Consider the following 72,089-nt stretch of genomic DNA (forward strand, 5'->3'; position numbering starts at 1 on the left):
ATCCTGTGTACGAAACAGCAGTAGTTCAGAACTTGTTTCCTGTGTGGTTGCTCCTGCTACAGAAGCAGTAATCTCCAAGAGAATGAATACCAGGCAGACAAACAGTAATTGCTTCAGCCAAATGAACTGTTAACACTTGTGTTTGCAAATTAGGTTTCTGAACACAAAGGTGATTCTTTAGTGATGTAATGCAGAAATGGGAACTGTTGCAACATTTCCAGGCTATCTTTGCAAGCATTCTTCTGCCTTATACAAACAATTCTTAGAGTTAATTGTAATTTTTCACAGAACTTTGGCAGATAATCCTGCAACCAAGGGGGAAAAAAAGCATTTCTTCATGAAAAATAATCAATAATGCATGATGGTAGTGAGCACTGTTAAGATATGGTTGCTGCAGACATTACTTACTGCCTTGAAGCTGTATAAAATTATTCTGTCATTGTATGTTCTATAATAAGAAAAAGCTATCTCCTGCTCATCTTATCCTTTTAGAAACAAAATATTTGCCAGCATAATTCAAATCTAAATTGGAAAATTACTTTCTGTCCTTAAGTTTGTGACAATTTTATTTTAAATTTAATGTGCTGTGAGATAGATACAATTAATGTAAAAGGCAGCTAAGATGTTAACAGTATGAAAGTCTTACTGTTCATTTTGAGGTTTCCTTCTCCTCTCCTCAGTGGCCAGACTGACAAGTCTTTTGCACAGAGAAAGGAGAACAATGAGCGCTGGTAGCTTACTGATTTCACAAATTCTTTTCTCATACCCTGAGGAAAGAACAAATTTTCTTCAGAATCACTTGTTATCTGGCAGAAATACTTATTGCCTGTCAAAACTTCCATCAGAATGTGTCACTTTGACCAGAGCACTTTTTCTTGTCAAACTATGCTGTTGAGACAATTGCAACCTAATTGCTGAAGACATCAACCAAGACTACTCTAAGAATTTTCCGACACAGGCCAGCCTAAGAAAGCTGCTTCAGGAGTCTTACAATTTATTCATAAGAAAGATGGTAACTAGCCTGAAAATTGTGATTAGAGATTTCTGCCATGGTTACATTTTTTACAGTACATTCCTCTCCCAAAGAATACATTGTCAGAGGCTTGGTGCTTCTAGAATCACCAAACAACTTATTCAGATTTTCACAGCAGAAGTTTACTCCTGGGGTGTTAATGAGTCTCTAATTTATACTCTGGCTTTGTGGAGCTCTTTATGTTGACATGTCCACAGCTGGGTGTTGCTACTGCCCATCTGAACAACCTACTGGAAAATACCACTGCAGTAGGGTTTCTGGACAATTAGAAATGTGTCATAATAATTCAGAATTTATGACATGGAAGGTAGTCCTCTAGACATTACTAATGATTCCAGAGCTTTAATAGCAATAAGTTAGATTTGAAATATATGTATAATGATCTGGTTATGATTATAGGACAGGCAGTCATACTTTTGATAACTACAATCTGCCCAGCATTACTCATTTGCTGTAAATCAGAGGCAATTAGCAATTCTTTGCATGTTTTCTGGGTTCCTGAGCCCATGCAGGAGTATCTTCACTGCCTCTGTGAGATTAATTACACTAAATTTACTTGTGATGTGATCACACAGTTATTTGGACTGACAGGCCTAGCAAAATAATATCAATCTTTGCAACCAATGGCAAAAGCAGCATGAAGAGGGACAGCCAACATAGTTGAATCTTCCTTGGCTGCCAGAATGGTGGGAGGTAGACCACTGGCACCTGCTGCCTGTTAGAGGAAGTAGCTGAGCAAAAGAATAACAATTTACTCTAGGATCTAAAAGTGTGTACTGAGAAATTCTGTTCAATACTGAAACTTTTGGAAGAAGTCTATTGTGTTGATTCATCTCTTCTGATAAAGGACATCTTAATACTGAATTGTATCTTTTGTTAATATTTAATGTGAGTCAGGCAACACTAGTGTGAATTTGCATTCATAATTCCTTTCTGAAAAGATAATTTGACATGCCCTCCTTTTTCACTTTGCTATGTATTCAGCTTTAGTTGCAAAGATCATTTACTGTGCTAATGCCTTTCCCCTTCAAAAGTGTCTGTGCTTGCCATGTCTCATGATGAATACCCATTTGTAAACAAAGTAGTGATGCATTATTATAGCTGAAGGGCATTGTTTTACCTGGATGTAAATTCATCATTTTTTAATGCATCGCAGCTTGATGCTTGATATCTCATCAAGCACTCTGAAAGCTTTGTTGACACAGATTGATGATCCAAACAATTAACTTAATAATGGCATCAGCAACTGGAGGTTAGTATTAGCCAGAGAAAGAGCAGACCAAGTTCTTCCCTAGTGTATGCCTAACAAAATCAAAGGAGGTATGTTTGGGAGCTATTTATTGCAAACAATTTATTTGATCCCCTTTTTTCATTTTCTGAGCTAATTTTAAAAGCCTAGCTATGCTGTATTAAGTACTCTGTGGACAACAAATGGAAGCTTTTTTTTAAACAGGTTATGTTCTGTAGTTTCAGAAAAGCTAATAATTTGTGAATATTCTGTTAGAGCTCAACTGCAGATAGGTGCTTCCCAGCTGTTAACTTCTACACCTCACCTGAAACATGGTGTATATATGGAGATGTGGTAACTGCCATACTTCTGGTTTGTTCCAATGTATAGTAAAATGACATTCAGTAAAACATTTGTTCTTTATTGTTTTTATAACTTGTCTGACTAGAAAAGCTTTCCCATTCTAGCACTATCTCAATGCATCTCTATCTCTATGTGGACCTGGGAATCCACTGATGAATATATGGCGTCATTTAAATTCAGACTGAACAAGTAATAATTGTCTTAAGGAAGATCATTTGCTGTGGGTTTGATGGATTCTAGAAGACTGCAACCTCATTATTATATCCTTTGTTATCAATCTTTCTGATAACAACCTATCAGAAAACTCAGCATCTAACAGAATACAAAATAATAATTCTTGAAACTAGGGAACTTAGTGATGGTTTACTAGGGAGTCTAATGTCTTGTGCCAACTGATGTAATTGTACTTGGCAAACAGTGCATGGGAACTGCCAGTTTCAAGCTGGAGACTGACAGATGAGTAGCTTTTCTTTCTGAAGTGAGCCAGGTGCTTGGAGTTAGATGTAAAGGGCTTAGGTATTGCCTTGAAGCTAAGCTGTTTCATCCTCTCTTTGGTAGTAATAAATGAGAGAAATTCATGAGTCAGATGACTATAAAAGTAACCTGGATCCAAAGATGACACCTGCCACCATCTGTCTGCCTCCTTTTTTTTTTCTTTTTTTTGAAGTTTTTGTCATTTTTTATAACATGGATAATTTCTACATCCTCATCATTCCCTTCCTCTATCAGAGTTTTTAAACTCAGATTTGGAAGAAATTCTTCAGATATTTCACAGCAGTTGATATGTCTTTAATGGTACAGTTAGTGTTCCCATGTTAACACAAATCCTTTTCCAGTTGTACATCTGGCACCACACAAAAAGTGGAGTGCTTAGCTAAGTAATCTTCCTACCTGTAAGGTATGACTACACACAGACAACTACTTGTATTTGCCAGGTCTGTGGCATGTATCAGTGATCTTGCACTTGTAATTTACTTGCAGGAGCAAAAAAACCTTGTATGTTGGATGTCAATGTACTTTTCACTACCTTAGGAATACTGATTTTAGTACAGCTGTTAACAAAGTAAGACAAGCACTGATAACTATTTCTTGTATTAAGATGCTGGGTATGCTCAATTTCGGCTTGTTTTTGAGAAAAGCAAAAATCAGATTAAAGTAATTTGAAAGAAACAGACTGCTAGAGGTAATACAACATGCAAATAAAGATGATGATACTCCAATACCCCATATAGTATGCATTGATTTGCTTAAGTCTAATACATTAAAAAAAAAAAAAAAGCTGAGAAATGGAAGATGGTGACCAGTGGAGATGAGGAACTACCAGGTAAATTGGAGTTTGATTTGTGCTCCTAAAGTAGAATAAGCTGTAGGGAAAACAAGAATGTCTACACAAGCTTGTATTTTAAATTCACTTTTCTGAAATCTTTCCATTCTAGATTAAATTCTTTTCTACTGCTAATGACTTCTAAAAAGCAGTGAATCTAAGCAGAATCTTAAGAAGTAAATGGGAACACATCTTTATCTTCTTTTATAATTTAAAAGTCAGGATTTATTCAAGAAAACAGGCTTGAAGTTAAAAGAGAATATTTTTATGAAGCACATAGTTAACGTGTTGAACTCCCCACCACAAGATAATAATGATAGCAGGAGACAGAAAAGGCATGTAATTTAATGAATGTTGTTACACTAGAAAGAATAGTAAAGTATATTTTCATAGGTGTAAAGCAATTAGAGAATTGCTAGTCATATCAGATTTTTGACAAAGCAAAAAAAGCATGGAAATGAAAGTGAAACAATACTAAATCCCCTTATTCAAACATCACTGTTATTACAGCTGTTATGCAAAACAGATCGTGCACCGCAACTCAGCTTCTGAAGGCTTGAACTTTTATTGTGCATCTCTTAGTTAAGATCTCTCCGCCCCTCCAACCCTATTCATTTTCCAAGAAAAATGCGTACATCTTGGATTTTTTCCAGTCAGCTCTACTGTGTATAGTAGTCTGGTGAAGATTTGTAAATAGTGAATGAATAAGATAAAGTGTTGTTTTTGACAGGCAAAATTAATGTTGTGATGCATGATCTGGAATACACAACTCTTCTAAATATCAAAGAAGTATTTTCTTCAAACATTGCTTAAATTGAATTTAAGAAGTAGAACAGCTAAATATTTTTGTACACTAGCTAAATAATTTTTTCCACATGAACCTTTTCCTTTAGTTTGGTGAAAATGCATTGTCCCTTTTAAAGAAGATTAAATGTGTACATAGGTGTGTGCCCAGCCCTCGTACAGCAGATTGCTGCAGCCCAAGCACTGCCAGTTGGGAGGCTATGTTTTACAGCCTGGGCTGTAAATAATCTCCTTTTTCCATGAGATTTGTGTTGAAAACTGTAGATTATTTTAAAACGTCCTAAGGGTATAATCATGTCAAAGTCACCCCAAATAAAAAAAGAAAAAGAAATTATCAGTTTGTTGAAGTTCTAAAGCATGAGTACTCTTAACACTGACAAAGAGATATCAGGCAATGTGAAAAGTTAGTTTCAAGCTCAGCTTAACTGAAAAATCTTTCTTTCCATTTTTTTAATGGATGCCACTCCTGTGCAATTTGTTTCAACTTTGCTGGAGTATTTGATGTTGGCCACCATCAGTTCCTTTAAAATAATAGATAATTAGGGTTTGGCATACCAATTCCTGTGACAGACTGTGGGAACTCAGCACAGCAGTCCTGATGTGCAGAGTCACTGAGACAACCCTTGGGGGACTCAGAGGTCCTGGAATGTTGCCAGAAGTGTTTCGTAGTTGAACTTTGATCCTGCACAGGATGTAACAGCTGTTACATCATGAGGATGAGAGGATCACATGGGGATAGATGGTGAAGAAATAGATTAATTATAGTGTGAAACACAAGTTTTGGAGTTTCGGTACAGGGGGGTTCTATGGGGACAAAATGGAGGAATTAAGGCGTGTCCTGTCCTTCTTCTTCTTCTTCTTCTTGTCATCCATCTTCAGTGGTGCTGGTGGCACTTTAGGATTGGTCCTTACTGAATGTGCACTTGTCAATAAGGGTGAAAGGTATTGGGGGGAAAAGGTCAATATCTTATATGTAATTTTTAGTATAAAGATAAGCGGCCGCCCCGAGGGCAGTCAGTGTGCTCATGGCTGGCTTGCTGTGCGGACCTCTGTCGGGCTGGGGGAAAATATTGTAGATAAGAATTAATTAACAACACTGAAGACCAAAAAACCTGAAGACTCCTTTCGTTCTTTGGAGCGCGGGCTGCCCCAAGGCCATCCCGAGCCTTTCCAGGCCATTGGAACAGCCGAGAGACGAGACAACAGACTAGCCTATTTACTTCTGTAGCTTGCTGTTCTAAGATTAGTGCAGGTGTGTTGATAAGCTTCTCAGTAGATGCTCATTAGGAAACCTGTATTTTCTGTGTACAAAATCAAGAAAAGGAAGTATATGTAACGAATGGTACATCTACTTTTAGGCTAACACACTTAAGGACAAAGTTACTTCTTCATTTTGAAAGAAAAAGGTCTAAACAAAGCTAGATGTGTCACTCATAAATTACACATAGGTTATTTTCATACTCAGTGATTTCTATTAGCACAGAAATTGAAATTTTCAATATAGGACTATGCAGATGAAAAGCACTATATTGTTTTATGCAATACATTGTAACAACTTTTAACAAAAAGTTGGAATTAAAAACTTCTGTTACTAGTTTACACTGAGAAGACACCAGTAGTACAAAACATATTATGCCATTTTATAGACAGAACTATAATGAAAACATTGCTAAAGCAATGAGACTTGCCAGCTACTTATGAGACTCAGGAGAAATCCTTTAACAGATGTTTCCCACATCAAACAGATACTTATCCTTCACTGATTACCATGATCTTGAAAATTCATTACTTGATTCAATGATCAACACCTCTTCATCAGTCCCATTTAAAAAAAAAAATAAAAACGAACTATTGCAATAGGTTTTTCCTCCTACACAGCAGCTGATAAAATATATTATGGCCTTAAGTCCCTTATGGTGAAGTTGTATTACAGCATTGCTTTGTTCATGGCATAATTAGGATCCTGTCAGCACATCAGTCATACACTGATGAATACACAGCTTTCCTTTGCTATTTTAAAACCCACTATCCTCACAGTGACTAGTGACTACTGTACTACAAGCTGACATGGCCACATCCATACTTTAAAATTTCAACTGCTGTCCTCTGGGATTATTTATTTTTATTTACTGCCAACTTAGTTCAAAGAGCTTCTTTTGACAGCTATTGTTAATTATTTTTAAATCTCCCTAACATAAAATGCACTGAATAATATTACATCTGAATAGCCTTTTTCTTTAGCTGGAAGTTTCATCATTAGACATTGTTCAGAAACCTATCAAGTAGAAATATCAAACCCTTTCTAGTGTAGGTAGTCATCACCTAAAGAAAAAACTTTAGCAGCTTATACTCTGACTGCAATTAGCAAGAAAATTAGTTTGAGATACTAAACAAGTCTGGAAATATGGAGGGTCAAATGAACACTGAATACAACACCCAGTTCTATTTGTTTCATCTTCTTTAATTTATGGAAATCTTCAACCCTAAGTCCCACTAATAATATTTTTAATATCTATAACATATATACTTCATTTCTAAAATAACCTGCTCAGCTCACAAAACATACATTGCACGTATGACACCACTGGACAGTGAAGTGCACTAATTTTTACATGCAAAATACTTTGAAATAAGCTATAGCTAAAAGACACTGAAAAGAAATTATTGTCAAGGAAATGTGAGAGGTCCCTTGATTTATCATATTATTAGAAATGTTTTAGCTTTTTGTCAAATTTTATACCTCTTCAGTTTTCACTGATTTTCATAAGGAAAATAAACCAGCTCAATTTTTAAGTGTTCTACTGCTTTTCATTTCCTTTAATATTCATCCTGTTAGTATGAATAATAACTCAGGTACCTCAAATGGCACGACTTATTTTTGCTATACAGCCCATGCTATCGTTTTTTATGAGTGGGATGAAAGTAACAGGCATCTTGGGCCAAGAAAAATGACTTCTTAAACAGAAAGAAAATCGTTATAATAAGTATTTTTAATTCAATTAAAGTTTTTTTCATAGGTGAGTCAGGAGCAATGTTCAATTAAAATAAAATTTTTCAGCATAGATGTGGCATAAAAAACCCGAGCCTCTTGATTATCAATAAATATTTCTTTATAGTAAGTAATCTAATTTAGTCTGGAACACAAGAGAGACCAAATCACTGAATAACCAAATAATTCCAGCAAAACTGGTTTTAAAATTATATCCAGGGCAACAATGAAATTGAACATCTGAACTTAGCCTAGCAGCTTAAAACCTACACTTCAAAAAATATCACCTTGCCTACCTCTTGCACATAAATCATAGAGTGCCACCTTGCCTGCACAGCCCTTACTTTCTCAACTGCTAAAAATTGCTGGCATCATTAACTCACTTCATATTATGCTATTTCTCTTTCTGCCGAACCTGTCATCACCTCATTTTCTCCTGCATCCCCTGGTTTGACAGATGCACTTGCAGTAATTCTTTTCTAGTTTTTGACTTATTCAGATTCTGCTATATTGCCAGCTTCCTCCTGAGAGCGCTGCTGGATCAGGAGCCTGCTTCCTTCGCTGGCACGTAGCACTAAAGCAGAGCTCTGAGCGCCACAAGAACTGCAGCACTGTGTCCTACGCTTGGGCTGCTTATTTCCAACTTAACACATGCCGTGCAGATTCATCCATGATTTACAGAAACAAGGGACTTTTCCAAGGGAAATGCATACAGCCCACATTACTGTGGTCTAGACATCTCTGTCTCATTGACAGGGAGAGGGAACAGGTCTCACCTGTACACATTCCACACAGATCATTACACAGGAAGTACATTCACAGCTTCTGAAAAATCAAGCAGATTTTTATTCTATCTTGTTTGTATGTACCTGAATTTTAGAGCTGGTGATTAGAGCTATTCTTTTGTGTACTTGACAAGACCTTGTAGAAAATTGGCATAAAACAAATAATGAGTTTCATTTTTCTTTTAAAAATAATTTTTAAAAAGGAAACTAGAGTGATAGATTGATATTAATAGATTGGATAGATTAATATGGATAGATGGATAGATTCATAAGGAACCCTATCAAAATCATGAAACTTCTGATATAACATTATATCAGTAAGGAATTCAAGGAGATTTAATTAAAAAACCACACCACTGTTTCTAGAAAATCTTATAATCAAATAGGTTTTGTGACATTGTTAGACCATATGCAATTTTGTCTAAAAGCTACCCAAAAATATGAAGTGAATGAATCCACCTGAAAAATCTAAAAAAGATCAAATCACTGGCAAATCACTACTAAAAAAGTAGTTACCATTACCAGTATAAAGTTGGGGTGCCTGTAGAGGGCTCTGTCAAATTCTAGTAATCTCCTTTCACTTCAATACTTTAAAAGTGGTCAAAAATTACTATACTGATAAAAGGTTTACTGATATTGACAGTAAATGTATAGGGTAGACTTTGCCTCTGAAGAGTACTGTAGTTTTACTCTTTTGCTCAATAAGAAGCAAACCGCACCATTTCTACTACCTTGCCTTCTCACCCTGTTAAAAAGGAAACCCTGTATGGTACGAAGCTGTTACTTCTCTCAAGTTGCTGATTGCTTCATTGAATATAAACAGTGTTTCAATATGTGGCTCATAAAAAAGTACATGCAATCACAATCTGCAAAATAACCCAAAAGTAAATGCAGACAAAATGTTTTCATAAATCGCTCTTATCTTCTTAATACTTGTCTGTTTTTAGTTTGTATTTATTTCTAGTCTAGCTAGGATCCTAGAATTATTTCTGTGCAATATTTGCCAATTCAATTAATGGTCTGTTTGCTCCATCTTCCAGATCATTAATGAAGATGTTAAATAAAACCAGTTCTAACACTAATCCCAGGGTGCCTTGGCAGACATTTCTCCTCACAACATAATTCATCATACCCTTTGTTTGGAGATTACTTGGATAATATAGCTGATGTAAAAGAATGCTGCCCACCTGCTTGGATGTGTTATCCACAGGGAACATATTACACCAATTACAGGATAAATTCAGTGACTTTCTTTGCTTCTCGCTGCAAGCCAGAAAATGAAAAGTGTTGACAAGGTTCTAGAGAAGAGCTCTGAATATTTTGGTTCCTGATATCTGAGAGACAGTTCAGCAGCCAGATCACTGGAAATGCTCTTCACAGAAGCACATTTCTACTTTTTGAAAAGAAGACTTACTAATTAGTGGAGGTAGAGAGATGGAAATTCACAGGTTAAAGTAAAAAAAAAAAGGCAAAATACTCAAACCCATCAACTCCTAAAGAAAGCAACTTACTTTATGAAAGTGCTCCTAAACCAGAGCATATTGGCTGAAAATCAGCTTTCTTTGAATCTTTGACAGCAAATTCTATTTAGCTGAAGTTGAATTGTATTTAAATTACTTTGTGAAGAGACTTCTACAAACGCAGAATTCTCTGAAAAATTTACCACCCCAGGTAGTGATCTATGTAACATTGTTACTTATGTGGTATCACCAGCTGCTTTTCAGTGGTTGAATCTCTGGTGTCAATTTCCTTGCTGGCAAGTCAGCATACAGATGGTTAAAGCAAGGTCTTTCCCCCTCCGAAAAAATAAATAAGACATTTAGTGATCCTTGTGAGTTTCAACAGCTTTTATTCCATTTGTATAAATAATCTCTATAGTTAGTGTTATATAACCTCTATAGTGGAAGGCATAGTGGAAGTTTCCCACTATTACAAAAAGAGTCCAGGGGCTCTACATTTTAAAACAGCACTCTGCTTAAACCCAATATTACTGCAGCTGGTATTCTTACTGTGTAATTACATGATTCAGATATTATTTATGTTATTTGTGGATATAAATCCTATAAATGTGTTTCTGTAGTCCAGTAAAAGGCTTCGGTTTATTTTATGAAATTCTTTCCATTTCATTTTATGAAGTTTTTTTCAGTTTTCTTCGTCAGATTCTATTTAGTATTAGCCAACATTATTTTTTCCCTAGTTACTCCAGTAACTAAACTCTAAAATCTTTTACAGTGATGGCACTTTAATTTACTGATTTATACAGCCTCTTTTTTAATTCTTCATTAGATCTGACTTAAAAATGGGCAATAGAACAGGTACAGTCCACAACCACTCATCAATGACCCTCTTATCTGTGATGGGCCACACTAAATAAAAATCTCACCACTATCACCATAAATCTGCATGAGGGAACTGAAGCCAAAGGCTGAAATACTGAGAGAGTTCAAAGGACCAGAAAGCAAAAGGAATAAATCATTCATAGTATTGCAATGTTGCCAACCCTTACACTGAAAAAGTGCATCCTAAAGAAAGGTTTTGTCCTTTTTGAACTTTCTGGTAGTCCTGTCAAACCTCTTCCTCCTCAAGTTCTGTCAGGTTATACTCAGCCAAATAACCTTGTTGCCAAAGCAACCTTCTCCCCACTTCACGAAGCATCAGAAAATTTTTTGCACAGAAGCCCATGTCTTACTGCTGTAGCAGCTTAATCAGCAATTGCTTTTGGCAGTCCTCTGCCAACAGCTCTTAGATACAGTATTTCATTATCAGGAGGGGAAAAAATAAATAAAGTCTGAGTTGGCAGCATGTGCACAGTACGACTTGCAATTTGTTTGAGTAACAAGAGAATCACACAGAATTCAAAACCACAGCAAGAGCAATCCAGCTGATGAAGAATGTAGATCTTAGACCCACAGGAAACAAGCAGATTGGAGGAAACCTCTGCCCAGCTAGTCCCACTCAAAGCAAGGCAATATTCAAAGTGACATCACCTTCCATTGGGTTTTACCCCAAGAATACTCTCTTGATATGCAGATTTCGCACACACTCTGGACAATCCACTCCTGTTCTTAACCTCTTTTCACTAATTTATCTTTTTTCTTTATATAGAAAAATATTTCTGTTCCTGAATATGTTGCATTGCCTCTTGTGCTTTTGCTGTGAGCCTCTGAGAAAAGCCTCTGCATCCTTAACAACTTTACTTTTCCTTAATCCTCTTAAGGTGAAGACAGAGATCAGAGAAGTGCAGAAAGCCTTGTTGCTCTCTTGTGCTAAGCAAACACTGCTCTCTCAGCTTCTTGCCAGCCAGCTCCCAAACATATTGGTGGAGCTTGGCTGGATTGGCTTTAGTTTGTCAAAGTCTTCCTGTGCTGAGAAATCCAAAGCTATGCACTGGAGCCCTGGTGTGGCTTCCTGTGATATAATCAAGCAGAACCCATGGCTCCCCATGATGTAACCGAGCAGAACCCATGGTTGCCTGTGATGTAACCTAGCAGAACCCATGGTTCCCCGTGATGTAACCGAGCAGAACCCATCACTCACCATGATGTAACCAAGCAGAACCCATCACTCCCCGTGATGTAACCTAGAAGAACCCATGGTTTCCCATGATGTAACCTAGCAGAACCCATGGCTCCCCGTGATGTAACCAAGCAGAACCCATCGCTCCCCGTGATGTAACCGAGCAGAACCCATCACTCACCATGATGTAACCGAGCAGAACCCATCACTCACCATGATGTAACCGAGCAGAACCCATGGTTCCCCATGATGTAACCGAGCAGAACCCATGGCTCCCCGTGATGTAACCGAGCAGAACCCATGGCTCCCCGTGATGTAACCTAGCAGAACCCATGGCTCCCCGTGATGTAACCGAGCAGAACCCATGGCTCCCCGTGATGTAACCTAGCAGAACCCATGGCTCCCCGTGATGTAACCGAGCAGAACCCATGGCTCCCCGTGATGTAGCCAAGCAGAACCCATCACTCACCATGATGTAACCAAGCAGAACCCATCGCTCCCCGTGATGTATCCGAGCAGAACCCATCACTCACCATGATGTAACCGAGCAGAACCCATGGTTCCCCATGATGTAACCGAGCAGAACCCATGGCTCCCCGTGATGTAACCGAGCAGAACCCATGGCTCCCCGTGATGTAACCTAGCAGAACCCATCACTCACCATGATGTAACCGAGCAGAACCCATGGTTCCCCATGATGTAACCGAGCAGAACCCATGGTTCCCCGTGACCCGACACAGCAGCACTCGTGGCTCCCGGAGCGCTGCGGGTGCTGCTGTCCTGTACGGTCATGCTGCCGGCCTGCGCTCCCCCAGCTGCAGGCAGCTCTGTCCTGCCGTGCCGCTTCACCGGCACACAAAGCCCCATCTATGCCAGCCAGCACTTGTTGCATGGGGTTATTCCATCCCAGGAGCAGGACTTTGAAAAAGAGGCATCCTCTCGCTTCTGTACAAGTCCAGGCTTCTTTGTTTCTGACTTTCCTCACGTCTAGAAAATATACTACATCTATTCACTCTGAAACTCAGCATGCCATTTACCAATTCTCCTTCTTGAGACCCACATTTGTTTTCCTTTTTTGCTTCCTTCTAACCCCTAGAGGAAAAAAAAAACATCTTGGCTGGCCCTTCCCTGCTTTCCCGGCTTGAAAGCCAGGAATGAAATGAAAACCTCAGCTGCAGTAATGATATGCTGCCTCCTTCCAGGCAGGAAGAAAAATCTTTTTTGAATCTCCACAAGGACAGGCAGAAATTCATAAAGAGCTAAAGCTTTTATCCTACATCAAAACTGTTTCTAGCCTTTACCAAACTCAGCAAGATCTATCCTTTCCTTCTAGGTTGTTACCCTTGACTAAGGCTCAAGAATAAACTAGTAACTGTAAGCTCTTTGGGACAGGCAGGAAGCTGGACATCACTTTTGGGTAAAATGAGTATTTTGGAGGACAAAAATAGAAATAAAGTTCATAAAATAGGGCATTCACATTACTTGCATTCGCCAATTTGAGTTCTGTTTTCCATTCTTTCTTGCTGATAGGGTTGCAAGTAATAAATATATGTATGGAAGGCATCCAGTTTTGTTTAATTCACTGGCATTGTCTGAGGAGCAATGAATCATGTCAGAGATTTAAAGGGATTACTGATAGAGAAGAGTGTAACCTTTCTTCCAATACAACAGCTGTTCTGAAAAATTTCCATAATAACAGTTGCTTTTAATTATATAAAGAATTGCAAAGCCTTTTTAGCTTCATATCAATAATGCAGCTTTGATTCAAAAGTTGCTAAAGAGATAATCCTCAGCCTTTTTTGTCGGGGCCAGTTTGTGAATAGCAATGATTTAAATCCCAATGTCATCTTTTTTTTTTTTTTTTTTTTTTTTTAAGGAAGGAAAGAATGGTCTTTATTTCCTTGGAACTTGGACTGAAAAATTACAAACAATGCTTGGAAAACATTCTCATAAGAGCCTTTCAAGAAATGCTACTGATGCCTAAACAGACACAGGTAAAATAAAAGGATCAGAAGTATGGCACAGATATAAGGAGAAAAATAAATATTCTAAAATATCTAGTCAAACATTACTGATAAGAGTAAATCATAAATCTCTATATCTAGAATTAGTGTGTTTTACTTAAGAAGGATTGTTTTTAGTAATTTTCAGGACCCTGCCAAATCAGTAAAAATTGCATTTCTTTATCTTTCACTCTTCCTGCTTCTCTCTGTGATTAAGTACTGGCCTCTGACTGCTTAATGCTTATTCATTCCTCATTTTCTGGGCAGATCACTAGTTTGTGAAGATAATTAGAGACCCCTGCTATTCCTTCTAAGCCTTGAATCTTCAGACTAATTAAAATGGAGTGCTGCATAGACACATGCAGCTGATAAAGGCTTATAGTAAGGTACTAAGAATCATACTATTTGTGTCACAAAAACAAGTAAAACCTCACTGCATCTGCTAGGAGACAGCAACATTTTTGCTATGGTCCTCTTTCGTGGTTTAAGAATAGTATCGTCCAATCTAGTACTCCCACTGAGACGCTCCAAACCACTGCTACTCCCTCTCGTCCCCTTGCCCTCCCCTCCCACTTTGCAGAGGGCTGGAGAGGAGAACTGGAGGCACAAAAGGCAAAGATCATGCATGGATTGAGATAACAATTTACTGGAAACAGCAATGAGATAAGAAAAAAAAAAAACACAAAATAAAAGCAACAATATTAAAAGCAAAAGCTTACAGAGAGAAAGTGATTCACATACAAATATGCTCACCATGGCACCCAACTGACCAAAGCCGTGTCACCCTGACCACTTCTATTGAGTCAAGGGGTTAAGCAAAAGCTTACAGAGAGAAAGTGATTCACATACAAATATGCTCACCATGGCACCCAACTGACCAAAGCCGTGTCACCCTGACCACTTCTATTGAGTCAAGGGGTTAAGTTAGAAATGTAGTTAGCAAAGATCATATGCTGTGATTAGAGCTTAACAGGGAAATCAGTTGATATCAGGTGGGGATAACTGAAACCAGGTTGGGAATGACAGGTGATATATGAAATATTGTAGAGTGCAGGAGCCATAAATACCACTGACTTCTAAGAATGAGAGGGGGTTTGGACTGTGACCTGCAAGTGAAGCAGCCCTGCCAACTAGACACAGGTGAAGAGTTTACCATGAAGAAGACATCTTACTTCCTCCCCCAGAAGCCACCAAAAGAGAACAATTGCACAGCTTTAAGGGATATAAAAATAATTATAATACCAGGCGAGAGCTAATGTTTATGTAATAGGCATCATAGAAACTGTCCTGGAAACCATTTGAATATATAAAACCTTTTTGGATAAATAGAGAGCAGGAGTTTGACTTTTTTGCACATGCTTTTGGAAATAATTCTGCTGGTGTCCAGCACTGTAATAAACATACCACTTTTCAACTTTAATTAGTTGAAGAGTCTTCTGTCTGTGCTTCACTAATACTACCTATGCTTTTGAATGAATATTATCCTAATATTTTTCAATATGGCATTAAAGTATAACATTTAACATCTAAAAAAATATGGTAAATTCTTCATCAGGATCATATTCTCCTAACTTCTTTTCCTTTTCTTTGAGGTATTAATCTTTAAAGTAAAACATACAGCATCAGTGAATACACCTCAGAGCAGTGCACATATAAATGCAATATAGGCAAGAAGGCTACAAAGAATTTTTCCGCCTCTCTCCAGATACCAATTTTCTCCTTTCATCTGTTTTAGCATATAGATAGCCTAGAGGCATTACTGGACACTTTATCTTAAAGAGCTTAAAGACTTTACCATCTGAATAAAGTACTGCAAGCTCTAAATGTTTTCTTTTCTCCTCTAGACAAGTGAAGTAACTTTTATTTAATTTGGGATGAGCCAATATCCATCAACAAAACAAGGCAAACTACTGGCCTGAACTGTGTCTCAAGATGCTGAGAAGTTATGAGCAGTGTTCATAAATTGCCAGGAAGGTTGTCTGTACTCATCCCATGAATATCCAGCTTCAGTAAGATCTGCTGTCCCCACCCTGAGGCTGTTGCACATTGCTGTCATATTGTTTCTTCAAATGAAGTTAAACTATGACTGCAAATTAGATTATGCAGGCATCTATGCTGACAGATTTGAGTATCTAAAAGCAACAAGAGTATGTATCTGGGAAGGGAGTAAGAACCTTTAAGGAGTTATAGCTTTCAGTACAAACTTATAAAGTAACTTTTTTCTCTTCAATTTTTTCCCAAACATTAATTTCTGAATATAAGTAGGGTCTAAGTCAATTCTACTCCAATACTAATCTATAGAAGAAACATTTAGGAAAGAAATTTTAAACACATCATTTGTGTACTACAGTCAGCATCTCTGAACAAATTCATACATTTTTGGATCTTTCTCCAGTTTTGCTTACTAACACAAAAAACCCCTCACTTAACTAAACTCGCAGCTTCATATCATCAGTGAACTTGCTGAGGAGACATTCTAATTCTTCTGCCAAGTGTTTTCCTAGGAAGCTAACTTTGTGCTGTAGCCAATTATCTCCACCTAGAATGTACTCACAAGTCAAGAGTTGATACCATTTGTCTATACCCCATACATAGGTGGAATTGTTTAACTACCTCTGTATATCTTGTTTTTGGAGTGTGCTCCAAGAGATGTAGCTTCTTGTAATGATCACATGGTCAGCATTGGTCAGCAAACGGTGAGGCATGTAGTCTCACTTGGAGAGGTCTCTGCAAGTCTCTTTCCTGCAGGCTTAAAACAGTCACACAACAAGGACTATATCTATCTTCAAAGTACTTCAAATGATTTGAAGCAGCATAGGGACTGGTGATCTGGTGTCAACAAAGGAACTGTCATTTTCACTGGATTACTAGGTATGCTTATGGAGAAAAGAAGAGGAATTTTTCAGTAAAACATTGCAATAAAAATAATTTTAAAAAGCAGATGGATACGGACTACTTAAGAATATAACTTACTAATAACATCATTAAGACACAGATTCACTTCCAACAAGCCAAAATTAAATTCATAATCTCAAAAGCCCCTGTCATAAATAATGGCAAGACCAAAGCCTTAATCAGAATATCCTTCCAGAGGTAATTCTATTACAAAACATAAAGTTTGAGGTGGCTATGTTCAGAAGTCAAATGTTGAAAATTATATTTGGTAATTCCAGGCTAATGTAAATGATTAAATTAAATCTATCACCTTGGTGATAGTCACAGCTCTAGTGAAAAACAAAGCATGTTACACAAAGAAAAAGTATCTGATAAGAGGAACAGCTTAGAACATTGTCTTTTCTAGTCTACTGCATATTTTCTCAGGAAAGCTCTAGGATCAATTTTCTCCACTCCCCAGGGGAAGGAGGCACCACTGATTGGATTGCTCCAGCAGCTTAAAGAAGCTGCTACATTCTCTTAAAAAACAAAAAAAGCTTTTCTTGGATTTCTAACCAAAGGAGCTGTTTCACTGCTATGAATCCAGACTGCAGAAGCATCTAGGAAACTCCATTGGCACTTCCTGGCTCAGCATACAACTGAGTCACATTCTCTAACACAACTCTCCCCTTACACTGCACAAGGGAAACAGGTGACTGCTTGAAGGTTCACAGCAGGGTATCCAATGGAAGGAACTGCTATTGTTCCCTGTGTGGCTAATGGAGAGAGAGACCTAATGAAGCCCCTGCTCTAAATCACTGCCTGGTGAGGTGCCTACCTATTGCCATTGATTACTTAGAGAGTTCAGTTTCCATTACCTTAGATATATAGTATAGTTGATGGACCTCGATTATTACTGAATTTCAGGGAGTGTGAATAGCTTCCCTGTCTCTTTTTAATCCTAACTCCCTCTAGTGGATTTAACCCTTTGGTCTGAGCAGCAGAAAAATTCAAATTTAAGAGAGATTATTTCTGGTCCCCTGCCCCCGTCCCAAGCAAAGTCCAAGAAATTAATACAGTATGAAGATATCTTTGGAAAGAACTATGATCTTTGGTGCTTGAAAGCAATCCATATCTAATTCCTGACTGAAAATGGCAAAATTACTCTGCTGAAAACTAGCATGTCAAACTAGCCCAGATTTTCAAGGGTGATGCATTTTTTATCTCTAGGGAAATCAAAGATTGCTATAGAGATAAAAAGCTATAGTTTCTAAGAGTGGTGTCTTGTTCACAGGCAACCAGTCATCGACAGGTGAACCTGTCATATTCTTAATTACTACCCAGGGAAATTCTGATAATATTGTGACAATAATGAAGAATAGTTATTTAAAAAATATAATTGCACACATAATTAAGCAGTTTAGGGGTGTTTCTTTGCACCCTCTGTCTGTCCGATTCAAAAGCATGTCCTCTCTGGAAACTTCAAGTACAATATATACCTCTATAAGTATCTTTCTTTCTTCTTTAGTTTATGAGTTGGAGCTCTAAGAATATGCTTATCTCTGACCAGTTTTCAATAGGTAGAAATTAGGACAAAACTACTAAGTCTCAACTGTCCTTTTTAATTCCAAACAGTTTCTCCATTAATTACTCCATTTTGAACACATACTCCCATGTTCAGTGAGAATGGTATGTATGCTGTAGCATTTGCATGGCTACAAAAATGAAATAAATGCAAGAAACTCTCATATTAAATCTGTTATTCACAATTTGGTTAATAATTTTATATTGACACTTGACTGCAGTTCCCAAAGAACTCCTTGATCTTTATCTTTACAATAACTGCAGCTGTAAAAACAAAGCTACAATAGTATAGGGTTTTTTTGTAAAGGAAAGTAAGACCTCTCTACTAATAAAAGAATCCAAACACTCATGGCATTATTTATTTTCAGATAACTGACAAAAAATAATTTGATTATGTGTCTGTATCAACTATGAATGACCCTCAAAAATCACTGGCAGACCAGGAATTTATAACCAGAACACATTCTGTGGACAGTGCAACTATTTGGATTAATTGCATTAAGAGACTTAATTTAGAAGGATTTGGGAATGTTTTTACAAGGTTTAGGAAGGATTTCATTGGGATTACATGATGAGCAATTTTGAGTGTGCTCAACTGTTCACATTAACTCTCTAAGCGAGCATGAAATGGATCAGTCATCACTGATTATTAATTCTTTTCCAAGATTTTGTCACCATAAAGGGAACATCTTTGTAGTTCAGTGTATACTTCACCCTGCCAGCAGAAAAAACCCCTATGCATTAGCAAGGATCTCAGTGCTGTTGTTCTTCATACTGCTGGATTTGAACAGACTGTGCTTGTACTCTGCATACTTCTGTTCTCTTGTGTAGCCTTCAGAAAAATGTAATTTTACTATTTGATCTAAAATGATACTTAAGTTGGCCTTTATTTAAATTGATCCATATTTGCCATATGATAATATTACTTGCCAATACCACTTGCAAAGCTCTACTAATTGCAAATTTAACTTAGGTATTGAAACTGAGCACCAATGTTCTAAGATTAAAATATTAATTCAAGGGAGAAAATATGCATAAACTAGAAAGTTTTAGCAGTTGCTCTACTTGCACCAATTAGCCAAATCAATTTATGCCAAATGTTCTGTTACCTGAACTGGGACAACAAGGTAGAGAATTAGAGCTTCTATATAAATTCTGGAAACCCAAATTAAAAAAAGAATAGTATTCTTTTCATATTTCTGGGAAACCTGAAGTTTTAGAAAGAAATGCACTTCTCTGTGTTTATTTTTTTTTCCTAATGAGATCACAACTGCATTAATATACCAAAATGTGAGTGTCCAATGTTGAGCACACTGTTCTGTTGTATGCTATTATCTGATGGTAAATATGCAAATGCACAAAGAAACCAAGAAACGATGCCTGCAAACCCCATTGGGAAAAATAACAGAGGCAGCCGTGCAAAGAGCTCCAAGAACACAGGTCAAATTTATGAGCATATGTAGATTTACTCAATTTTTGTTTTAAAAAGAGATTTTGCCTTTCACTGAAGATAATTTATGTTACTGCTGTATCAATTACTGTACAGTAGAACAGACTGATGTTGTTGATGCAAAGGCAGTCAGGAAGTAAAAAAATAGTCAAATGTTAAACTGATACTTGAGTGAGATTTATTTGCTTGCTTGTAATTTGCATATTTAATTACCTGTGGGAGAGATTCTTGTGGACATTGGATTTTTCAAAATCAAAATAAGGTGTGAACAACTACTGATAGAATTACCTGCCAAGAAATATTAAATTCTAATACAGAACTCTGGAATAAATTTAATGAAGTTTTTATTATTTTATATTTAAAACTTGCCTTGTAGCTTGTAACTTCATTGTTGAAACTGAATGGCAGCAACTGAGATTTCCTGACTCAAGGAAATACTTTCACAAAAGCAGCTAAGACTATTCTATTTGGAATGCTGTAAAACACAAACAGCTGTATATTCCTCACTTGGCTACACTATTAGATCACTAAGAAATTATATCAGCAATCATATTGCCCAAAAACTGTTCTTCATTCAGCTGTTGTCATTTAGGTACTTTTACCTATAAACTATCCTGATTTAAAGTTCAGCACTGGTCATTTGCCACAGAATACAGAACAGTCAGACTGGTATATTACAGTGCTATTACCTCTCTTCCCTTTGTTTCAAATATATTAATAAATGTTTTTATTATGGCAAAGAAATTCTCAAATGTTTGTCACCACCAAACACTTTAATATGAATCTCACTAACAACAGATTGTGCATACCTGCAAGTGAGCTTTTAGTAGAATAAAAGTGCATATAAAAGGTGAGTTAATGCAGAATTTCTGGTTAAAATTCATGTACATAAGTGAAAAATGGCTAGAGAACCTAATTAATGGTTACTATTGGAACTTCTGATTAATCTGCAGAATTAGATGCAGAATTGAAAACCCAGTCTCCTGTAGCACACTGCAGAAGCCATTGACTGAAAAATATCCAGCTATGAAATTAAATCCCTTATTATGAAAAACATTATATTCGACTGCCAAGTGAGAGTAAATATTGTCTGTGCTTTTAAGGTACTTTAAATATTAATATAGAAACCTGAGTTACGTATTTCTAATTGCTTGAAAGAACACTAAGGCAGAATTCTAGAGCAGCAGAAAAATCACTTTTGCATGCCATTTTTAACATTGCCGATTTCTGACTCCTGAGCTGAATTCTCTGACTAAAAACTGCCTCCTTTCTTGATTTTAAAAGATCACAGCAAAAACGCCACTGAGAAAAATAAAAAAAAAAGGCATTTGCAAGAAGGGTAGCACACCCTAACTACAGCCAAAAATATGAATTATATTTTATTTCAATAAACATAATTTAGTCTGATTTATCCACTTCCCTCCATGTTGAAAAAAAAAAAAAAAAGTTCTTTTAAGAAAAACACATTTTGATTGAACCAAGATAGAAGATTGGATATTCTTCTTCATAGGCTGTGTATGTAAGAAATAATATTGAATGTTTTTAACCAGTGTGAGTATTGCCTCACGAGCTGGGCTTTGGGAAAGGGTGCCCAATGTTCTACCCTTATAATGCAAATTCCCCCAGTTTTCTTAGAGCTCGCAGATTTATTACGGCTGCTCGTACTTCAAACGTGATGGATAGAGGAGAATTTTACTTCTATAAACCTGGAATGACTGCAGAAACCTAATAATTACCGACTTTTTAAAAGCCGAAATTAATTTCTGATTGTGGATTAAGTCTTGGGGGAAGATCACTTGCTCGTGTTTTCGACAACACCCGGGAGCGACCAGCAGCCAGCGAGGATAGTACGAGCAGCAGGAGCTGCCATTCAAAGGGAAACAAACAGGAAACAGCGGGGCGGCACCTGGCGGGCCGCACCGCCCTCAGCCGAGCGGGACGTTCGAAAGGCGGCAGCGGCGGCGGCCATCGCGGCCATGGTGGAGGGCCCGGGCTGCGCGCTCTGCGCCGAGCGCTTGCGGGCGCGCCTGCGCCGGGGGCAGTGCGTGCGGGCCGCGCGGGGCGGCGGCGGCGCGGTGAGGGGACACGGACAGGGCGGGGGAGCGGTGAGGGCACAGGGACATGGACATGGACGGGGCGGGGAACGGCGCTGCCGGCCCGGCCGCCGGGACAGGGCGGGGCCGCTGGCCCGGGCAGCGGGGCTCAGCGCTTTTGCTCGCGGCTGTCCGCGGTGGTAAATGCCACCGGGTGTGCATGAGAGCGAGCGAGCGGGCAGGAGCCGCTGGGGTGCCAGCGCTGGCGGGCGGAGCTCCGGGCAGGATGGTTGGTGCCGCCCGTGCCCCGTGGGTGATGGTGGCTGTCATCCGCGAATACTGAATTCTTCCTTGAAGCTGTGAAATATTCCTGTCAGCACCATAATATTCCAATTGCGGCAGTCAGATGTGTGAAGACGATTCTGAAGCTGTAGAAACAGCAGATTTGAGGAGTAATGAGGGAAAGCTTTTAGCATCGCTGTGTTCACTTAGGATAAACTTCAAAATACCATGTTGCTCGAGGAAGTACAAGGGAAATTATTGCTAATCTTCCTTCTTCATAATCTCTGCAGTCTAGGCATGTCCTAGATGCTCTTTAAGGTCCCTTCTAAACCAAACCATGCTATAATTCTAATCTGTGTGAAACATGAGAATGTTACACATTGGCCTGCAGAAAGGCAGTTTCTATATTTATTTTTTTAAAGCAATTTTAATTAGACCAAGTATTAAAATAAAGAGTGTGACATTAGGTTTGCATCTTTTCATTGACAGCATAAAATAGTTCACTAGTATAAAGCTGCTGGGACTTGTGAGACCTTGTAGCAGATGGAGAAATCACTTGGCTGATAAGTGTATAGGTACTGTCCTCTGGTTTTGATTACAGAGGTGTCTTTTTTTTCATGCCTCATTTTGGTCATCTTGAAAAGACTATGTGTTGCTTTTGTTGCAAGTAAATATATTGGATTCTGCCCAGCAGAAAGTTGGGGAATTTTTACCCACTTTTAGTGTGTATAAAACATTATAGGAGTTTGTGATTAAGGCGCAGTAAGATAGTATTTCAGTGAAACAATTTAGGAAAGGATGGTTAAAAATATGTCTAAGATATGTCTTGAGACTAGACTATAGGTTAATATCTTTCAGGACAGATTTTTGAAGTAAGGAATTATGCTCCTAAGGTTTCAAAAAGAAATCTCACTCCGTCAAATAGATTCGTTATTATCACTTTGTGCAGTAAAAGTCACCTCAAGGCAACCTCTATTTATTGGAAAATGACCAACCTAAGGGTCTTGGACTTTTTAGATTTCACAGAGGCTGCTGACTGTGGCTAAAGCCTTGGCCTCTGCTGAAGATTACACTGTTTAGGAGAGTTTGTACTATGATGACTGTAAGGGTTTGCCTGATACCAAAGAGGTATGAATTTAACTTCAAATATTTGAAAACACAAGTTAGTTTTCCATCTCAGTCATTTCCTATTCTGGTTTATTTTAAACAACCCTGAGTGGATTAAAGTTAAATAAACTTTGTTACACAGCAACAGACTCCAATACTTTTATTGGAAAGCGTGAACTGCTTACATGGGAGCAAAATGTTGCTTTCTTCGTATTTTGATAACAGACAAAGTAAGTGTTATGCAAGAAATGTTTTTATTTTCCTATTTGACAGAATAATAACCATAAAACTCTCTAAATGTATATAATTTCAAGGTAATAATATAATGGGAGATTGCATAGAGAGTAGCTCTGAAATGTCACTAACTAGCAAGAAGCCTGGCTGATTTGCCAGTGTTGCTTTCATACATATTTGCATTGAAATTGAGTGCTGCAATTGAAGCACTGATATATCTATCTGCCTTGCAGTCAGGGCTGTGAGGGCAGTGAGTCTGGTGCTCGCAGGGTTCAGCAGAGTCTGAGGGGGCCTTGGGGTGCTGGACAGGAGGACCTTCACAGGCTGAGACAAAGGGCTGGTAGAAAGTCAAGTTCAGCATTTGGAAAACCTGCAGAATCCCGCACTTGGAACAGAAGAGTGTCATGGAACAGCACAGTCCTGGCTGCTGCCCAGATGGGAAATGGCTCTGCATCAAAAAAGGGCTCTAGGGTCCCGTAGAAGCTGAGTCCATGTCACTTCCATGTTCCAAGAAGAGGGACATCCCCATGTGGGGCTCTGCAGGTTGAGGATGCTTACCTCTGAGGAGCAATTGCAAGGCTGCACCTGAGTTTGCAACTCCCTAGTAATAACAAGATAATAACAGACTGGAGTGAGTCCTCTGGTATGATTGGCAGGGTGAAGCGCATGGTGCTCAAGGAGAAGCTGACAGAACTGGGGGTTTCTTGCTCTCCTCAGGTAGCTGTAAGGAGGATATGGAGCAGACAGAGCTAGGCTCCTGTAGGGACTTGCACAGTGGGTGAGAAGCAGCAGATGTAGGGGATAACAGGAGTTCTCATTCAGTATTAGAAGAAATTTTCCACCACAACAATAGTCAAGCCATGGAATAAAGGTCCAAAGAGATAGGAGTGTCCATCCCATTCAGAGCTGCTCTGAATCGTACCGGACAAGGCCCCGGGCTCCCTGTCCTAAGTGTATTCTGCTTTGACCAGGTGTTTGGACCAGATAACCTGTTGACATCGCTTGTAAATTCAATGTATTTTCATGTGCTATGGAAGAAAATATGACTGCTTCAATCTCACATTTATCTTGTGCTCTAGTAGTGTCCTACCTGCTGCTCATCTGCTTCTGAGATTAGACCTAAAACTAGCAGGAGGAGAGAGATATCTCTGTGGGCTCAGTGGAGGCTTTTCTGTAGCACACAATACACTATGCAGCACACAATGCACTATGCAAAATACTGAAAGCCTGTTATTAACATTTGAAGAAGGATATAGATCTGCAAATGGCAGAATTGACACTGACATGTTTTTAATATTCAAACTACCTGTTCGCTTAGCACCAGTCTGAAACTCTTATTATAAATTCATGACTCGAAGGTAAAGGCATAAAATTCCCTGATAAAAAAGGTATATTGTTTCAGTTAGGAAAAGAATTGAGGTAAGTTATGATAGCATTAGCAATAGTGACTGCTTCATGGGTTAATAGTCCCATTGTTTTTGGTAGAATACTTAAGGAGAAAATAGTTAATGCTGTCCAAGCTGGAAAATCAGTTAGTACAGCCACTTGCTGAATGTGTACTGGTGCTAGAATCTAAGCAGTATAAATTTTCCTTAATCTTTGTGTATGTACTCATTTTTCAGACTGCTGCAAGTAAAGAGAACATCTCTGGTCATGATTTCCTTGTTGGACATGTTTACAGGGGTGTGGAGACATTGGGAAAAGAACTTTTTATGTATTTTGATCAGAAAGCTTTGAGGTAAGCGACAGAAAGGCTTCCTATGCATTCAGACTGAATATATTTGCAGAGGTCATCTTGATCTTGCTAATGGCATTCTCAGAGAATTGAAAGTTTCAGAGAGAAACTTCTCATCAGCCTCTCTGCAGTACAGGCGTACTGGATAAAATCACATGTTTAGATAATATACTACTTTACTCCAAGATTCCATGTAAAGGTATCTGGAGAGGACAGTTATTTATTGACATGCTTTCTTTCAAACAGGGAGTTGCATTTTGTGGAGACAAAATAGTTGTAATACATGCAGTGCATTCAGATCCCTGCAATATTGTGTAGCACGAAATAATTCTAAAGTTTCACCCTTTTACTTTAAAACTAAAAATCATCAACTCCTTACTACTAGTTCTCATTGAATAGCATTTCCTAGGCTTGATTAGCATGCCTTTTCTATTTGTAATTAAAAAGAAAATTTATATTTTGCCCTTTTTCAGGACATCAAAGATAATGAAACACTTTAGAATAAAATTTTATAAATTTCTTAATGCTTTTGAATGTAAATGCGTAGTGATGATTCATTTTTTTTTTCTAGTCACGAACTGAGAAGGCACTAGAATAGCTAATAGTTGTGATTCTTAAAGTTTCTTTCAAACAGTATAGAGCTTGGTAAATGAAACCATCAGCTATAAAACTGAATGAAAAATAATTTTCTGGAAGCATTTAATGCGTCACCATTTGTAAGCAAGATGCAAGAGTTTGGTTTAAAAGTAAATTTGTCTAGGTTTAAAAATAAATTTGGCTAGTTAAGCCTGTGCAGTACTACTCATGGCACTTGAGAATTGAAAATGGCTTTTGAAGATAAAAGTGATTGGAACAACTATATCACCTGATCTGACTTGTAAGAAGAGTTTTGGAAAGACACAGCTTTTTAAGTAACTCATAGCATTACTTTTTTCAGGTTTTAAAGAGTAACTTTAAGAATAGGCTTAATGACATGTGTCTAGCCCATCTGCAAATATTTAAAATGCCTTTCCTTCTTGGAATGTAGGAAAGCTGGTCTTACTGGAAACAGAGACCTGATATTGCATTTCTTTTGTCATTTCTGTAGTTTAGTCTGTTAAATCTTCTTGTAACTACAAAATAATCTACTTTTTCTGGTATACAGTGTATAGGCATTCCTGCTGTCTTATGGTTTTTAGGTCTTGATTGTACCAGGTGAAATTATAATAAATAAAATGTGTGAGATAATAGTCAGACTTGTCCTTTGCTCAAGCAGAGCTCCTTGTAGAATATTTTATAAAACTTAAGACCTCTTAAAACATTACTAATCTGTAGAATGAATGCTTGAAAGGGTCTGTTCTTCTACTTTGCCATCTGTGCATTTTTCAGTTTATTTATTTTATTAATTTTTAATTGACTTGCAGATTTTGCTGTGGTTGTAGGCAAAGAAAGGCAGAAAACAACATATGGCAAATACTAATTATGTTGTTTATGGTGGTACTGGATTTAGCTGCAATGTGATAAACAGTGGTGGGAATATGGGGACTAAATTCTTTCTTCTCATACCAGGTGACTTCTGCCTGATTTAACAGAAAATTTTCTGGTCAAGTGGCCTCATTTCTTTCAGCCTTCCTGAAAGTTTGAGAGTCTGTGTTGGAAGATCAGCATGTCAAGTGAAAAAAATTCTAAGTGCACCAGAAATGGTGCTTCTTAATGATCAGGTTTGACTTCTGTGCAATGTATGAAGACTACACAAAACCAGCTGTATTTTGGAGGGATTTTTACATGGGGAGCGTTCTTTGTTTTTTGAGCATTCTGTAAACTAAGTTTGTCGCTGTGTTACTGGTAATGACTAGAATTAATGTACGTGCAAACTGACTTGGTTAGGTAAGGTTCACAGCTCTAAAAATAGACTGGTAGAGTGCTTGGAAATGATAGCAAAGTTAAAATACCTATAAAAACTCTCTTTCTTTCCAAGGATTCACTTTGGTATGAATGGTTCCATGCACATTAATCCTGATGGAAGCAAAGAAAGAAATGGAGCACAACCAGTTTTGGAGATACAGCTTATGGAGGATACTGTTTGTTTTTGGGATGTGACAGTAGAGTATAGGTAAAGCAGAAACTAATGAAACAGTTTATTTATTTTCATAACTATCTTTTAAGGTAAATGAAAAAATAATGTACAGATTGTTGGAGTCTATCAAGAAAAATCTTTCATATCACAAACATATCATATTTGTTGGTATGGTAATTTGAGTTTGTTACTTTTGTATCAGAGCTTACATACAGTTAAAGTAGTTCTATGCCATAGTGTCATTAGGTAGTGCTGAGACGGGGAATGAAAGTTGGATTTAATTCTTTCCTTAGATCTGTATGCTGAAGCCCATTGCTCTGTTAATTTCTATCCAAATCTCACTTCTTAACAAGAGTAACAAACAACCTGTCACGATTACTGGTTTCAAGTTTTTATGCTCCCAAGGTTGGGTTTTTATTTTTTTTCTTTATGGAAGGAAATTCGTATAATTGCTCTAATTTACATTAAGCAGATGTTTATGCCCATTAACACTGTACTTCACGTTGCTTAAAAAAAAAACAGCACCAAGCTTGATTTTAGTGATTGAGGCTCTTGAATGGAAATGGGCATGTAAATTCATGCAACATGTATAAGTGTATATAAAATTACAAAACACAAAATCTCATGTAAGCCAAGACTTCTTGTATGGTATTGTTTTCAAATAAGTATGGTTATCCTAATAATACATATCTTAAAATATGAATATATATTTTTCTAAATTGTGTAACTACTGTTAATAATCTGCTACTACATCTATTACATAATTATAATTCTCTCTGTTGATTAGAGCATGGTGCTAATAATGCCAGGATTGAGGGTTTGATCCCCATTTGGGCCATTCACTTAGGAGCTGGACCTCATGATCCTTGTGGGATCTTTCCAACTCAGAATGTTCTGTGATTCTTTGAAATATAATATATAAATTGATTTTACACACATATATATACACACCCATGTAAATGTCATGTTGTAACTAGTGGACCCTGTAACCATACAGTTAGGTATGGCTGAGAGTCCAAACAGGTGGGCTTTCCATCTTGGAAGCAGTTTTAAAGCGAGGAGCTGGCAAATATTTTTCAAGCTACTAGGAATAAAATGAGATTGGACTAGATGCATGTTCCATGCATGTATCATTGACCTGTTTTTGGAAGAGGTGTTTAATGGAATTTCTGTGTCACTTCTTGTCACTGATATTTTCATGGTTTCTGTTATCTGCATTTAATGTTCTAATTTGTTGTGTTGTTTTTAAAACCACACTGCAATATTAGAATATATTTAAAATAAAAATTAATCAGTGTATTTTTCTCTTCCAGAAATGCAGCTGAGTGTGAGCAGAAAGTGAGGATGATGGAAAGTTTGGATGTCTGTTCTCCAAAGTTTAGCTTCTCAAGAGCAGAACAGGAGATTAAGCAGCAGAAGACGCGTATGTTGTGTGATGTGTTATTGGATCAATCAGTACTACCTGGAGTGGGAAATATCATAAAGAATGAAGCACTGTTTGATAGTGGTCTTCATCCAGCTCTTAAGGTGGGTGAATGTCTCAAGATGGTTTTTAAGGACACCAAAATATTAAGAATTTAAATACATGTTTTTTTAATATTTTGCTATCTTCTTACCTTTGTTTTGTCCTCTCTAATTTCTTAAGTTATTCTTGGACACTAAATTAATGTTTTATCATTATAACAAGAGGTTTTTGTCATGGCACTCCTTGGAGCTGATAAACTTTCTTATTTTAAGTCTGACATCCTGTTATGCTGCCATTAAACTGACAGTCCATAAATAAAAAGGGAAAGTGAGAAGTGCTCAGATTTTTTTGTTCATTTACTACCCAAAATAGTTTATGTGGTAGAGTTGATAATTTTTGCAGCTGCTTCTTCCACTTCTTATCCTGCTAGCTGGCATCAGTTGTTTTTTCTACCATTGTTTATCATACTTTTTCTTCTTACTTGTTTTAAGATCCTCAAGCATGTTTTCAAACTTTGGGTGAGAAGATATTATATAAAACAGAGATTACATAGGATGTAAATGGAAACTGGAGAAGATTAGTAACTGAAGTTTTTTAAACAGAGTATTTTGAAAATTGTTCATAGGATCCATCTGGATTTTAATTTTATCTGTGATATGGCAGAGGAAAAAAAGTGTGATTTAAAAATTTGGGTTCTTAAGAAAAATAAATTTGGTTGATATGTCTCTCTAATTGTGATGCCTTTGACTCGTGTATTCTTCCTGAATATGTCTCAGAGGAAAGAGCCTCAGGTGATAGGTCATATTATTTCCATGAGGAAATTAGGAGGGATGTGAGACTTACTAACTCTGTTATTCATGTGATCATGAACTCTTTGGTCAGTACAGGGCAAGACAACTGAATTTTCTAGCACATGTTTTGCAGGTTGAGGCAAAGCACGTTGTTTGGTATGCAAGCCATGAGTTTTGTAGTATAGAATGTAAACATGTACTGTTTTACTGAGAGGATACATACAATATGGACTCAGGGAATTATCACAAAACGGAGAAAAGCAGCTCCACATCAGTGTTCAACGTGCACTTACTCATAGGTCTTCTTTTGCCATTGTCCCTTAGCATTGTAATATTCTAAAACTCATTCTCTTCAGGTTTGCCAACTGACAGATGAGCATATACGTCACTTGGTGAAAATGACACGTGATTTTACCCTGCTTTTTTACAAGGTATTGGCACGTATTCCTGGAGAACTTCCAAAATACTACTCTGGCATGTTAGCTGTGTGTGATCATCTGGTGAAACCAGTACAAAGATGCAACAAAGCAGGTGTTCCCATGAATAGGAATGTTGGTTTGTGTGCTCTTTATTAATTGTGGATTGTCAGATGATGGAAAGGTAGGGAGAGTTGTGACTGTCAAAATATGCACAGTTTGGCCCAAAGGACTTTCACAGATGCAGCCTGAAGGCCAGTTCAGTCTTTCTGTGCATGTGCTGTTATGCCAGTTTGAACATGTCAGAATTGATGTAGGCTAAGCACAAAGTTACATGTAAGGTAACAAAGATTACTCCTCAAACTGGGAACTAGACATTATCCCAGGGAAGTATGAAGGTAGTTGATGTGGCTTCTTATATAAAACTTGAAATAGCAATTAAATTTATTTGACTAAATAGTTTGCAACTTCTAAAAACCTTTTTTTTCCTAACTCAAATAATGGATTTGGTTAATAATCTGAAATAAATTACAGTTTCTCCCTACTACTATAACTTCAGTAGGACTTAATTTCTTCCTGTATAAGCTCCATAATTCATGGTGCTCTTTAACTTTCCACAATAGAAAAAGAGAAAATTTGACTTAATTCTTCTATGTTTTGTTTGTTTAAGCTGCAAACAAAAAAAAAAAAAAGAAAAGGAGTAGTGACAATTTTGTATTTTTCTCTTCATGTTCATGAAAGGCAAGGAGCTAGCTGTGCCAAAAAGATTTTTTTTCTTGGGTGAGAACACCTAACATGCCTAAAATCATAAAGGCTAAAACTTTAATTTGTTTAATAGTCTGTTTAAATATCTACTTTCCCTCAACCCACTAAAGAGTACTTTGGTTTGTTTGTAGGGAAATGTTTTCATTTCTCTGAAATTCATAATGAAGTCTGCCAGTAAAGAGACACCTTGTAGTTCTGCAACAAATCTAATACTCAGAAATTTAAAGGCTTTTGGACTGATAATAAACAGGTTGTACTTTCTGTTCAGCCAATTTGAAAACTTCTGTAGTCCACACTTAGCAAGTACTCACCAGTCAAGTGCTTTTAAAAGGGCTAGCCTCTCCTTCCATGTTAGAGACACAATGAAAATATGTGTATGAATGATAGTGCTTGAATTTTTTAATGGACTGCTATAGATTGTTTGCAGTCATCATACTGTATCATTGCAGATGCAAAGGTGAAGAATCCTGTTTGTGTAAAAAGCTGGATTTTTACACAAATTGCTTTTTGTGTAAACAAAAGCTGCTTTTGTTTGTTTTTTGCATAACTGGATGGGAAAAAAGCTAATCATAAGAAACTGACTGAAAACCTTGAGGAGGCAGCTGTGAATATTCATGCAAATATATATTAGTAATTCCTTCTGATTGAATTACTAGTTTGCACTGGCACAAGAATTCTCTTTCAGCAAGACTGATGAATATGAGCACAGTAGAAGCAAATACACTGTGCTCAAAGACACCTGTGTTTTGGGATAACTCCAAAGGTTTTCATACATTTTGGAGCTAGAGTTAGTGAACTCTGCCAGAGCTGTGCTGGTATTACTTGGCCAGCTGTGGTGTCGTTTGAGCTGAGCCCAAGGATTTGCAATTGTAGGGCAGAAACTTGGGTGGCTCTGCAGAGTTAGCTGCATCTCTACTGGGCTCTTCTTGTTTGGAATTTTTTTTTTGCCGCTTTTAGCTGTAGTGTGTCTATGCTGACTTCATGGGTGTTTTGGGAATTGTCTCATAAAATGTGCCTGCCAGCTGTCTGGAGGCTTTTCAAGTCACTGCCCTTGGGCTTGTACTGTACTTAATTTAATATGGCTTTCTGCCAGACTCTGGAGAGCTCACCATAGTGCCAAGTGGCTTTTCAAGTTGGTTGGCATGGCCAGGGCCAAGATATAGCTGAGCAACTTTACTGGGCACTACCCAACATTTATAGAATCTTAGGAATATTTCTGCATTGCACACTTCTTTAGGTTTTGGGAAGGCTTATGAACCCAGATTGTAGCATTGCATCTGAGCTGTGCTGAGTTTTTGGATCTTTGGGGGTGAGAGAAGGTGGTGTTTGTTTTGTGGTTTATGTTTGTTTTGTTTTCTAAGCTGCATTGATTGGAGTTCTGATTGATTGATCAGCTCTTCAAGAAGACTCCTGCAGGTGTCAGGTCAAAGGCAACTGGTGCTGATTCAGAGCTAGCTGGTCCAGCTGAACTCAGAGTTCCTAGCATGTATTTGCTCTCACCTTGCTAGCATGCTTTTTTTTTCTGAGTTTTATTTTGTTATGTGGAGAATTACAGACACTGTTATACCTGACTTGTCAATTCTTTACATAAAATAGTGTGAAATATGGGGATAGCATTTATTAGTGTCTCTCTTAAATAACTCCATCTAGTCATTGAGTTGACAATTGATGTAGCATTTTTTATTTTCAGACTCATGTAAAACTGATGCTGAGTCTCTAACACGGCCTTTGCCCACGTTCTGTTGCAGTGCCGCAGAACGGGGTCCCCGCTGTACCACCACTACAGGGTGTACAAGCGCGCAGCCTGCCGGGAGTGCAGGGGCAGCATCACCGTGTGCCGTCTGGGAGAGCACGGCAGGATGACTTACTTCTGCTCCCAGTGTCAAAAGGCAGATCCCCAGCTCGTCAGTCTCAGGTATGATGGTAGCATCATGGTGACATTTTTAAGCACCTCAAAGGGCTGTTACAGTAAAAGGACACCCCCTTTGAAATAGAATGGATCTGTGTGCATTTTATAACTAAATTAACTATGTCAGACGAAATCAGAACATATTGCAAGAAGAAAAAAATTGCCTATTGGTATTTAAAAATGGTTAGAAGCTTTGATTCTTTGCTACTATTCTTTTCAAAGGTGTCATCTATTATGAAGCAGCTGTTACTGTAATCAAATGTAGGAATTATGAAACAATTTAGAGTACTCAGATTTATTCACTGAAACTAAGTCACCAGAAAATTTGCCCTTTGTTCTTGGTGTTATCAATGTAAAGGGCATGGATGTTTCCATACAACTGAGTTGAATGTAATGAAGTAGGAATTTGTCTATCTTTTTGCAGGATAGCCCCATCAGTCCTGGCATATCTAGATAGCTGTGCATCTGTGCTGTTTTCTTCTGGATATAGAATTATACTGAGGATCACTAAAACAGTCAGTAAATTCAGAGTGCAGCAAATATTTTAGGGGCTTAGTATTTTTTCTTCCTCATAGGATTTTGAAAGCTTTTGCTATAGGTGTGCTACAGAGGCACTTTTGCTTCCACATAAATTGTGCTAGCAGCAGCTTTCCTCCTTTTATTTCAGAAAAGCAGAAAGTGCATTTGATATCACAAAGGGTCAAAAGGTAAAAGTTACAAAAATACCTTATTCAGACTTAGGCATCTGTTATTCTTGAAAATTTTCATCTGAGGCTCCAGAATTCTGCCTTTATATTCTCTGTCAGTCTAATACAAGATTCTGTTTCACTTTGCGACTTTGCCTCATTAGTGTGTGTGGGGTGTGTGTGTGTATATATATATATATATATATATATATATATATATATATATATGTTTTAGATAAGATTTACAGAACACATAAATCCCTCTCCTACCTCCAAGCTTCTTTCAAGATTCAGATGTCTGAAGGGATTTTGCTTAAAGCTTAAAAAGATGCCTTTGGGTACAGATCAAATATCGAAAATTCCAGCATGGAAGATAAATATTTCACGAGCTGATAACCCAAATCCGCTGTATTTTCAGAAAGTAATAATGAGAAATATTTTGCAAAAATGTAGGAAGACACCATTCTTCTGTTGAGTCAGATAACTAGAAAACAGTGTCAGGAAAAAATCTTTCTGTTTTCTAGAACAAGTAGTGGTTTAGCATTTTGTTGTTGTACTTTTAAATAAACAATTAAATAGTGCTGTATTTAAGCGAAAAACATGGTAGTGGTAGCTATAAAATACAAAGATGGTTTCTTGTCTTGTCCTTATCCTAATGGTCAGTTCTTTGTTTTCTACTGCTCTCTTTTCAATTTTAAGTAACTGTTACTATATAAAATTATGTACAGCTCAAGTAATTTATTTGCCATTCCAGGCTTTTCACATTTAAAGATTGGAAGGGGCCGATGTGATTAGACTGACTTGCTACAGATAATAAACTGTAGAATTCAACCCAGTGGTTTTGGGGTCAAGTCAACTAGCTTGCTCAACTGAAAAAAAAAATAGAAGATACCCATTATAAACTTAGCCCATCAAATTCAAATGTACCTTGAATTTAAAAAATAGACTTTTCCCCACATATTTCATAAACTGGGAGAGGGTGTGGGAGTTATAATGACAGGACAAATGACCCAGGGTAACAACATGGAATTAAATTCCCAAACATGATACACTGAATATATTCAGTCTAGTAATGCATTTTTTGATAACTGAGAAGAACAATTGATCTAATAATGTGAAAATACCCATTTTAACACTTACAGTTTGGCTGTTTTGTTTGCTAGCCACAGTATTTTGGTGAATGCTGTAATGTCTGTTCTACCTCTTAACAGCACAGACTCTGGAATGTCAGCAGTTCTCATTATCCTCCTTAGTTTTCCTTTTGTGGAAGATGTGGTAGGTAGTGGATATCTTTACTGTTCTCTTAGAGCTCTAGCCTCTTTCAGAAAGGGATCATTATGGAAAAAGTGATGGGTCAAGGGAGTGTCACAACAGTGCCCACCTCCAGCATTTGCATTGCTGACTGAAGTGCTTAAATTCTTATGATTAATAAAAGTCTCTAAAAAGTCCACAATTCCACAAAAACTATATAAAAATATATAAGCTTGACAACTTATCAACCATAAGTTGAATAATATCATAGCACTTAAAAGCATACATACATAACTTACTGAACAGGTAAATTCAAGCTACAATTAATATGCTGTCAGTGTTTGGATACTATGACAAGAGCAGCCCTTTGTAACAGGAAGCTGTAAAGGAGTAACTATGATTCTAAATCAGTCTATCAACATAGGAGGTTATAATTTACAGGAAAATAAATACAACTGAATCTTTAGTGGTGTCTGGAGTAGCTTTGTCTCACAAGTCACAGCTAGGCTCCTTAATTCTGAACAGGTTCCTACATTTAAAAGGCTTTCCAGCAACTGGTGACACACAAGAGACATTCTGACTTTTAAAGCTTTCAGTGCTTTCAGCTGTTATGATAACAGTGTGGCATGTGTAGCATTTAAATGAGAACAAAAAAAAATTATTTGCTGGACTGTGTGATTTCTGCAGTTCATCTTCTAAGCAGTTCTTCATCCAGTAATGCATTTGTTAGCAAGTCTTGTGTACAAGAGATGGGGGAAAAGCCCTAAAACAATCTCCCTTTCACACCAAGCTTTTTGCTGCAGTACTTGGAAATGGTAGGGAATCTGAGACACTGGGGCATTGTCCTGGAGAGTACACCAGTTGATAATTAACTTTCTGTCAACTTCTTGTTTAAATATTTTTATTTGTTTTACTTCTGCAGCATCTGGAAAGATTTGGCCTTGAGGTAAAGAAAAGAAAAATCAAATTTGAACACTGACATGCTGTCCAAGCTCTGATAGGAGGCTTAACACTGCATCCTGCTTGTTCTCTAGCCCATGCCTCCCTGCACAGAGTGGTGTAAGGCAATTTGTAGGGGGAACGTCACAAAACACTAACATCACTCTTTTGTTTCACAGCAAACTGCCAGCTAGAAGCAGCCTAATTGGCTGGGCATATGGCAGGGGGTCATGTTCTAATGAACATGTAGCTCGCAAATCTGAAGAGGAGTGGACGTGTATGTGCTGCACCCTAATAAACAAGCCTTCTGCTGAAATTTGTGATGCCTGCTTGACTCCAAGACCTGAAGGTAGTGAAGGGTTGTCTGGCAGCTGTATTGGGAAAGAGGGGAGGTCTGTGATTTTGGTGTAGTTTTTATGTAGAAGTGTATCATTGTGAATCATATATATATAACTAGCTAACTTGAAGTCAGATTTTGAGGAAATCTTACACAGATAATATGGAAACTGTCTTGTCTTAAACCCTGTAAGTGTCATCTTCCAAACTGGTGTGCAGGTGGGATTCTATAGATTAGTGTCTTCAGTGACCCTGTGTTTTTACTCGGGCCAGGAGTGAGAAAAATCTCAATTCTTTCAACTCTCTGTAAAATCCTTCAAAGTTTGCAGTGTAAGTCTGAATTAGAAATCATCAAAGGTCAGAAAATTACCTGTCATTCTTTCATGTGAACAAAAGCAATATATTTTAGTACCGTTTTCTAAAAGGATGCCAGGTTTCTCTGCGGCTACTTTTTTCCCTTCAAGTTCAGAGTAAAAATGATTCTGAACTTCTTACCTCAATTTGTTGTTTGTCTCTTGTTGGAGCTTTTAATGCTGCTATCTACATGAAATATTGCTTCATTGCTTAATCATTTTATGACTGGAGTGATGTGTGGAAAACCCTTATTTGGCACTAGCTATAGCTCATTTTCTCTGGTCAGGAATCAATAAAAGTATGTCTTTGTGCCTTACATGACAGTTGTTGGCAACACAGGCTGATCTTGCATAATTCTTCTGCCAAATCAGCACCAGAAACCTGAAAATTTTAATCTGTTCACAGAACAGGATTTACCATCTAACATTTATCCTGGAATTAATGTTGTCACCTGGCCTTTATAATATATTATGCCATGTGCACAAATGCTTTACTTTAAGCTTTGAAACAAAACTTGTTCCTTCTCCTGTACTTCTGAGTTTTACTTGTTTAGTTATATGCAATTACTGAAATCAGGTGTGGAATTTGAAGCTGTCTTAGACTCGATGGAATACTGTTGGGAAATCTGTATTTTTTTAAATATGACTTTATTTTTGGATAGGAGTGATATTTGAATTTATTTTTTTTTTCAGAATAGGTTTGCTTACCTCTTTTTTTTAATCCTTAGGAGTCTTTCCCTTCTCACTTTGTTCAATGTTTGTTTTTTTATGTTGTTTCTAAAATTACCCACTGTCAGCAGAAAAGTTTGAATTTTTGAGGACAGGATACTTGGTCTGTAAAATTAGCTGCTGGCCCTACAGTCAAAATAATTCAGTCTGAAGACAGATAATTATTTACCATTACATTGCAGTTTCCATGCTCCTTTGCTAAGTACGAGGCTAAGCCAATACTATTCTGTCTTAAAAAGTCTGAATGAAACCAATATGTCTGACTGTGCAGTAGGGGCAAAATGGAAGGTGCCTGGAAACAAGTAATGTTCCAAGTCAAATGTAGAGATTCTTATTTTGTTTCTGAGTGAGAATGCCTTTGGAGAGAGTGAATGTCTCATCTACCCATGTTCTGCTTAATTCCCTCTGTTGTATGGAATACACTGGATATAGGAGAAAAGAAAGGGCTCTCTCCTGGAACACTGTGGTTTCCCAGCTACCTAAAAAGATTGCATATAGGATGCCATTAGGTTTTTCACCCTTTTCTCAGGAAGGGGATTACCTACAGTCTCCTTGTGTATTAAATTTGCATTAATAAACTATTCCTATTCTTTGGAAATTATTATTGCCCACTAGGAGGGCCTCTGATTCTGTGAAGAAACTGTTGTTTATATCACAAAGCAAATGTCTTCTGAAAAGCCTCTTACAGTCAGTAAGTTTGGATGAACACAAAGTTTGGAAAGGATGGGAACTCTGAAATCACTAGAAACTCCAAAATCTTAATATTAATTTTTGTGTTAATAGTAAAGTAACACTTAAAAAATGGATAATGCATTGCTGCTTGGATGTACTATAGTCTTAGGTCTCCCATTACTGAGGTTATCAAAAGTTATTTTGAAAAATTTAAATGCTTTAATCTTTGTGTTTGGGCCAAATTAAATTTTTTATGGTTAAGTGTCTGATAGCTTTAATTTACATAGTACTGTTAATTGATCCTACTCAAGATAGTAATGCTGTCTTGAAACACATGTTTTACATGACTCTAAGAGTGCATGAGTTTTTTTATTGTAAGAAATTTTTTTTTATCTAATTTGTGACAGGTTTTGACATGGTTCTGTAAATTTACTCTTTCATTCTCCAGTGACAATTTATGAATACAGATCAGAAATATAATGTAGCATTCTATGCAGATGGATTATAACTAAAAACTTTTTTCCTTAGTTCCAAAGATGGAGAGTTCTGAAGATTCTGCAGCCTTTAACACAAACTTAATGAAGTACCCTTGTAATGATTTCAGAAAACCAAGCACAGAAATAAAGATCAATAGGAAAACTGCATTTGGAACTACAACTCTTGTATTAACAGATCTTGGTAACACAACTGTTCTGAGAAATGATATCCAGGTATCTGGTGGACATTCTCAGTGTGTTTTTCCAAAAAGCAATTGTAAACAGATCCAAAGCAATGCCTGCCAGTCAGAGGGAAGCCCGGACAAGGATTGCTCACCAAACGTAGCTGCCCTGGCTTTGTCCTCCTGTCAGCAACCTGTCTCTTTCAAGCACATACAGAAGAAACAGAAAACTGACCATGTGCCTTTGGTTCACCCATATAATACAGCAATCAGGTATGTATTCTCAAATGAAAGCAAGTCTTTATAATCCCATAAACCAACTTTATCCTTAAATATTAATTGAATACTGCACTGTTTGGCTCAGACAGTGTTGTCTTTGGATTTCTGCCAGAGGTAACTTATTCTAGGCTAACTATAATTTAATTCAGATTTCAAAAGCACTGAATTACCTAGGCTGCCATTAGAAAAGTCCTGATTTTGGCATCCAGCCAGTACTGCTGTAAGCTAAACAGCTGTTCATAGTTCAGCTATTCCCATTGAATAGGCCAATCTAGTTTTAATAGGTCAAGCACATTTCTACCTCAGGAGTTGTCTGATCTTAGCACGGAGTTGTCTGATCTTAGCACTGTAGTTGCTATCTGCTTAGAGAGATCTTAAAATCAATGTGAAAGATTACAAAAGGAAGCTAGCTGGATGAATGTATTCTAATTGAAGTTATTTGTCAACTGCCAGGTTTCAGCATTCTTCCTTGAGAGGAAGATCTGTGCAGTTACCTTGATGAGCTTCCCATCACTGCTTTTACTCTTAACTTCCCTCCTCATTCTGTATATAACCACTTCAATGCTCTACCCATACTTTTATTTACAGAGCCCTGTTCAGACACGTCCATCGCCTAGTTAAGAGAAATGTGAGAGTCTATGGGGGTTGTCACAGAAAAGTTGGGCAGATAGTAGCAACAGTAATGGGAGTGCAAGGTAGATGTCACATACAATGGTAAATTATGCAGGCTGAATGTGAAATATTGATGATATGTTACAAAATTCTTCGTCATGTGTCTGTTCTGAAATACAGAAATTACTTCTTACATTGTTGAAGCACCAGTTTTGAAATGATCTTGCTGACTAGCCAGGCTAGACAGAACGAATACAATTCCTCCTCACGCTTTCAGTACAGACTGAGGAACTGAGGCTGCAGGCAGGATAATTGAGAATACAGAGGACTGTAAATAAGAAATGAGATAGTATCAGTCATGACAACAGGTTGTTGTAGCAAGTCATCAACTGAAATGCTTTTTTTATAGCATATTCTTAAACAACCAAAACCGACAAAAAATCTGTTGGTTATTTTTATCATCTTGTGTTTTAATGAGGTGTTGGAATAAAACTGCTGGTGTCTGCAGGACTGCAATCTTCCAGACATAGAAGACAACATAAAATTCCTAAGCTGATAACTTGACCAGAATGAATTAATATTTTCTTCTTTCATTAAGGTTCCATTACTGCTTTTCTGCTGTATAAATATATTGGAAAGATACATTTCAGAGCATTAATCTTTTTCATGTCACTATTTTTAAATGAAACCTTGTGTATTTTAGATAGTCAGAAATTGTCTCAATCATGAGGAAGAAGGAAACTTTATCCCGTTCAGAGAATTCTGTTTCATCCCATCATCTGGATTATTTCTTGTCCAAATGTGATTTGGAGCATTACTGTAACTTTTCAGTAAAGAGGGTGGGAGTCTTTTCTGTGAAGCATACAAATGTCTTCAGACTGGAGTAATTAGTGGTATTGGTGTTTTTCCCACTAAGACTAGAATACTCTTTTAGAACATACCAGAATTTGAGTTGGGCAGTATAACATCAGTACTAATATTTATTTTGTTTTGTACATGAATTTGAGTACTTCAAAATAATTTAAGACATGGTGAGGAAAACTGGTATAGTACCTCAAGGGCAGCACACAGTCGTGTCTATTCACAACTCGCAGTCACTCAGATTTAAAGGTGCACGCAATAGGGTGCATTAGAGAAGCAAGTCCTTTGTCTGTCACTGTGTGCAGAAGTACACTGGGTGAGCTATTGTCATGGTAGGAGAATTCTTTGGCTGCTAATCCCTTTTAAATTACACAGAAGTCATTTTGTCACCTGTCATTACAGCGCACCTCAAACTAATGTGACGGATGCTACTCGTATGTTGAGCGTGGGGCATCCTCGCTGCAGTAAACACAACCGTCTCTGCAGCCTCAGAGTTGTGAGAAAGGATGGAGAAAACAAGGGAAGGCAGTTTTACTGCTGCCCTCTCTCCCGGGAAACTCGGTGTGAATACTTCCAAGTATGTATAAGACTTCAGGACCTGTTTTTGTTTTCATAATCAGTGCTTGTTTCTGCAGCCTCCTTGGCCCAGTGACTTGTTAATCATGGACAGCAGATATATTCCATTTACAGTGTGACATAAATACTGTTGCACACTGAATTGCAACTAAGAGCATAATAATAGCTATTGAACTTAACAGTTTTAGTTACTTCTCTTAGTGTTGACATGGCACCTACTTGTGCAAATGCTCTGAATCTACTTCCAAGTGATGTGAAATAGATGCATAAGAAAAATACTGGTTTGAGGGAACTTGTAAAAGTTGTTCAGATCAGCTTCTTCCTGAAAGGACTATAACAAACTCTTCATATCTAAAACAGATCTAATTTTCAGCCATGTTTCTGGCTAGACAAAATCCTGACAGCCTCTCAGGATGATGATTCTGTAATCTGCCTGGGCAAACCCTCCCACTGCTGCACTAACACCTAACATGACCTTCGTAGCTGCAGTTGGTGGCCTCTGCTCCTTGCTACAGATGTAGATGTCTTAAAAGAGTTTGACCTGAAAAGTGATCTGACAGTCATGGCTATCAGGTAGTTAATAGATGGACTCAAGACAGTAATGCCTAAATTTGAAAAAAAACTATAATTTCAATTTACACAAGTCAAAGTGCATGCAGTTGCAGTTGATGTTAAAGAAAAATCTAAAAAGTGTTCACAAAAGTGATGAAACTAATCTAAGTACTAGGAAGAATTTCTTCTATGGCATCCCCTGTAGGTCTTTTTCTATTGTCCATTTTAAAATAAGGAATTCATAGCCATCACATGTGCCTGGTATCTGTTTCTTTGGCAGTGGGCTGACTTGGATTTTCCATTTTGTAACCATGGCAAGCGATGTGTTATGAAGACTGTGTTGAAGATCGGTCCCAATAATGGAAAGAACTTTTTTGTGTGCCCTCTTGGGAAGGAAAAACAGTGTGGCTTCTTCCAATGGGCAAAAAATGGGCCAGGTATGCAGATTCTTCCATGATGCTCATGTTACAGTTACCTGCTCTTCAGGATGTCTTAAGTGCCTGTAACATTCCTAGTAATTTCTGTTTTGTTCTTTTTCCCTGTTCACTCCTTAACTAGTAAAAAAGCTCCAATGTAAAGAACAGATCTAGAAAGAGTAATTTTACATAGTCCTATAAAAATTAAACACTGCTTGTATGCAGCTTACAATTATGAAATAAACATTCAGCTTGCAACATAGCGTCATATACTATTGTATTTCTAATAAAAAATTGCACTGCTTCCTTTTTACATGTATTGTCTTAAATTGCTTTAAATTTTGATGTATTGTTTTAAATTTTCTTAAGTGTAAACATGTATTTAACAAAAGTGAATAAAAAGAATATACTTTATTAAATGCCAGTCTGTGCTTTCTCAGAGCATAAGATGAAACAGCAATGAGCTGTACAATTCAAACGTTACAACAGTTGATTGACCTTGCTTAGATTTGGAAACATGACAAAAAACTTCCCTAAAACAAATAACATGACTCTTTGGTTTTCTAAATTATATATTCTAAATCCATGTCTTATGTTTTCTTCTAGTTGCTACTGAATATTTTTCCCCCAATCCATATATAATAGATAATAAAATCTTACCTCGAGGATAGGTAGAACTCAGTTTGTTTGCTGGTTTTACCATTATTTGCTGAAGGGGTAAATAGAATATGGTAAGCTATCAAATCAGAAACAGAATTCTTCAGATCTTTAGAAAGTGTACTATAGATAGCAAGAAAAATGAGACTAATGAAATGGTCATACACCATTCAGCTTTATACATCATTCAATTGCAACCAGTTTTAATTGAAAATAATGGGAAATAGTTTTGCTTCCCAGCAAAATATGTGAGATGAGACACCTTGCAAATGGTTCTTTGGTCTGTGCAAACACTTGTGGTATTTTGTTTTATGGAGGACTACTTGATTTTCTTGAGAACATTGTATAACTTTTCTTGAGAACATTGTAAATCTTCCGTTCCATGATGCAAAGGAAACTGCTTAATTCTTTTCCTAAGCAGCACAAATTCAGAGGCTTTTTTTCTTCCTCTTTTCAGTAGCATTTGATACCTTTGAAATCTTTCAAAACTTTCTTTACATGAAGAAAATCTTTTTTAATCAGATTGTAGAAACTATAATTTTTATGTTGGTCAATGGCCTCTTTCCAAATAATATATCTCTTTCATGAGGTACAGAACTCCACCTGAGAACAAAACAAGCTACTTCATATGTGAGGACTTCTTTTTCCATTGCCATCTGTTTCTGTGATGCTTCTTGTTGCAATGATATATTGCTGCTAGCTTGTGCTTATACATCTAAATCTTTAAAATTGCAATCTGACTGGTTCCTCACTTGTATTTGTACAATTCATTATGGTGATAAAGTGTGTGATTATTTTTAAATTGTACATGCTTTTGGATGTCTGGCACAGAGATTAATCTTCACCAGTTCAGTTAAAGTTGAAAAATAAAAAAGAAATGCAACCATTTCTGATTACTTGCCTTCTATGAATGTTAAGATTTCTCTGAAGCTGGAAGTTAAATGAATTTTTCAAACTTTAATGCATGAAAAATAACAGTTGGGCTCTTACATGTTTTTTAGCTTAATAGCGAGACGAGAAGTGAATATCTGTTTAAATAAAATGCATTCAAGTTTTAAAGGATTAAGTGCATTTATTCACTACGGCAATCACTTTACTTTTTCTCTTCTTGTATTTCTTGAATATGTTGTATATGGCATATTTGTAGCAGCCTAATTTTGCTATATATGCTAGTTCTGTAATGTCACAAGGTGAGGAACAGCAGACAGGAAATCAAAGGGCAAGGACACCCTGAGCTTATCACAGTGAACAAGAAATGAAGCAATCTCACATGTTTACACTTTAAGAAAATAGGAAACTAAACAAAAGACAGTGAATTCTAATTCATTAGATGCCTCTGCAAACCTTACTGCTTTTGCCAACACTGCTTTTTAAATTCTTTATTTTTTTCTCCTTGGAGAAGATGGTACTTTGTAGCTTGTTTAACAAGGTCTGGCTGATAGCTGGTTTTAACAAGTTTTGACCAAAAAAGCTGGCAACAAAACTTATCTTGGAATAGATCCCCACTCGACCTTTCAAAAAGAAACTGCAACCAAGGGTGCAAAACCAGATAAAAGTCCCGATTTTTGGCTTTTATTCTAATAGTGTACAAATGTGTTTTTATTTTCCACATTGATTCATCTATCACAGTGCAAGTGATGGAACACACTTCTTTCAGGTTTGTATCTGGCTTACACATTTTAATGGCTTGTGTAGCACACAGTGAACTGTGAAGGCTAAAAAGAATAACAAGACCTAAGTTAAAAGAGGGAGCTATTTTTCATAAAGATTTTCTGTAATTTCTATTCCTAATGAAAGCAAATGTAAATCTTTTAGAAAAGAAATGTAAAGCTTTTAGAAAAATACCACCCTTTCTAAAGGCCTTATGGTTCTGAGACAGTTTGTTACTTTGGCCTTTACCCAAACACAACCAAGAGAAATGGGATTATTACCTAACAGCCTACAGCACTGGCTGTTAGGAATGACAAGCTCACATAAGCTCCTTTGACTGGATGATTTTTAAAATGAGGTGCTGAGGAGAGTTCTGTAATAAAAAGGAGACTTCCAGTAAAGCTGACTTCTAAGTACTCTTGTGTACAACTTTTAGAGGACTTTTAGACGTTAACACTACATAGTGGTAACATGACTCATAACAGAAACCTGTCTTTCACCTTAAGCTGAAAACACATTTTATATACCACAGAACTAACCTCAAAAAGCCCCTGAACTCAGCTGAGATACTATACAAAACAGGTTTTAGAGGATCAAATCAAGGTCACACAAGTTGTGGAGTAAAAATTTTAAACTTGGAAAATACTAATGCCAGATGCCATAACCAGTTTCTGCTTTATTAGCAGCACTTTCATTACTGTTACAGTTTAAGTAAGTTTAGGCAGAGTATACCCTTCAGACTGAAATTAATTTTTATTTTCCAATTTGTGACATTCGGTTTAGAATCAACAGATTTTTATGCCTGGTTTCATGCCTTTAAACCCTTATTTAAAATAGTTTTTTAACCAAGTACTTGTTAAAGACAGGCAGTGCCATTTGATGTCAGTACAAATTCAGCAAATAAATTAAGAGAATACAGTAGTATTCTATTCTACAGTAGTATTAATTCACTAAGGGACAACTAAACTTACACTAAAAATATGCACTCAAGTTTTGGGACATGACTATGTCACAACTGTGATTACAGACCTTGACAATTATACATGTATTCTGCATCCACCTTCCTCCATAAAAAGGTGCTAGTTCTCACTTGTTTTTCTGGAATGGAAACTTACAGAAGAGTCATTTAGCTAGATGACAGAAAGGATCTTTCAAAGATGCAGAGGATGCCTTCCTTAATATCTGTATGAATGCTGATCATTAGTGGCTAAGCATCTTTCACATGAAATCAAAAGGTATTGTAAAGTCTCTAACAGACTTCACAGCAACTGTGAACATTCTAGAAGATTTAAAATTCTTTTCAATGCCTCTTGTACCTTTTTGCACTTTCTGCAATTCAGCTTGCTGATGATAGGCAGAGTTCATCATGCAGTGTAACTTAATATTCTGCATGTCTCTTTTTTATTTCTCTGATGCCTGAAAGGTTGTTTATTATGTCAAATTTTTACTTGAATATTCAAAACATACATCCAAAATTAATTTAGAAGTGTGTGGGAGTGCACTATAATTTATATTAGTGGAACAACAAAACCCAATCTAAGGAGAGAACCCAACAAATTATTTTCCATATGAAAGCTTATTAAAAATGCATCAAGCACATTTACGGGTGAGCAGAATTCAGAGTGTACACAGCATTGTCTAAACATAGTTAGTGCTTTAGTTACTTAACTTATTGAATTGCCACTGCTGTAGAAAGTGCAGGTCCCTGCAGAGTTTGTATGATTTATAATTTTTTATTATAAAATCAACTTCAAACAACATGACTGTCTTTCAGCAATTAGCCATGTGATATGATCATACTATGAAAAGGTGCTAACACTACTCATTTTTTAATACTCAGGTTTTTGGTGAATCTTCTTAACAGAGAGATGGCAGAGTAAAGAGAGACCTGACTCAGCAGCAGAGCCTGACTTAAAGGTGGGATGGACTGTGTAGTTAGGAACACTGAAGGGGAAAATGAAGCTCTGTTTTGGCAGAGGAGAAAGCCCATTTGACTGGTTCAACTACTTGTGGAACTGAAGTCTAAGTCAGACACTAAAAGCCTGTGTGGTCTAAATAATCATCTGCCCTACATTTCTGTAGAAAACGTGGATTTAGAATTTTTTCTGGCTGTTTTCTTTAAACATAACTTCTTTTGTTCAACCACAGTACTCATGATGACAGTGACAGTAAGCATTTGAAGGATTTTTATCCTTTTATGAAGGATAAAAATCCTTCATAATTTATTAGAGACAAGGACACTGCAGTATGGAGGAGACTATCTGAAATGGGGAAAAGTGGGAAATAAATGCATTTTAAGCTTTATTAAAAAAAACAATGCAGCACAACACAAGGATCACCAGCTTTGTTACATGCCCCCAGTTAAGTAGCATGTGCAAGGTGCTTTTGCTCCAGCTAGCTGACTTTTGAAAAGCACAATATTGGCTAAGGCTAACATTATTTCAAACCTAAGGCAATATCCATTAAGAATAACTAGAGAAAAAAATAATGCATACACACTCATAAAAGTAATTCAGACTACATTTCTCAACTATAAATAATTCCATACCAGCAAAACCCCAAGGGTTTTTATTAAAAGAAACAAAATCTAAGCATTTATTAATTTAATAAATATGTTCTAGAACTTCAGGATGACCTAAACATAAAAATGAAAATTTTGAAATGTCTATAGAAAAACACTAAAATTACAAGATATCTCTAAGCAAGCTAAAATGTAAATTTCAGTTTTAAATCTATACTACATTTGAAGAGCAACTTTGCAATATAAAAGTTAAACTCATTACTATAGCAATACTGCTGAGCCTATGGAAGTGAAAAATACATTTCACCAAAGTTCCACTCAAGGCAAAGATGGTGGGCTGTTGGGAAATTTCTTAAGGATGGTACTTTCACATGAAGTGGTCTTGAATATAAAAGTGTAACTTGCTTTGATTATAACTGAGAAATAACATTTAAGTCAGTGCATGGCCTTGCAGAAGATAAAAGTAAAAAATGCACTGAACACTAGAATGCATAAACCATTTGTATGCACAAGAAATTAGCAAAACAATGCACTTGCTTTTTTCTTTACTGTACACATAGAATATATAATTTATCCTTTGCTTCTCAGGCAGTTCATGTTAGTTGCACTGTATTTGCCACTTCCCAGCTTCTTTCCAAGGTTCAGTCATCACCTAGTATTTCAATGCCTTACAGTTTCACCTAGAAACCCAAGCAATATCTCATGCTACACTTCACTAGAAAAACAGAATATACTTATTTTTAGTCAGCCTAAATTCATTTAATAGGACAAGGCTTTACAATTAAAAAAAAAAACAAAACAAACAAACAAAAAAAAAAAAAAAAAAAGAAAAAAACAAAAAAAAACCACCCAACCTTCTATAAAAGTAGGCTTTCAGCAAATGCATTTCTTAAAAACATGAACTGACTTCAAGTAGACCAGAACAAATATACCTAATATTATCATACTCCTTTCTTTTATTGTAAATTACTCAGGATTACTGTAAGTAATCTAAACCAGTGTCAGATGCTAAAAGCAGCAAAAATGTTACACAAGAAGTTCAAAATAAGGACAGAAGGTTTCAGAAAGTTACCTTTGAAACTTTTATATTTTTGTGAGATATGGAACCACTGAAATGGAATTAAAAGTCACCATCACATAAACACACCAGAAAATATGTTTTCCTTTTGCAGGAGAAATGCACTAAACATGTGTTCTTGACATTAGCTGCTAAAGGTTCTTGGATTCCCACACAGCCCAACCCTGACAAGATCAGGTGATCGACGCAAGGTTTAACCATCCAAAGTATCCCCCTACAGCCTGACTTGGTGCGTTTGGACACAGCAATGCAGAATAAGACCAGCATAGAAAAAACTTTGGCCATAAAACTATTCAGATACGCAGATGTTACAGCACATAGAGAAGTTTCAACTATTAATATTTTGCCAAATATAATTTGTTTTGATAAACCAGAACAGGAATGATTAGTTATGGATTGAAACAGAAGAAGAAAAGTAGTTATGGGACGAAATAGAAGGTGGAATTCAGGTGAGGGGAATAAAGCCATGAAACTATAGTGCATACAAGGAGCCCCCTCCCTCCTGGAAAAAACTGGCATGATTACTATCCTAAAACTTTATTTAGCGGATCTCAGGTGATGCTAGTTTGCATGTAATACATTAGGTACTACTGAACTCAGTCCCTGATAAAGATTAACAGCTGCAATTCAAAAACTTTTGTTTCCTCCTCATTGCTGTACACAAGCCACATCTGGGTGCTGCCTAGAACACATTACATTCAAATTCAGTTTAAAGCCTTATTGATTGTACATGGTGGACTAACTTAATTTAATTTGTTGTTATATCTACACATTAAGCACATGGAGAAATTCAAGCACTTGAACTTTGTTCCTAAAATCTCTAGAAGCCAGATAAAGCCTATTTATCTTATATCCATTTAGCTGTATCTGTTGTGGAGTCTTAAAAATTGATATGGTACGCAGGACTGACAGCTTTAATGATAATAAATACTGGAAAAAAACATTCCTGAGATAGCACTATTAATCAAGTTACACTTCTCTATTTTGTCAAAAATACTAGTCGTGTTAATTGCAAGGTTTCAGGTGACAATCAGCTAACAGGCTCTGCTGATTGAGAGGAGTCTGTTAATAACAGTTTAGGTGATTATATCCACACTATATTTAGAGCTTGTTTGGACTGCTTGATTGAAAAAAGTAACAGAAAAAAACCCTTGTAACTGAGGTTGGGATTGTTTCCTAGGAGCAAGAATGACTGAGGGACACACAAAATCTGCAGCTCTTGGATTCTGCTCCTTTAGTGGCAGATCTGCAGGCTCAGCCACCAACTGGCAGCAGGCTGCATTTGCTCAGGATGAGCGAGTCAAGAACCAGCCATACTCAGTGTTAAGTGCTAAAAAAGCGCAACTACATCAACTTGGAAAATGAAAGTATACCCAACTGAAACTATTTAAAATCGAGGGTATGTGTAATTGCCTTGCTTTTGTGAAAGCTGCTAAGTTAGAGAATACTGTACATATCCACTGAAAATATTGTTTCCTAGATATTTCAAATAATACAAGGATTTTGCACTGCAAAAGAACAGCAAGGTCAAAAGAGAGAACGTTCAATTTTTCATCATGTCTATTCACATATAAGTTTGCCACCATGAATAATACATTTCAGTGATGGTAATTTATTATATAATTTCTTTGCAGGCCTGCCAGATGACCGTAACTCTCTTCTCTGGTACAAAAACAAGTCCAGCAATTTGTTTGGGTCAGCTAGAACTACAATTTTTCCAGAAATTTTGGAAAACTTCATAAAGGTGCAAGTTTGAGGCAGCCAAGATGCAGGAATATACATACTCAGACTGCAGAACAAAATAAAACAATTCCCACTTATTCCTGGCAATAAGAATGAATGAATGAATGAATGAATGAATGAATGTAGCTGTTTCAGTTATAAAAGTGCTTGGCCATATGATTAAGACAGATGGCAGTCTGTCTTAATCAGTGTGCACTTTTCTCTTCAGGCTGTAACACTGCTTTTCCAGATAGCTCACCCTGAAGCATCATTTCCATAACCCTGTTAAGTAAGGCTGAAGTAAACATTCTTAGATGTAGGAAAGATATACTGATCATTAATTAAATAATTACTGAGAATACAGTGATATCTGCTAAATGGTTCTCCTGTGGACAGGCTGCTAACATTGCCAGAACATCATTAAAAATATAAAAATTTGTTAACTGTAAATTCCACACACAGGATTGCAGACCTGAAACTGGGACTGCATAAAGAAGGGGGTTGTGCCTAGGCTGGTAGTCTTACATATTGGTTTGAAAATAAAATTTACTCAATCTGTGAGAAAAGAACACCTAGCTTTTAATTCTGAGGCAAGAGATATGTATGCTGTTAGTTGTTCGCTATTAAGTCATAACATTATTGGAACAGACACTTGTTAAAATGAAAATGTAAAAAGTTGGAAGTTAACCACATTGACAGCAAATTCTTGTAGTCAGAAGTTTTACCAGAAAGTTGCCTTAATGCCTTGCTGGTGAACCACTCAGGAATTTGGTCTGTTTCTGAGCCCTGCTGGTATTCAAGGAATGTTTAACAGATGGTAAAGGAATGGGAGGAAAGGGTTAAAACCAGAAGATGTGGTCAGGAGGAGAGAATAGTTTTGTTCAAAGTGACATTGCAGCTGGGATTGCTAAAAATGTCAGTCTGGGGGAAAAAAAAGCCCATTTATTGTCTGGTGTGGTTTATCCTCTGCCTGCTTTAAGGGGAATTCCTGTGAATGTAGCACACTCTCACGGAGATGCACAGAGCCTTCTGTAGTAGTAAGACAGCAGAGACCCTCCTGGCGCCCAGCAGGATGAGCTAAGCCCAAGGAGTCCCTGTCCCTGTGTGTCTCTGCTGCCCTGTGTTGTGAACAAGGTTCACAATTAAATAAATCTACTCTACATTTTAGGTGTGGCTTGGAGGTTGCCTTGGTTATCAGTATGTGCTGATTCACACATCACCTAACCAGCACTGACAGGAACAGACATAGGTGAGGATGTGTGTCCTTATGGAATCTTCCATCTTCCTAAAGAAGCAGATCTTCACATGCTATCTTCCTCATCATCTCATGTTTCTTACTGAAGGTGTTCCACCCAGTATAAATGAATTGCTACTTATTAAAGGAAAATGAGGAGAAAAAGATTGTTTGGCCTCAGTGTTCTAGGATAATTAGGCAGGTTATTATTTGAATATGGATTTTCATGTTCCACACATAATAGCACAGTCATTAGAAGAAATGCAACAAGCCACAGATGCACAGACTCCCTGCCTGCTGAGCAGCACTCAGTGTGGTGGACCAGCAGGCTCATCCAACAAGGCCCTGGGGTTGAGCTTGAGGGCTTGCTATCTTACTAGCAGTGGGAGCTACTGGTTTTATGCAACCCCACTACCAAAATCACATACAGATGTGGGATACTTACAAAGATAGAAAGCAGCAGCTGCTACAAAGTACTGAGATCCTAATAAAGTTTAAAATGTTGTACTCCAGTGTCTAGGTCTCTTTTGGAATTTCCCAAGAAAAGGCAACTTTTCCCTTTTTGGAGCACTCTCAATGAATACTGAGACTAAAGGCTCCAGTAGCACTGTATTGTCCAGGGATGTTGTTATTTGCTGCAAGAAATACTTTATATATGTGAGAAATACTTTAGAGGCACTTACATGAGATAATCTATTGGATGACCACATTGCCTGAACTTCCAGTATGCATTTGAAGTTCTTCACAAATGCTAAATCTGGAAAAATTTTAGGTACAAAGCGGAACATAATGGTTAAGTTCAACACTGAGTGGCATATTATGAATAGCTGCCTGACCAAAGTGCAAAAATTATAATTATAAATGACAGTTGGAATATTTATCTGACATTAGCACTTATATTTCTCATAGTGAGGCACTACATTTTTGTTATAAAAGTACAACTTTATGCAAGATCAAACTTCTATTCCCAAGTCTGAAAGAGTCTTGATTTTTCAAATTAAGTTACAGGGTTATGGCTCTATTCTTGAGTGTGCCTGCAGATGTTATCATAGCTCCACTGAGCATATTGGTGATTGTCTCTTCCCTAAAACTCTTTGTGATTCAGTAACCAGACATCCCCGTGACAGAACTCCCCAAGAATCCAATCTCATAGTCTGTCCAAACACAGCGGTGTTAACACAAAGCACATCTCACAGCGACTTTCAATTAAATAGCCAGTCAAGGAGACTGCATTCATAGTGCTCACATTTTCATAAAGCATTGGAGTAGCAGCAGCCTCCTCAGTCAGCAGAAATTCAAATTCATATTTTAACAAAGAGGAGGTGATCTGAAAGTTATATGGGACTCTGTACTTTCCCATCCTGAAAATGGGAAACCTATGGTAGATAATTAAGTATTTACATGACAGAAGAGAGAATAAGAGAAACATGACAATAGCCTGTTGATAAAAAAATAAAAGAATAAAAGAATACTAGATGCCCATCCTGATTTTTCATATCTTTTACTGCATTGTATTGGGGGGAAAGCAGTAGATGGGCCTCTAGCCTGCCAAATACTGCATGACAAAATTATACTACAACACAGTCTACATCATGCATGAAGTACACTACAAAAAGAAAACTGAGCAAGAGTTGAACCTGGATGGATATAGCCAGAATGTGTCAAGAAAGCTGCTATGACAAGTCTGCTGACAGCAAAGAAAGCAAAATTAATATAAAGAAAACATGTATAAGCTGACAAACTACAGATCTGAAGAAAATATAAAGCACCATTAATGGCAGAACAGGAAAAACACCACTGGGTTTCTTCTGATTTTAGGGAAAAAAGCCTTTCTCCTGTTGGGAGAGCTAGGTCTATAACAATCTTTCTATACTTGTATTGAAAAAAATAACAACTTTAGGTCTTCCTATCTGCACATAAGAATATTCCAAAAAAACCCACAATGCCATAGGATTTCTTGCTAAATTGAATTTCTTATTTCTCCAGATATTTAAATTATAAATGTTTAGAAATTAGAAATATAAAACACAACATAACTTTTCAGCTACATTCAAGTGGCAAAGTCATTGCTTTCTATGTAAGTACGCAACACCAGCAGTCAAAATCAACATAGCAACAAACAGAAATAGGGTCAAAATGTATTTTAGAGTCTGGCTGGCAAGTATGCAAAGGGTGAAAATATGAAACTTCCTGTTGATCTAACACATGACAGGTTTTTTTCTATGCAGAGAAACAAAATCACCATTTTTAACCAATAAAACCCCCTAACATTTACAATACAATTCCTTTTATAAAGCTCTACCTGGAAAAAGTGTAATCAAAACTACTTGTAAAGCTTTTTCTCTATCTTATTAGAAAAAAGGAAAAAAAACCCTCACTAGTAGCAGGGAGTCCCTAAACTGGCAGCCTTTGAAGTTGCTATTGCTTTTATTTCACGGACCACCACCTGTCACTGTAAAGGTATGAGCTAATCACACTGAGACAGCATGGCATCAGCAGCTGTATTTACTTACACTGATTCCAACTGTCAGGAGAAAAAAAGAAAATGAAAACACAGCTAAGATTGTTAAATGCACAAACATAAATGTTTCCTTCTGACTCAGCAGCTTAAACAATAACAATATTAGTCACAAAATCCTGAGATTCATTCATTTCTGCTCCATGAATATTTCAGTTCTTGCTGTAAATTTAATGGAATCTATGCAGAGGAATGAGCAGACCCTCCAGTGAAAACATTTGTACTTCAGTACTTAATATATAACATACCTGCTGTATATTAGAGCTGGAGTAAATTTAACAGTATAACTGATGTTTCTTTATGCACAGATAATAGAACAAAAATCCTGCACACAGTCTGTCTTTCAAAACAAGAATGAACAGCACTGTTAAGTAGTTAAAACAGTCACATGATAAACTAAACTCAACAAATGCTCATTGATTCACTTCAGTTTATATAGCATTGTAGATTCCATCTAAAAATCAATCTTGAAATCTCTAAAACTCTGAATTATTCCTGACTGAGGCTGCTACAAATGAAAGAATGTGTTTCAGTGGTAACCTGCAAGTGGTGAAATCACAGGGAAGCTTTCTTCAGTAAGTGCATGCAAAACATTGCCAGGGTACACACAGATTGCTTTATTAAGGAACAATTTGATGCCACGCAAAAACAGAGCATAGTTCACTTTTAGTCAGACTGTTGAGCAAAGATTCTTTTTATGTCTGTAGAAACAGATAAAAAATGGCTAAAAAGAAGCTAATGAACTTTAAAAAGCCCCACAGCTTTACAGACAGATGCACTCAATTGAACCACTAAATCACAAATCCTCATATTCTGTATTGTAAGAGTTGGATAGTAAAAACTGAAATTGAAACAGTAAAATACTTTTTTTGCAACTCCAACAGATTGTAATAGTTTTTGCTTACTTTTGAGAGGAGTCTGTACTTGATATCTTTTCTAAAGAAATTTGTGTCTGCTAAGCATAACAGAACATCATCAGCAACCTTTAAAAATATTCTAAGACAAAATATCAAGGCCATTATTTTTCTAATTCTGAATTCTGTCCATAACATCAGAATGGTACATTCTTAATATTATGATTTAATATATTGTCAAATTAATGCTATATCAAAATAATTTACACAAACTAGCCCTTTCATTTATAACTAATGCATCATCACAAAGAAACCCATATTATCTAACCATATGTATTAATGCCTATGTCATGGAGACAAGTAATTTTCATAGAATAATAGAATTATTCTGTGAAAAAAACATGTTACAACAAAAACATATTACAAAGTGCCATGTGGTCTTTTATGGAACACTTCCAGAGACAGTGACTCCACCATCTCCCTGGGCAGCCCATTCCTATGCTTGACTACCCTTCCAGTGAAGAAACTCCTCCTGATATCCAACCTGAACTTCCCTTGGCACAGCTCGAGGCCATTTCCCCTTGTCCTGTCACTGGCAGTCTGGATAAAAAGGCTGCCTCCCACCTGGCTACACCCTCCTTTCAGGCAGTTGTAAAGAGCAATAAGGCTCCCCCCTAAGCCTCCTTTACTCCAGGCTAAACAATCACTGTACCCCAGCCACTCCTAGGATTTACCCTCTAGACCCTTCAACAGCTCCACTGCCCTTCTCTGGACTCACTCCAGCCCCTCAACGTCCCTTGTGTTATCAGGGGCCCAAAACTGGACACAGGACTCAAAGTCTGGTTTCACCAGTTCTAAACACAGAGGGACAATCCCTGTCCTGGCCCCACTGGCCACACTATTGCTGATCCAGGCCAGGATGCCATTGCCTTCTTGGCCACCTGGACACAGCTGGCTCACATTCAGCTGCTGTCAGCCAGCACAGATAAGGTATGCAGGAAGTCTGCACTGTAACAGTGACTTCAAGATACACTGTTACAGGGCACTATAACCTTTACTGGCACAGACTAGCTAGTACAGAGTGACATAAGCACTCTAGAAAGCAAGCTATGGATGTTCCCTAACCTTTTTGAGAAATGAATCCTGGAGGATTCAGCTGCAGAAATTTGAGACATTACTGCTCTGTTCACAGTACTGAACCTTCTATGTTCATAATCCATGCTGCAATCTTCAAAGTAGCAATCACTAGGATTTTATTAATCTATTTGCACTTGACTGCCTGAGTTATCTGAAGATCAAGCAGCCATGGAAGAAGGATTGTAGGTAGCACAGGTAGAAATTTTCTTAATCCATTACAGATGTATTCAGTAGGAGCTTCTCTGAAAAACGCTTTGTGTGGCCTGCAGTGAATACTGCTACAACATGCTCTGAGGATCCAGTGACAGAAGTGAATAAATCACTTTGTTGATGAAGTTCAATAGCAAGCCATTAAACATAGCCATTCTAGCTTGAATGGTTTATTTCCAGCTTTTAAAGATACCACCTTGAAACATACATAAAGCAACAATTAATCTAAGGCACAGTACACCAGCATCTAAATTACTTTATTAATACATTAATGTGTGCTTTTATTACCCAATGATTTTATTTAAGTAGACAGAGAATAATTAAAGTGACAAGACACATTCTTTTTACTCACTCTCCTCTTTTTCCATTTCTTAGCTCAAGTTTAGCAATGATTCCTTGAAATCAGCAAGCCACCAATTTAAGAGAATGATCAAACAGATCTTCAAATACCTGTGAATGCTAAAGTTCTATTCCAAATGAATCCTGGTGTCTCTAGACACAGAAAATGACAAAACCCAAAGCTATAGGTAACTGTCACACTCTAGGCATTCAACTGCTCCTTTGCAGAGGTTAATGTGCTGTAGGACAGGGTGAGTGCACAGCATATTACTGACAAGGAAATCACTGTGATTATGGTTCATAACTTCCACTACAAAAAACAGGTGACAGGATGATTTCTAATCATTTGTCTTCACATCCAGTCAGTCAACCAAAATTCCTTGAAGGTTTGTACTACTAGGGATGCTTGCATGTACTGTCTATTCAAATGTATCCTCAGCTGTTGTGGAACAAGTTAGAATGGTCCATAAGGACTTCTTATCTCTTAATTAAAGCTTTGAAATAGTCTCCACTACTCCTCAACCCCCTTTTCTTCCATGTCAGCATTTTCATTTCAGCAATTTTCTTTTCAAGAGAAAACTTTGACTAAACCTTAAGAAAGACAATTAAATATTCTCAACATAAATTTTATGTGTAGAGTCATAGTTCCACTTCCAGCCCGTTATTCCAAATGTCTGACAAATATATTGTTAAATGGCAAGGCAAAGGGCCTGTTCAATGATTACTATTCATCACTTCTGGCTACTCAGTTCTTAGGAAAACAAGCAGACCATAATAGCCATTAAATGCTAGAAACAACCATTTTTAAGAAGTAATAACTGGTGGTACTTAGCACTGTCCTCTTCTAAGTTGAGTTGCTAACAGAACAAAAGGAATTAAATGCAGTCTACTACTTGCTCAGTTGGTCGACTTAGCAAAGGGTTTGAAACCATGAAGTGAAACTGTGTGAATCCTGGAATTTTATTACATGCAGCACCTAGGAAAAAAAGAAAATATTCTAATTTACTACATTTGACATTAGTCTCTCTGTCACTGTATTTTATCATCTAAAGATCCAGTTACTAATTCTACAATAGTGGAATAATTATTCTTTTACAATCTGTTTAACCCAAGGTATCTTGAAAGCATTTAATTTTGAAGTTAAAATACAGTACTGCTGGTTGTTGTAGGGCAATTAATGCCCTTATAGTACAATTCAAAACAGTAACACATAACAGGAAAATCTCTCTCTCTTTCAATACTGATTAATTTAATGAGTCCCTTCAACACTAATCTCTTAAACACAGAACTATAGGAAGTAGCAGATCAAAGAATAAGCAAAGCAGTCTAACTAAATAATCCACATTGATTAGCAAATTGTACTTCCTACTGATCTAAGAGTTCCCTAATGAGATGCCTGGCACAATGACTACTCTTAGATCACTTTGAAGCTATGCTTAACATTCATATTCTCTCCCTCCCTTACGCCATATCTAGGGAAGGCATAGCAGTCGTTTTTAAAACCTTCAAATTAATCATATACAGTCCAGGAAAACAAATGAAGGTTGTAAGTATTTTTGGGTTTTGCTAAGACTTCCATAAATTTTGTGAAAGTCTAAGACATCAAAACGCAAAATTAAATTATCTCCAGTCTGCACTAGGACACAGCTGCCCTGCTAACGAGTATTCCATACTGTGAATGGCCAGTGCTGCTGCAGTCTTCAAAGAATAATTAAAGACTTTTTCAAAATCTCTGTCCAGTTTTGTACATCAGTGACCTAGTCAGGGTCAAGCACCTTTGTCTGCAAAACAAAATACATACCATAACTTCCAGTTGTATTGGCGCAAATGATAGCACCAAAGAACTTTGGAGCGTACTTCTGGATTCTGGAAATAACTTTCTGACAGGCTACTGTTGGGTCTGTTCCCATCCTCATATATTCCACAGCTTGGTAACTAAAAAAAAAAAACAACCCCATATGCAGAAAATTAGCCAAATTTAGGTTACATAATTTAGAATACCACAGAAGAGACCCTGGTTTCTTTGAATAATGGAAACACATGATAATTTTTTAGGCCAACTTCTTGTTGACAATTATTACTTAAATTGTACACAAAAAACAATTAAAAACAAGACTAAAAGGGACTACAAGATGACATCTATACCATGTATCAGACAGAACTCTGATCATTGGCAGTAGAAGAGGCTAAGCAAAAGATCAGTTAAAGAACTGCAAGAAGCAGTGGCTTAGAAGACTTCTACTTTTCATCATATGATTTGGTTTAACATTAGAAGTAAATTGCTAATTTTCAGAAAGGCTAATGTCAAGATAATTTTTTGAGGAAAACTCTATATTACATTACTGAAAAATTATTGAGTTCAGTAGGCATTAAGAAAATCTTTCAGAAAAAAATAAGTTTCTGAAAACATCAAAATTGACAGATTTTCTTTATTTTATGAATATGAAGGTACCATGTTTTGACCAGGACTTTGAGCCACTTTCAAACTTTTTGCAAAGTGACTAAAAAAACCCCCCTTATTCTAAGAGTAATCAAAATGAATTTCTTTTATATTGAAAGAAATTGCTTGAGATGAACCAGTTGCATTTCCAAAATGTCCTGAAGTAAAAAATTACTTATGTTGCCATTTTCTTTCAGAACCTGAAGATTAAATGGCAACTCATGACATAACTTACAAGCAAACATTTTATCCCTTTGATGAAAGATGCATATACCAAGACAAACTTGTTACACTAAGACATCTACAGATTGCATTAATTACAGATGTTATTGAAGTTTCACAGAAAAGCAAAACTTTTGCATTTCGAGACTCCCAATAATCTTTGATTTATTCTAACAATCAAATAGGTTTAAGTTATCTAAAGATAAGCATCTGAATATAAAGCTTATTTCACTCTTGACTAATCAAAAACGCAACAAGAAGTTGCCACCTCAATGAAGACATATGGAAAATGTTAACAATTTTGCCCTTTATTTGACAGTTCCTTCACTTCTGTGAGGTTAATTCTTGTCTTTGTTTTCATGTGGGAGTATCTAAATATCATGCAATTAGTAAAAATCTCTATCTATAAGGAACCAGTAATTAACCACCTAGTCTGGTGATTAACCCACTGGTGCCAACATTAAATGTTTTAAGCATTACAGACAAATATTTCAGGCTGCTTAAATGCAATCTAAGCTTTTACTGACTAACCTTATAGTGGAGATCAACTCACTACTCACCTTGGTATCTTGTATGACAAGATAGATAATTCATGAAGTTGTCAACTGCCTTGTATTTGAAAGACCAACTCAGAACAGCTTGAAATTCACTGACAACATCTGTAAATATGCAACAGCTAGCAGGCTTTCTTGGCTGCCAGAGTTTCAGAGAAGTTGCCTGAGTGATATGAAGGCCATTTCTATATTATCCTTCAAGCATCAGTGCCCATTATGTTCAGCATGGCCTTCCATAATTGATTCCTACTGAGACTAACCCACGAGGACCCTCATGAAGAGAGCTATTTCTTACACAGTTTATGCAAGCACTGTGACAACACTAAACACCTCTTTTAGTTCCAAGTTAGATGCAATTACAAAGGATTGCTGCAGTGACAGCTCCTGAGTGAGTTGAGACCCACAGCTCATCCTTTCTACAATTTATGATACTTTCCCACACACAAAATGCTTTGGAGAGAAAGCTAATCGGTTCTGCTAAAAAGCTTACAGGTTGGAAATATACTCATTACCCACTGCCTGGTTGCTCACAGCTTGGCAGTATTAAGGGATCTGTCACCAAGATATTAAGTATCTTCTTTTAAAACAGATCAAAAGGGTAACTTGGTTCTGCTACTATCCTTTCCCCTTCCAGTCCTTCCTTTACTCCCAACTTCAGCAGCCACTAAGTCAGACCATATTTTTAATCAATTTCTTCATTTGCTGACTCCACATTTTGCTGCAGAAATCTAGCAAAGTCTGCCCTAAGGACAAACCTGGGTAAGAAGCGCATCATGATGTCACCATCCCCAGTGGCTGCAGCTCCTCCAGCTGTACTGTCCGCGTAGGATCCCGCTCCAGCTATTGGAGAATCTCCCACACGCCTGTAGTGAACAGTGGAAAGTAAAAACCAAACTTTGTCAGCCTTACTGCCTCCAGCTGACTTAGAATTAAACCCACAGGAGAAAAGAACAGGTAAAGAGGTCAATTCATTGCAGTCAAAAGTCTTGTCTTAAAAGTACCTGTAAAAATGATCTGTGATAACCTGACTGACCTGAGGCTCAATCCACCGCCAATGCATAACTGTCTGTTATTATACTGACAATAGTCAAGCCAGTGAGCTTTAGTCTGTGGGCAACAGTAAGCAGCTGGGGACATTAATATGTTCAATAACTTGTTGCTAAATCCAGAAGTTGTCTGACTTGGTTGACAGACAATAATCCTAACTGTGTAGAAAAAGTGTCTCAAAGACATAACACAAGCCTGAGGCTCTGATTTTATGTACATTTCTTAAGAGACTGCACCTCTCCAAAATGCTTATTTGTCCCCGGTGCCTTGCCTTACAAGTTGTCTCACAACTGTGCCAGTTGTTTGTGCCTCTATATGGTGAATTAACCAAGCTGAAAAACAAGCATTCCCTCAAATGCAACATGTACTCTTGCAACTGAATCAGTTTCTCAATATTAGGATTTATGGCAAGCGCACAAAAAAAAGCAAAGCCATTTTGTGATCTACAGGTTAATGTTTTAAGTCCCAATGACAAGTTTAACATAGGAAACAAGGTGGGGAAAAAGGCTTTTTTGTAAAATCAGAGATACTAACCCTGGAATTTTGTGGATTGCACCATTAGTAGAGGTCCCAGAAGCAACAGTTCCACTCGCGCCAATTACAACCATACCTACAGGGACAAAACATATTCAGGGACACTACTAGCACATTTATTTAGTTGGCACTTACAACTTGTTCATTCTTGGTATTGTAAAGACCATCAGACAAAAAGTTACTGCTAAACTTAGAAAAATCCAAACTAAACCAAAAAGTGCAAGTTTCAAGACTACGAAGTATAAAGATACGAAGGACATGAACCTGTAACTGCTCTAGTCCTTTGTCTGATCCGCTCATTAATCAACTTACAGTCTTAGCAATTAACAATCCTCAATCAGTAAACTCTCAGAAGTTTTATGGACTACTACTGCTAACTTCTTTTAATGTTAATTTCTGTAGAAATTTACTGATTTAGAAGAAAGCCCAAATAGAAGAAAAATGAAAGCAAACTTTATAAGTTTAAGGAGAGTGAAAAACACTGCTTTTAGTTGGCAAGAGGACTAACGGTATACTCATTTCTTGTACCACTGCAAGGCCTTTTAAGTTGGTGGTGACTGCGCACCATAATCAAGGCAAACATAACTATTTTAAACTTAGTCAGTTTCCTAAGCATCCACAGCTGCCCAAGCAATTATGCCAAGCTATCTATGGGAAAAGCAGCAGGGCAATGAACAAGAGTAAATGGCAAAAAATGAAGCAAGCGTCTGTGCAGCCAGTGAACTTGAAAAAAACAAAAACAAATCCTACTTTTAGGCATTCCATCCTAACACATAAGTAACAGAATCTTGAAACCCCTATAAACAGAAAATAATTCCTATATTAAATACTCTTCTTTAAATAAGTATGATTTAATTGTTAGAGGAATGAGGAAAAAAAGATCAGCAACAGAGTTAGCAAAAGTTGTTACCAATAGTATCATGGTTATGAACATTTCTTTGTGAGCTGGTCTGTTCTTCTTTATAAGTTACTTCTTCACGCCGTTTATATGGTCCACAGGACTTTGAAGAGTCTGGCACCACATTCTGTAATTAGTTTGTGATTTGTATGAATAATTTAACACATTCAATACAGATAAATTAATAAATACTCCAGTCAATACCTATAATCTACCATAAAGGCATTAGATGCCCAGTACTTAAATGACAGAGATGTACTGAGAGATCCCAAAAATGGTTTTGCTTCATGAATAAAGACTGATTTCTGGCATTACACAGTAAAAAGATTTTCCTGGAAAAGTTACGTTGTTCAGATTAAGGACTTTCTTTTGCTCAACTGACTGGTCAAAAAAAAACCCAAACCAGTGTACGAACATGTAGAATTCTGTAACACCCAAAGCAAAAAAAAACCTCATACCAACAACAAGCCAAGCTCACCACAACAGGCAAGTTTAATGGACATCTGCATTAACCTGATGTATTCATAGGTCTGCATAATGCCTCTAAACTATTTAAACACCTTAATTATTACGGTAAGATTTTTTTTTCAGAAATTTATACATGCATCAAAAATACATGCACTGCTTTGTTTATTTTGGTAAGTCCTGTCCCAATCAAGAACTAATTAACTCCCACACCAAAACACTGCTACAGCAAGGTCAAAAGCAGCAGGAGCTAAGAAATTATAACTAGACACACACACTGCCAAGTCTACCAAGTGCTTAGCAATACCAAGTTTTTTCTGTATAATAGACAAAAATTCTTTTTCTTCACATGTAAAGGGTAACTTCAATATAAGCTGAAAGGAAGAGGCACTAATGACTTTCTAAATCCCCCCTCTACTGCCATTATTGCACTGTACCTTCCAGTAGTTTGGCTGACAGCTTTGATTAAGCCACTCTGAATACAGTGAAAGCGATTTCTGGGTAGTTAAATCTTCATATGGAAATCCCATTTTTACAGCAAACAGGGAGGCTTGAAAAGTAAGAACAAAATAAAAAAGAAACACTGATTTATTCACAGTTTTATGGGTTTTATGATAATGTATTCATGTTTTGCTTTTTTAGAAATCAAGAAATTTGACATCCTTTTTGGAGATGAGAAATACATCTTCAGGGAGCAGTTTCAGCAATTAGAATGATCTAGAACTGCAGTAGCCAACTCTTGCTTCACAGGCAGTGACATAAAAGTTTTCCCATTGAAAGAGAAAGAAATTCAACTCTGTTAATCAACTGGACACAAGGGTATGAAGCAAGAACAGCCTAGGCATCACAGAAATAAATAAGTCATAAAAACTTAAGTGTATTTTCCCTAAAAAAGCAAGTTTTTATCAAATATAAATAACACTATGTTTGTCATTAAAACTGATACCTGAAGAAAGCAATCCACCAGCTTACATCACATTACACTTCGTCCTAGCAGCTTTAGAAGTGACTGCTTCCTTGTTTTGAAAATTAATATCGTATGTGACAAGAGAGCAAAAGAAATACCAACACAAGCAATGAAAGAATGCTACACTTCTAAGAATGACTTATCATTAGGAAAAAAGAAAAGAAAAAAGATCAACTCTTCTGTCATCTTTTAGCTGTAGATACCTTTGATATTACCCAGTAACAGATTCTGTTGCTAGGTGCAGCTGCTTGAATTTATATTATCTATCCTTGATCATAATGTCACTATAATACACAGGTGAACAAACTTATCCAGTCCAAGAATTAAGAAAAGTCTTCAATTATTTCTGGACTGCTTTTCTATGTTTTTCTTAAAAACTGACACAAATATCAGCACTCAGAGGAAAAGAAAATTGACAGCTTCAATAAAATAAATACTTTCCCACTTATAGAACAAACAGGCAGAATTTGGGGTTTTTTGTTGTTGTTTTGTTTCGGGTTTTTTTGTTTTGTTTTGGTTTTTTTTCTAAGATAAAACTGTGCTTGTGCATGTTTATCAAGAATTATTTCATAGCTTTTGAAACATTGTTTCTATTCCAGAAAGCAGAGTTCCTGATTTTGCATCTTGAATAAAAAATGCCTACAGAGATTACACACATTTATATGAAAAGATTTTACTGTTCTAGCTATCTTTTCTGTAATACAAGTATTTCTGTTTAGAAATACAAGTATTTCTATTTTGTTCTCTCACATGCCCATTTGAAGGTTCATATGGATTTTCTTTTTATTCATCTTCATCTGGTGAAGACAACCAGAGTTTCTCTTATCCAAGTTCCGATTTCCACAAAAAAACCATTTCTTCAAAAGAAATAGTCTTTCTTAATTTCTCCACTGTTTTCATTAATTCACTACAATTAAATACCATCTCCAATTTTGACTCAGATGAATCTTTAGCTTTCACATCTTTCTTTTGCCATTACTGCTAGGTGTTTTCTTCTGAGCAAGCTATCACTGACAGTAAGTATTCAGTATAATAAACTTGTCCACATCCCTCCATTAAGCACAGAGCTATCTTCTTAGCTTGGAAGATGTATCTAAAATCAGCACTTTAATCCTTCTGTTTCTTCATTTTCCTTATCTGTTCATTCTCCAGATTAAAATTAAAAATACTATGGTAACTAGCAATGAGGGGCAAACAAGTATTAGAAGTATTTCTCCCTCCACTATTTAACACCTGAACAATTTCTTTTTCTGCACTACATGAGAAATTTCTCTTAGAAAAGCCACTCATCATCATGGTCAATTGCCTTAAATTAAACAGAATCTGCATGTTTCTCTGTTCAGACCTTCAGTCAAATTGTATCCTCACCTCCTAAAATGTTTCATTTTACTCCATCAAAAAATTGCTCGTGCACTTACTTTTGCACATGCTAATTACTTCAAGAACATTTTATCTTTTCTTATCAATTTCAAAGCACTTGAATCACCATTAATGCTCAGATGCCATTTTCCACACTTATCTGCATATTTCTTTCTGAGCAGGTACAGGCTCAGAGCAGGCTTCTTAAAAGCCACGAAACCTGTTCACCACTAACACACCTCTTGAGGAATAAACAGCTCTTTTGGAAACTGGTACTACTCTACCAACAGCAGTCGGTATTGAAAAAGCTCAACTAATCCTCCAATTTGCTATTGCTGGTTTGTTGTATCTGGGAGTACAGCCTTTAATGAGTTTTTTTTTTTTCATTTAAATTCTCACTAATACTTTTAAACTATGAAATACACTAATCACACTCAACATATACCAAAATATTAGAAACTAACTCCAGTGTCTATTAATTCTGCCATTCCTTAGAAAAAGTTACTGGTTTTAAATGCAATATTTACATCTAATAGTTTCTATGGTGTCTTTTAATAAATCGTCTTTGGTAACTTGGTTATCAGTGATATTAGCCTTGGGATTACAAGTAAATATTTGCAGTTAAGCCGATGGAAAAAACATACAACTATTTTTTCTGTCTAAAAATAAAACTGTTTCATGGACACAGAATGAAAGAATAAACACTTTTGAACTATTTGAGTAGATTGATTTGATTGTCAAGAAATTCTTCTACCTGTATTACCAAGATGAAAATATGGCAATTTTACTATGAAGTGTTTTAAAATGAGGGTTTGACTTGGAAAGAGTATAAGGAATAATTACCTGACTCTCCCACTAGTAATGTATGCTTAGTGTATTCAATGACCTTTCGTGCTACACCAATCGCATTTTTCACACGCCTGAGATCTGCAACAGCCCCAACTTCCATAGTGTTGCTGGAAACAAGGAATATTTAAAACTTATTATAACTACAAGAATAATTGCATACTTTTTACTAGACAAAATCTATTCTCATCTAGATCAAAAAGCTTGCTCCTTTACCATAATGCTTTAATTGTTCTATGCCACAGACGTCACTATATTAGTAGGGAAAGACTTCCTACATATATTGCTTCCTTTCACAGCCATGGAGATGTTGCTCAAGAAACAGTACTTCCATTCACAGCAATATTTTCAGTAAAGTAACTATTTTGTTACATAAACTCAAAACACGAGCCACACATTTGCAATAAATTATTGAAGACAATTGCTCCAAAAGTGAAATATTTACAGACTGAATGTAAAGGAAAAGCTAACAATGCTACAAACCATCTGTTTCAGCTGCTATACCCTAGAACTGGATTAATGCACTACAAGTGAAGAGTCACTTCCTACTCTTCCACAATCAGGTATGTTATTTTGTCTTGTTCCACAAATTAGTGTGCCCCATAGTCAGCCCCAAAGCACCAAGATCCTGTAACAACCTTTAAGTGTGCTAAAAATGGCAGGTGTGAGAAACAAGTTAATGGAAGTTAGCTTTCACTGGGTGTTGCATGAATTGATATCACTAATTATACTGGTAATTAATTATTATGATGTTGTCAATATTGACATAGTGACATGTACTGTGTGTGGAGTGGTTGATGTTGTTGCAATGACCTGGTTGTGAGGATGGTTCTGTGTGTTGTGGTGTGGGTTTGTGAGTTCACATTGGACAGACTGTTGCTGGCCTAACCTCTGAGACAAGACCTTAAAAGCAGCAGAACTCATCCAGTGATGGCCCTGAGGATCACACTGATGAAACTGTGTGGGCACCTAGGAGAGTGACATGGGGTGAGACTATGTAAAATCAAAATAAATATGCAGCAAGGAGATGGAACACCAGGGGTATAAAACGTGGAGCTGCCAGATGAGCCTCTGGTGTTCAGCCACGCTCCCAGCACTGCCCCTTTTGCCCTTTTATTCTTCTCAATAAAACCCTTACAATGCATTCCCACTCGGGGTCTGAGTCATTTACAACAGCAGGGATCATTCTCTTCTCTGTACAGTCTCCTTACCCATCCATAATCATTGCATCCAGAGTTGTTTCTCCACTCTCATCCGGGCTTCCTCCGTAGCCCACGCTGCCATCGCACTGATCGATCTCACACTGGCCACAGCCTCTCTCGACCGCATCCAGCTCTGAACCTCCCGACTCCAATACTCTCCAAGCTGTAATCAACACAAATAATTAAATGGCACTAGGGAAAAGAGTTTCCACTGCTGCTTGAAGATAAACACGATGCAGGTTTATCTGCATTAAGCAATGCTTATCTGCAATAAGCATTACATAAGTGGATAAAAACCAGTAAACTATAAATTACAGATTATGAAGTCAAAATATAAATATAAATACAATCAAAGAATTGGTTATATTTTCTAAATTCACTATTCACTTTTCTAAATATTCTTCTCCTTGCATATCTGATTAGTATTTCTGAGAAACCGAGCTTTTCTTTTGACTGAGGTGTTATTTATTAACCATTATCACAAGTTCACTATATCAAATGCCCTTCTTTGTCCAGAACCAATCATTGCTTTATCACCACTTGTTTAAAGCCTTCTGGGAGAAGAAAGAGGGAGGAAAAAAATCTTCCAACACAAAAAAAGAACAAAAAAAAGGCCAAAAAAACCCCTTGCTCTCAAAAGCTTCGTATGAGAGTATTATGTGTCCAACTGCAGAATAAAAAGGTATAAATCTACATCAGAACTATGTAAGCACAAAAGCAAAGTGAAAATTATATATAAGAAATTAAGTCTCCACATTGTCCTGTTCAACCCTTGGTGTTCCATTCTTCAGGATCTAGATCATGGTGCAGCTTTGTAAGACATTGCAGATGTGTCAAATGACATGACTTGGATACACTGAGCCTGAAGGCATTGCAGATAGATTTCACAAGGACGGACCTCAGGCAACATCTTCTAAGGTGCTTGAGCTTGCTGCCACTGACAATCACAGTCCTGCTTACTCCAATTTGTGCTGGCTCTGGCACTCCATCACCTGACAGACCCAGCACAGGGGAGGCAGCATATGCCAAGAAGCCTAATCATCACAGATGCTTCACTACTACATAAAGTTGCCTGCACCAGGGAAAAAATAAGACTTAATACTATGCATCCAACTCCACATATGCTTGCCTCTATTACAAACTTCAGTGTGATGAGTATTGTCTGATTTCTATTACTTTTATTGCTGTATTACCTATTATTACCTTTAAGCCTTAGCACAGGCTTTCAGAAGCTGCAAAGCCAAGGGCCTTGCAATTTTCACGACTGTGTTTCACTTCTGACCATTAAAAGGCTCTACTGGTAACTCGTTTCACAAGCAGGCATTCTGTAGTAAGGGGTTACTTACAACTCGTCTGTAATAAAATAATCTGCAAGTCTTTAAAAATTACTATTCACAGCTAATGTATGTTGCCATAGGAAAGCCTGCTTTGACTGTCAACAACACATCACAAAATAAGAGTTTCAAATAAATAATACAACTACCTAATTCCTTAGAGGAATCTCAAAAAAACAAAACCAAAACCAACAAAGCCTTAAATAACACTACACAAGAGTGCAAACCACATTATTAACAAAAGCATGTCTTTGATCTAGCTTTTCCGCAGTTCGTAACTCCCTCTTTAGTTTGTGGGGTTTTGATGGGGATTTTTAGCGTTACTTCCCATCGTGGAAAGCGAAACCATTTGCTCGCAGGTTCCTAGTGGCAGAGAGACGGAGGGGCAAGCTCCGGCGCTAGGCCCTTCCATAGGAAGGATAACCCTTTCCGAGCCGGCCGAGGCGCCTCCCGCCGGCAGCGGGGCTGCCCCTGAGCCGTGACGGGGCAGCGCGGCGGGCACAGCCGGGGCTCCGCAGCCAGCGCCGCTTGGCAGCCGGGGCACAGCCCGCTCCTTCTGGCCACGCTTCAGCCCAGTCACGCCTCAGAGACTCGTTCTTCCTTAACCAGCCCCAACCCCAGGTACGACCGGCAGCCCCTAAGCAGGAGGGCGCTCCCGAAAGACACAGCATCGCCCCACCCGCCCCGCTGCAGCCCGGGGCCCCGCCGGGACACCTGTGTCTGCGGCCGTCCTAAACGCCCAGGTGTTGATGACTACAGGCAGAGCGGCAGCTGAGGCGGCGCCCGCCGGCGTCAGCACACCGAGGAAGAGGAGCACGACCGTCACTCCCTGCCAGTCCCCGCCGCGTCCCGCCGCCATCGCCGCCCGGCCCGGCCCGCTCGGCTCCGCCGCCTCCAAGCCGGCGGCGCAGGCGCGCACGGCCCCGCCCGGCCGTGCTGCCCGCGGGCCCTGCGAAGCGGGCCGGGCCCTGCGCTGACCACAGCACGGAAACGGTGTCGTGTCCTGGCTAGGAAGAGTTACTCTCGGCAAAGGCCGAGGCCCGCGCCCACAAATACAGTTTGTATTTCACAGAATCATAGAATGGTTTGGGTGGGAAGGGACCTTAAAGGTCACACAGTTCCAACCCCCCTTCCGTAGGCAGGGACGCCATCCAGTTGACCAAACTGTTCAGAGACCCGTCCAACATGGTCTTGAACTTCCAGGAATGTGGCATGCGCAGCTTCCTTGAGTAGCCTGTTTCAGTCCCTCACCACCCTCACAGTAATGAATTCTTTTCTAATATGCAATCTAAGCCTGGTCTGTTTCAATTTGAACCCATCCCCCTTGTCTTGTCACTACCTGCACTTATAAATAGTCTTCATCTTTCCAGTAAGCTCCCTTCAGGTATTGGAAAGCTGCAATGAGGTCACCCTGAAGCCTTTCCAGGCAGACTAACTCCAGTTATTCTGCTATCTCGGCTTTTCCTCTTAGGAGAGGTGCTCCATCCTTCTGATCAACCTGGTGTGGACTTGCTCCAGCAGGTCAACCTCTTTCCTGTGTTGGGGTCTGTCAGGATCCGTCCTAGTGAACAGATGACCTGATGGTTCGTAGGAATGATCTCAGAGTGCAAAACCAACATGGTACAAGGGGGGTTGCAGTGATAATCAAAACAAATGCAGTTTTATTGAAATAACCACAGCAAAAATGCAATAGAGGGGTTAAGGGAGAGAAAAAGATAGAGATAGAGAAAGAGAGAGGAGAGAGAGAGGGAGGGAATATAGCTACCAACGCAGAGACGAAGTCCTTTGGTCCAGTCCAGTCGAGGGTCCGCCTGCTACACTGGGGTGATCTCAAAGGCTCTAGCTAACTCAGAGGTTTTTATTATTGAAAATTGTGAGGGGGGGGAAACAGATACAATAGGGAACAGATGTAACAGGTAGTCCATGTTCTCAGCAGTAAGCGAGAGCCATTGTTTTCTTGGTTCAGTGGTCACAATCTGCAGGCAAATGTCTCGCTTTGGCCAGCTTACCTCCTCCACACACTTCCCCCGGGCTCTGTCACAGTGGTTGTAAAACAGGTGAGGGTCTTCTGTGGGAGACCACCTGAAACTCAGGAGAAGTCCAGCCAGGCCGAGAGATGGGACAGCTTCCAAAGCTGCTATTGTTGCAGATGCAGCACGGTGCCCCCTTCTTAGCATATAGCAAACAAACCTGTGAAAACAATAGCTTAACACTGAGCTTTCAGGTCTCAGGGCCTTTGGCGTGTGACTTTTCTCCTTCAGAGTCAGATATTCTAGACAGGGAGGGTCTTCTCTTCAATGATCTCCCAAAGACGATTGTGAGGCAGATGAGGGAAAATTCGGACAGACTCTCACCCAGTCCCAGAGAGCTGGATGCAGTACTTGAGGTGGGGTCTCACCAGAGCAGCCTAGAGGAGCAGAATCACCTCCCTCAACCTGCTGGCTGTGCTGCCTTCGATGCAGCTTTTTTATTGAGTCTGGATATGTGTTACAGCCAGCCTGTTTGTGCAGGGCCCACACCTGCCAATGAGATTGCCAGTGGCGCTGGAGTGCGGGAGCTGAGCTGTAGTGGTGTGGGAAGGCTGTGCAACAGCAGGGATGCAGGGTGGCAGCAATCTCCCCCCAAGCTCATGAGATCCATTTGCAGCATCTTCATGTGCCACCTTGCTAACGTGGATGTCTTTGTCAAAAGCGCCTTATGCCACAGAGACATTTCTGTGAAGGGTGTGTTTTGGGACCTACTACAACCAAATAGTTCATTTAAAAAATTGTGAAAAGCCTTGCTTTACAGAAATCATAAAACTTATGACATGTAATTTCTTAATTCTGCTCCTGCCATTCAAGCTTTTCCTGATAAACAGTTAGCAGTAGTTCAAAGCCTTTAACCCATTGCTGTAGCACTCTGACAGTGTCCAGGTCCAAAGGCTTACCTGCTGTAAGCAGAATTCACTGCTTGTGTTCAGGGCTGATTAGGTTCAAGGAGCCGCTGATCATCAACCACCTATTATATCTGAACAAAAGGAAAAGGTGACTTTTGCTTCTATGTGGATAAAATCTCAACTCTTTTTATTCTTAAATACTCTTTTGGCTTGTCCTCATTACTCCTTTTCAATATGTAATGTGCCAAACTCAATTACACTTTAGCACCAATATTGTTGGTCTTGTGTTTGTGCTAAGAGGGGATTCTTGGACCTCATGTGTGGCAACCTGAGTTTTGTAGGCATATATAAATTGTGAGTGCACCCAAGCTGGTTTAAGAAGCCCGAAGCAATGTTATTTTTATTGTAACAAAACGTTCCACAGCCTTTGGAATTAAATGATTGCCGCAAAGGAATGTATTCGCCTTTAAAACAGAAGTCGCAAAATAATGAAATACAGTATTGAGTTTGACTTCAGTGATAGTATGGCCTTGGTTTCAGCCATTTCCCAAAAGCTAAACTACAAGTAATCTAGAGAAACCTTTACTTGGGTAAGTACTGTTAGCTGATTTATTTCTGCTATTACTGTTCTTATTTAATACTGTATGTATTTCTCTGTACGCCAGTTAGGTGAGGGAGATGGACTGAAACACAGATCCAAATTAATATTAGCTGAAGAGAAATAGAACAAAATATTTTCAGGAAATAAATTTAGCAATAAGTAAAAAAAAAAATTTTATATATATATATATGTGTGTGTGTGTGTGTGTGTGTGTGTGTGTAAAATCCAACACATTCATAAAGTGGATACATTAATGATGTTTTTCAAATACAGTTTTCTTTTCATGAGATAAAATGGACTGTTATGAAAGAAAACCACTTTAATATGGGTGTCATTCAAGTAAGTATTGACTGTGATGGTTTCATCTGCAGGCTGAGCCTGCACAGCTGTGAAGAGAATGTTTTGTGTGACATGAAACAGCAGAACATTATGCTTTGAGGCTCATGCAGAAATTCAGTTGGTTTGATTTCTGTAGCATGCTTTCTAACTGGCACTCAAACGTGAATGACTTCCTGCTAGAAATAAATGCCATCTTGAATCCTTGCTTTACTGTATACAATGCTATTTAATATATTTTTATGCTGTATGTGAACAAACAAAGCAAACACTGCTTTCAGATATACTGTATAAAACCAACAGCAAGGTCAATAAAACTCTCTACATGCTGAAAGCTAGGGAGAATTTGAGCAGTGTCCAAAACAACTCTGCAAGTCTGTTCTGCTGCATCCACAGGCTCTTGATTTATGTTCACTCTCTCACATAAAGTATTTTAAAATTGGTCTTGGGATTTAAAAATTCTTTGTATTTTCTTAAAAATTACCTGTTGCCTTATATCAGTCCTTGCTACATCAGCAATGGAAATGCCCCTTCATCTCTTTGTCCCCAATACTTACTGTTATCTTAGAGAACATAGCTGAGCTAAATGATGATGCTAACAAGCTTTTGTCCCTGCTGCTAAAAAGCAAATCAGTGTTTATACAAGGAGAATTTTTGTTCATATGTATAATATTGAAAGAGAATGGCTTGCATGGACAAGGAATTAGTGAGAGGATCTACAGCAGACAACACTGTGACTGGATGGCACTGAGTAATTAATGAAAAACACAGGAAGAAATTCACCTCTTTCACTGAGAAGGTCTGTTCCTACAGTGGCCAA

The 72,089-nt window shown here is 37.5% G+C and overlaps 2 protein-coding genes across 4 annotated transcripts; one reads left to right on the forward strand and one right to left on the reverse strand.

Annotated features, from left to right (window-relative positions):
• Positions 1-21,898: 21,898 nt before the first annotated feature.
• NEIL3 (nei like DNA glycosylase 3) lies at positions 21,899-42,052 on the forward strand. Of its 3 annotated transcripts, XM_058804047.1 has the most exons (11): positions 21,933-22,028; positions 22,758-22,843; positions 25,232-25,347; positions 27,302-27,436; positions 28,714-28,927; positions 30,013-30,087; positions 32,586-32,752; positions 35,802-35,971; positions 38,241-38,643; positions 40,525-40,699; positions 41,531-42,052. In XM_058804047.1, exons 3-11 carry the CDS (start codon positions 25,322-25,324, stop codon positions 41,705-41,707), a joined length of 1,542 nt encoding a protein of 513 aa, XP_058660030.1. In that variant the 5' UTR covers positions 21,933-22,028; positions 22,758-22,843; positions 25,232-25,321; the 3' UTR covers positions 41,708-42,052. The 3 variants fall into 3 exon arrangements, with proteins under 3 accessions (XP_058660028.1, XP_058660029.1, XP_058660030.1); XM_058804045.1 differs by lacking the exon at positions 22,758-22,843 and having other exon boundaries at positions 21,899-22,028; XM_058804046.1 differs by lacking the exons at positions 22,758-22,843; positions 30,013-30,087 and having other exon boundaries at positions 21,899-22,028.
• Positions 42,053-55,485: 13,433 nt separating this feature from the next.
• Positions 55,486-68,341, reverse strand: AGA (aspartylglucosaminidase). The gene is made up of 9 exons (XM_058803596.1): positions 68,169-68,341; positions 66,130-66,283; positions 64,916-65,028; positions 62,184-62,296; positions 61,294-61,408; positions 60,384-60,459; positions 59,558-59,665; positions 57,388-57,521; positions 55,486-56,562 (listed from the first exon to the last, which is right to left on the reverse strand). The coding sequence occupies exons 1-9, from the start codon at positions 68,311-68,313 to the stop codon at positions 56,462-56,464; spliced, it is 1,059 nt and encodes a 352-aa protein (XP_058659579.1). The 5' UTR covers positions 68,314-68,341; the 3' UTR covers positions 55,486-56,461.
• Positions 68,342-72,089: the final 3,748 nt, after the last annotated feature.

The sequence above is a fragment of the Ammospiza caudacuta genome, chromosome 4 (assembly GCF_027887145.1).
Source record: "Ammospiza caudacuta isolate bAmmCau1 chromosome 4, bAmmCau1.pri, whole genome shotgun sequence".
Lineage (NCBI taxonomy): Eukaryota > Metazoa > Chordata > Aves > Passeriformes > Passerellidae > Ammospiza > Ammospiza caudacuta.

Bases quoted from the DNA above. Each gene is read 5' to 3' on its own strand.
- NEIL3 (XM_058804045.1), top strand. From the start codon at position 21,930: ATGGTGGAGGGCCCGGGCTGCGCGCTCTGCGCCGAGCGCTTGCGGGCG. The intron at 22,029-25,231 runs GTGAGGGGACAC...CTCATTTTTCAG, and splicing joins CGCGGGGCGGCGGCGGCGCG to ACTGCTGCAAGTAAAGAGAA. The intron at 28,928-30,012 runs GTGGGTGAATGT...CATTCTCTTCAG, and splicing joins GTCTTCATCCAGCTCTTAAG to GTTTGCCAACTGACAGATGA.
- AGA (XM_058803596.1), bottom strand. From the start codon at position 68,313: ATGGCGGCGGGACGCGGCGGGGACTGGCAGGGAGTGACGGTCGTGCTC. The intron at 65,029-66,129 runs GTAAGGAGACTG...CCTTGTTTCCAG, and splicing joins GATGCAATGATTATGGATGG to CAACACTATGGAAGTTGGGG. The intron at 59,666-60,383 runs GTTAGTATCTCT...TGTTCACTACAG, and splicing joins GCAATCCACAAAATTCCAGG to GCGTGTGGGAGATTCTCCAA.